Source organism: Durio zibethinus, chromosome 3 (genome assembly GCF_047325235.1).
Source record: "Durio zibethinus cultivar Kanyao isolate XHJ-2024 chromosome 3, ASM4732523v1, whole genome shotgun sequence".
Taxonomy (NCBI): domain Eukaryota; kingdom Viridiplantae; phylum Streptophyta; class Magnoliopsida; order Malvales; family Malvaceae; genus Durio; species Durio zibethinus.
In genome coordinates this window covers 33530558-33602646 of record NC_143164.1, presented here as the reverse complement: position 1 = coordinate 33602646, position 72089 = coordinate 33530558, and the positions used below count along the sequence as shown (strand labels likewise).

At 28.6% G+C, this 72089-nt stretch overlaps 3 protein-coding genes, 1 long non-coding RNA gene and 2 pseudogenes across 15 annotated transcripts in view; 3 read left to right on the top strand and 3 right to left on the bottom strand.

The window, feature by feature from the left end:
- Window positions 1-14490: 14490 nt before the first annotated feature.
- LOC149519770 (methyl-CpG-binding domain-containing protein 1-like) lies at window positions 14491-18136 on the bottom strand. Its single transcript, XM_089757836.1, has 2 exons — window positions 18063-18136; window positions 14491-14980 (listed from the first exon to the last, which is right to left on the bottom strand). Exons 1-2 carry the CDS (start codon window positions 18134-18136, stop codon window positions 14491-14493), a joined length of 564 nt encoding a protein of 187 aa, XP_089613962.1.
- A 15794-nt stretch (window positions 18137-33930) lies between these two features.
- Window positions 33931-36675, top strand: LOC149519769 (uncharacterized; annotated as a pseudogene). Its single transcript, XR_016336885.1, has 3 exons — window positions 33931-34926; window positions 35018-35225; window positions 35523-36675. The product of XR_016336885.1 is annotated as an uncharacterized LOC149519769 (transcript).
- Window positions 36676-36821: 146 nt separating this feature from the next.
- LOC111283946 (sugar transporter ERD6-like 7) lies at window positions 36822-41675 on the bottom strand. 3 transcript variants are annotated; one of them, XM_089758550.1, is made up of 19 exons: window positions 41604-41675; window positions 41289-41514; window positions 41103-41165; window positions 40182-40271; window positions 39993-40052; window positions 39812-39877; window positions 39637-39702; window positions 39377-39452; window positions 39189-39253; window positions 38997-39089; window positions 38816-38896; window positions 38605-38689; window positions 38285-38328; window positions 38146-38208; window positions 37986-38045; window positions 37845-37898; window positions 37675-37734; window positions 37477-37591; window positions 36822-37324 (listed from the first exon to the last, which is right to left on the bottom strand). In XM_089758550.1, exons 2-19 carry the CDS (start codon window positions 41469-41471, stop codon window positions 37209-37211), a joined length of 1440 nt encoding a protein of 479 aa, XP_089614676.1. In that variant the 5' UTR covers window positions 41472-41514; window positions 41604-41675; the 3' UTR covers window positions 36822-37208. The 3 variants fall into 3 exon arrangements, with proteins under 3 accessions (XP_089614676.1, XP_089614678.1, XP_089614677.1); XM_089758552.1 differs by lacking the exon at window positions 40182-40271; XM_089758551.1 differs by lacking the exon at window positions 41604-41675 and having other exon boundaries at window positions 41289-41596.
- A 2432-nt stretch (window positions 41676-44107) lies between these two features.
- On the bottom strand, window positions 44108-47801 carry LOC149519768 (putative LRR receptor-like serine/threonine-protein kinase RKF3 pseudogene; annotated as a pseudogene). 4 transcript variants are annotated; one of them, XR_016341014.1, is made up of 3 exons: window positions 45505-47799; window positions 44433-45068; window positions 44108-44337 (listed from the first exon to the last, which is right to left on the bottom strand). The product of XR_016341014.1 is annotated as a putative LRR receptor-like serine/threonine-protein kinase RKF3 pseudogene, transcript variant X2 (transcript). The 4 variants fall into 4 exon arrangements; XR_016341016.1 differs by having other exon boundaries at window positions 44108-44935; window positions 45505-47801; XR_016341015.1 differs by having other exon boundaries at window positions 44108-44917; window positions 45505-47800.
- An 8091-nt stretch (window positions 47802-55892) lies between these two features.
- On the top strand, window positions 55893-57343 carry LOC149519767 (uncharacterized). The gene is made up of 2 exons (XR_016341012.1): window positions 55893-56404; window positions 56681-57343. It is a non-coding gene; the product is annotated as an uncharacterized LOC149519767 (long non-coding RNA).
- A 9832-nt stretch (window positions 57344-67175) lies between these two features.
- LOC111283397 (autophagy-related protein 18g-like) overlaps window positions 67176-72089 on the top strand; it is a 6892-nt gene continuing 1978 nt past the window's right edge. For 3 of the 5 annotated variants that reach the window (XR_016341011.1, XM_022871916.2, XM_022871915.2), the window contains exons 1-6: window positions 67176-67724; window positions 68705-69169; window positions 69561-69998; window positions 70645-70890; window positions 70993-71829; window positions 71910-72067. Coding sequence is in view for 4 of the 5 variants with exons in the window: in XM_022871916.2 (XP_022727651.1) it covers window positions 67551-67724; window positions 68705-69169; window positions 69561-69998; window positions 70645-70890; window positions 70993-71829; window positions 71910-72067 (2318 nt within the window). In the remaining variant the exon portion in view is untranslated. The remainder of the gene's footprint in view (window positions 67725-68704; window positions 69170-69560; window positions 69999-70644; window positions 70891-70992; window positions 71830-71909; window positions 72068-72089) is intronic. The other 2 variants (XM_089758549.1, XM_089758548.1) reach the window with 1 other exon arrangement.

The following is a 72089-nucleotide window of genomic DNA, read 5'->3' as shown; positions in this document are numbered from 1 at the left end:
GAAAATGATATGGAGTAATAGATGAAACTGGTGTTAAGAAGCTTAAATGATGACCAAGTGACAGAATATGAAATTTATTTTGAAATGGTTAGTGCTGATAAGCCTGGCATGTAGGGTAATAGGTAAAATTTGTTGGCGCTGAGAAACCTCCGGATGGTGATCAAGTAATGGAAACAATGATGATCAGTTGATGAAGCTTGTTCCAAAATGTTAAAAAGTTAAATAAGGGGAGAATATGAGATGGTAGGGTCTTGAGGACCATATTCCATAATTATTTAGGATTTCATGACATTATTGACATTCGCATTACATGCAACATGTTGGCATCGTTGCTTAAATAGTACATTCATAGAATTTGATGTTTGGACATGCATGGCATTATAACAATCTAGGTTGTTGCATTTGCATCATTAAGAAGGCATTTGCATTTTTGGTCATAACATTCATTCTTGTAAATTTTTGAGTCACTTGAAAAATAAATTGTGAATATTTTGATGAGAATTTTTGAAAACTCAAATGAGAATCTTTGAGTTTCAAAATGAGAATCTTTGAGGAGTGAAACCCTAAAGTTCATCGAATGTGAATTTTTGAACAAATGAAAAGTTTTAAACTTTTGGATGTGAATCTTCAAAATACAAAGCTTTAACTTTTTGGATATGAATTTCTAATGTTTTAAATGAAAACATTTGAAATTAGATGCGAAACTCTAAGTTTTATTACATGTGAGCCTTTGAACTCAAATGAGAAGCTTTGAATTTTTGGGATGTGAATCTCCAAAATTCAAATGAAAAGCTTTAGACTTTTGGATATGAATTTCAAGTTTGCCAAATGAGAACCTTTAAAAAGCCTTGAACTTTTGGATGTGAATCTTCAAAATTCAAATAAAGATCTTTAAATGTTAGATACGAGTCTTGCAAGTTGTAAATGCAAATCTCAAGATATTACAAATTTGAATGAAATTGAAATTTTGAGAATCAAATTTCAGTAAATTCTTACGAAGTTGAAAGATTCGTGCAAATCTGAATCTCTGAATGTCGAACTCAAATTGTGAATCCTTGAGTTCTCATTACAAAATTCCTTCAGTCATGATCTATAACTCCTTTGAACATGATTGTTAAGGAGTAATTTATTTTTCAAAGTTGTGGTGCCTCTGTTTAGAGGAGCTTTATTTATTTTTTCAAAGTCGTTGAGCCTCTGATTAGAGGAGCTTTATTTATTTTTTTTTCAAAGTTGTTGAGCCTCTGATTAGAGAAGCTTTATTCATTTTCAAAGTTGGGGTGCCTCTATTTAGAGGAGATTTATTTATTTTTTCAAAGTCGTTGAGCCTCTGATTAGAGGAGCTTTATTCATTTTCAAAGTCGTTGAGCCTCCGATTAGAGGATCTTTATTTATTTTTTCAAAGTCGTTAAGCCTTTGATTAGAGGAGTTTTATTCATTTTCAAAGTCGTTAAGCATCTGATTAAATGAGTCATTTATTTCCAAAGTCGTTGAGCCTCTGATTAGAAGAGCCATTTATTTTTGAAGTCATGGAGCCTCTGATTAGATGAGCAATTTATTTTTCAAAGTCATCGAGCCTCTGATTAGGGGAGCCATTTATTTTCAAGATCGTTGAGCCTCTATTTAGAGGAGCTTTGTTTATTTTTTTTTTTAAAGTCTAAGCCTCTACTTAGAGGAGCTTTGATAAAAAAAAAAGGGGCAAAAAAAAAATTAAGTTGAGTCTTGAATGGATGTCTATATTTTTGCACAATTTTTGTTTCACAGAAATGTGCAAAGAGGAGCAGCTGTAGACACCCTGTTTGGTCCGGTCCAATAGGGTTTGGGCTTAAGCCTATTGGGTCCGATTCAGGATTCAATTAGCTGGCCCAAGGGGCTTTTATTTTTATTTTTATTTTTATTATTTGTCTATTTATTAATATATATATTTTTATTTTTTTATCTATTAATATTTATATTATTTATCTGCTTTTATTTTTTATTATTATTATTTATCTAATTTTTTTTTGTTATCTATTAATATATTTATCTTTTTTATTTTGATTAATTTTCGGTTAAGATTAGGATTAGGATAAAAAAAAATTGGAATAAATTTGGCTGTGATTTGGGAATTGGCAGAGTAGGGATTGGATTCAAAGATTGAATCCAAATCTCAAAAAGAGTTGGGATTGATCCCTATAAACAGGTGCTGAAAGAACAGAAAGAGGGATCAGAGACGAAAACACAGACATAGGAAGAAACAAAAGCTAAAAAAGGGTTTTTATGCGTTAGAATAGCTTTAGGAATTGGTGGGAATTTTTTAGGATTTTTGGTGAATTTTTTTTTTGGAAATTTCTGGAAAATTCTAGATTTTGGTTGAATTTTTCAATGAGGTTTGAATTTTTTAGCGACTTTTTCGGCCAAGTTTGAATTTTTCGGTCAACTTTCTAGTTTTCGACACTATTTCCAGAAACCAACTAGTTTTTCGATGAACTTCTGACGAAAAAATCCAGATTTCAACGAAAATTTCTAGAATCCGACGAGGATTCAACCGGAGTTCTTCGTGGTTTAGAGAAAATGGAGAGAAAAAGAAGAGAAGAGAGAGAGAAGGAAGGAGAGGTCTGTTGAAAAAACAGAAGGAATAGCTTTTTATACCCACTGAAAACGACGTCGTTTTGGCGTTACTGTGCCCACAGGATCCGCGCGTTTTGTCAAGATCCGACCTGACCCGAGCGTCAACCCGTTTTCGACCTGCATGCGACCCACATCTCTGAGTCGTTTTTTCTTCCTCGAGTCGAGCCAAACCGTTCCCAGGTTTTTTTTTCATTTATTTATTATTTATTATTTTTATTTATTTGATTAGATTAGAATTGTTTAATACTTTTTATTTTATTTTTATTTTTATTTTTATCTTTTTTTCTTTAAATAAAATTCAAAAAAAATATTTTTTGAGAAAAAGTTGAAAGTATCAATTTTCCTTGAAAATAAGCTTTCTAAAAAGTATTTTTGAGGAAAAAGTTGAAAGTATCAATTTTCCTTGAAAATAAGCTTTTTTAAAAAAATATTTATAGGAAAAAGTTGAAAGTATCAATTTTTCTTAAAAATAAGTTTTCAAAAATAGATTTTTGAGGAAAAGTTAAAAGTATCAATTTTCCTTGTACAAAAGCAATCATTTTTTTTCTCTTTCCTTTTTATTTTCTCAAAATTTTTTTATGTTAAACAATCTGACGATGGAGCCTTTGCAAGTGAAACAATAGTTTTTTTGCATACTCTTGAGGTGATGAAATTTTCTCAATTTTTTGCTAAAAGTATTAGAGTCAATTAAGAATAATTTTCAATAATTAATTACTTGGTAAATTTTTAAGGCTTATTAGATAACACAAAATTAAGCTGGTACCATATTTTGATGGACGTTGTGAGGGTGCTATAACTTTCCTCACACGTAAACGAACTCTTGAATCTTGTTCTGGTTAGTAGATCAGAACCTATTCTGTTAGGGACCATTAAACTTAGGTGTTCCTTAAAAGGATAGATTCCTTAGGTAACCAATCGCACCTAGATAAAAAAGATTGGTGGTGACTCCTTAAGTCGATGTCTAGCGATAGATCCCCAGAGTAAATTTCCTCTTTTGGTTTCTTTAACCCTAATGTACCCCTTTTTTTGTTGTCTTTCTTCTTCTTTATGTTTTTCGTCGTTCTTTTCCAAAACTTAACAGCCCGCTCCTTCATTTCCTTTTTCCTTTTCCCTTCTCTCTCCTTTTTTTGGCAAACCCTCAATTTGTAAAGAAGAATAAGACCCTAAAAAAAATCTCTTTTTAGTGAATATAAACCCTTGGATCAAATCTCATCAAAGGGCCAAAGTTTCTCTTTTTTCTTTTCAAGAAACAAACTTTAACCATTGGATCAAGATTCAATGAGAAATCCAATGATGCACATTATTCACTATAAATGTTGGATTTTTATAGGCCTTAAATCAAATGAAAAAAATCATTTTACCCTTAGTACAAATTTTTCGATATTTAAGCCATTTTTTAAAAAATAAATGTTCTCATACTCATTTTTTGGGATTTTAAAACACCAAAAATTATAAAATATTATAAAATTGAGATTTGAAAAGTTTCATGAAAATCCAAGCTTGGGAAGGTCAAATTACAAAAATAGCCTTAAGGGGTATTTTGATAATTTCACACATCTTAGAGTATTGTTGTGATTTCAACTGCACCAAAAATCATGAAATATTATGAAATTAAGATCTAAAAAGTTTCATGAAAATCTAAGTTTAGAAAGGTTAAATTACGAAAATATCTCCTAAAAGGCATTTTAGTAATTTTGTACTTATTTCAGTGCAATAAAAATTTTTAGCATTTTAAAATTACCAAATCTAATTTTAAACTACATTGAATCCAATTAAGTTGTGAATTTTGAGAATTAACCAAAACCCTATCCATTTTGATTAAGTTTTGTACAATTTTGACTTTGTTCAACTGGATTTGATCTGAGTTGACTTTGGGGTTTACTTGCTTCATTTATTCTTTATGCATCTACATGGAAAGGTATCATCCATATGAAAGAGTTTGACAGTAGCCATACAGGTCTCCTTTTCCTTTGTTTATTATAAGCTTAAATATAGATGAATTTTATGGGTTCTTAAATGTGACTCATTATGGGTTTCAAGTAGGCTTTGTTTGGGTCTCTAAATGGGCCAACTTGTGGGCTCTTTATGGGTTGTAAATAGATTTAGATCAACTACACTAAAAATGTTTCAGACAAAATTCGGTATCTTTTTTTTATAAGATACATGTCCATATTTAGGATAATCCATGAATCATGACTTTTTTTTTAAAGCTATAAATGGTAATTAAATATGAAATTTAGAATGGTGTAATCTGATAAGGTTGAGTGAATCCAAAATGTTGATTGTGTTAAAAATTGGCATAATAACCATTTTATGGAAAAAAATAGCCAAAAATCTGAGTCAAATAATTGATAAATGACCTCTTATATTAAAATTTATTGCCTAGAATTTGTTTATAGTAAGGTCTCAATTTATCAACTTTGTTCCAAGATCATGAGATATTATGATATCTTATGAGGAATTGAAAAAAAAAATGGCAGAACAAGTTACTAGGTCAACTAAAAAATATAAAAATAATTTTATTTATATTATTCATTTGACAAAAAAAATAACAAATGGCATTATACTTGTTTTCATCTATTTTAACAATAACGTTAAATAAAAATTCAACTATAGTTATTTAATAGATTATTTTAATAAATAATATTTTGTTATTTTTTCATTATTAGCAAATAACATTATTACAAAAACAATTAATACAAATCTTAGTACTCATTTAATAATTTTTTATTTTTTAGTTATGAAATATCAAATATTTTATGTTGTCTTTATGAATCTAAAAATTATGTTTTTTGTTATTTGTGTTATATATTTTACAATTTTATTTAAATGATTTTTCTTTCTATTCTTAGAAATTCATTAACATAAATCATAAAAATGAAAGCTACCATTGTACAATTTAATTTGTATGATTTTTTCATAGATACTTTGATTGCAAATTTTGATGTCTTATTACATATAAAAAAAATTCAGCATATTTGTAACACCCATTGATTAAGATGTGATATTTTTACTACTACATTAATATTTTTATTACGTAGTAGAAAATAAAATTACTACACAAATATTTAAGTTAATAAATTTTTAAAATGAAATATGGTATAATAATAGCTTTCAAATATGAGATAAATTTTACTATTCCTCCCATTTGTTTATTTTAATAAATATTTTATTAATTATTACTTATTTTTCTTATATATTTATAAAAATATAATTAATTAAAATTTTACGTTATTGACTTAATTATTTAATTACAATAATATTTTCTTATAGTTGTTCTTTCGTTATTGACTTAATTATTTAATTACAATAATATTTTCTTATAGTTATTCTTTCTTTTTTTACGTTTAAAATTATCATAACTTTTTTTTATTATGTTAAAACAATTTTTTCATATTTTAATTATATGAATTTTACGCTTTCTCTCACATGTTTAAGTTACAAAATGTTTTATTATTCATTATATATTTTATTTATTTATATGAATAAAATTAATTAAAATTTTAATTACCAACTTAATTATTTATGTTATAATAATATTTTTGTATGGTTGTTCTTACATTCTAATAAATTTAGAATTATCATAACTCTTTTTAAAAGTATTATGATACTTCTTACTCATTTTTTCCCAAATGCTATGAATTTTACACTTTTTTTCACTTGTTCATGTTACCTATTTATTTTTAAAATTTTATCTATTTTTTATATATTTACAAAAATAATAATTAATTAAAATTTTACATTACTTAATTATTTATGTTGTAATAATATCTTCTTATGGTTGTTCTTACATCCTATTATGTTTAGAATTGTTATAACTTTTTCTTAGTGTGTGTTACAACATTTTTTTACTCATTTTTCACCAAATGATATAAATTTTATAATTTTTCTCACTTGGTTACATCACCTATTTGTTTTCTAATTTTTAGCTATTTTGCTTCTATATTTACAAAACAATAATTAATTAAAATTTTGCGTTGTCTACTTAATTATTTACATTACAATAATATTTTCTTACAATTATTCTTACATTTCATTACGTTTAGAATTGTTATAGTTTTTTCTTAGTATATTATGACACTTTTTACCCATTTTACGTCAAATAATTTTAATTTTATGTTTTTTCTCACTTGTTTACATTACCATTTTATTTTTTAATTTTTAACTATTTTTCTTTTATATATGCAAAATAATAATTAATTAAAATTTTATATTGCCTTCATAATTATTTATATCATAACAATATATTTAATATTTGTTCTTACTTTCTATTATATTTAGAATTATCATAACTCTTTCTTAGTGTTTTACAATACTTCTTATTCATTTTACACTAAATGATATTAATTTTACGTTTTTTACTAGTTTAAATTTTCAATTTGTTTTTTAATTTTTAGTTATTTTTAATATATTTACAGAAACAATAATTAATTAAAATTTTATGTTGTCAACATAATTATTTATTTAACAATAACATATTCTTATGGTTGTTTTTATTTTTCATTATATTTATAATTGTCATAACTCTTTTTTAATGTGTTACAACACTTTTTATCTATTTTTTGTCATATGATACTATTTTATGTTTGTTCTCACTTGTTTACTTTATCAATTTATTTTTAATTTCTTTCTATTTTCTTTAAATGTTTATAAAATAATAATTAATTAAAATTTTACGTTATTATCTTAATTATTTACATTTAAAAAAGATCTTTTTATGGTTGTTCTTACGTTTCTTTAAGTTTAGAATTATCATAGTTATTGCGACAGTTCTAACATATTTTGCACTAATAATACAAATTTTACGATTCCTTTCACATTCTTACATTAATAAATTTTTTAATAACTTTTTTTCTAAAATATCATTTTTTTACATTAATTTTTATCCTTAAATATGTTTTTAACTATTTTCTCATATATTTATAAGAAAAATAATTAGTTTAAATTTTACGTTATTAAGTTAATTATTTACGTTAAAATAATTCTTCTAATGCTTTTTCTTACATTCAATTATGTTTATAATTTTCATAACTTGTTTTTTAGTGTGTTAAAACACTTTTATCCTATTTTACATAAATTGATATAAATTTTATTATTTCTCTTATTTAATTATGTTAATAATTTTTTATTTTAAAATATAAATTCTTTTAAGTCAATGTTTCTTTGAAAAAAATTTTATGTTAATATTTTTAAAATTTTTAAGAATTATTTTCTATAATATTTTTAGCTATTTTCAAAAATACCAATTACGTTAAAATTTTTTTACAAAGGAATTTTTTTAATTTTTTATTTTTGAGAAATTTCATAAACATGTAATAAAGTGAAAAATAAAAAATTATTACATAAAGTGAAAATTATTTAAATTATGTATTGGATTTTATAAATTTTGTTTTGCAATCTTTTACTTGATAAGCACACTTTGCCCTTCTCTACTTTAAAACTTAATTAATGATTGATATTTAATTATATAAATCTAATGATTTTTATTTAGTGACCTTGTTGTAAGGCTAAAAAAAGTTAAACATACTATAGAAATTTATTAAGTAGGTAAGTTGAATGTTGAATTACCATAACTTATTTTCTATATGATTGATTTTTTATTTGATTATACTTCCTCCCGTTTGATATTTATTTGCTTGATTGTGGAGTTTTTGCTTAACCATATGCGAAGATAGATATCCTACAAGAGTAGGGGGTGATCTTGGAGTTGAAGAGGCTTTTTACTAGATCCTAGTGAAGATTTATAGGTCACCTCACATGCTACTTGAGTATACTAAACCTGATTAGGTTGTCAATGTTGATGCATTTTCCACTGGTTTTTTTTTTTTTTTTTTTTTTTTTTTTTGTGAGTTTTGACTAAACTGCTAGACATAGTGAAGTCAATTGAAATGGTTGCGGTTCTTCTTTCATGGCCCAGAAGCCCTATGGTGGTCATAGTTTCTTTTTTCTTTTTTATTTTTTTTATAGCATCTATGAACTACGATTACAATGTTGAAGAAATGCTAAATGCTACCTACTAAATAGGAAAAGCAACCATGTTATGGACTACAACTTCAATTTAGGTTCCTGCTATATGTGACGTATGCTTCACAGTTGATCTAAAAAAGGCTACCTGGCTTTATATAAAGAGAAGAAATGATTTCTTACGAGGAAATTCTTTTGCTGGCCTTGTACATAATTTACAAGTTACGCACATAATTGTACTATATTATTATTTAAAAAAACAAAGCATGCATCAAAACCGACATCTATACTGTGAGAATGTAGAGTTAAGGCAGAATGGTAGCCCATTTCTTCCTTCTTTCCATTTCATTACTCTAAATCACCAGTGATAGAGAAAGCGTGCAACCATGCTTGTCTATGTACATTCATGGTCATGAAATGAAATAAAGCATTGATGTATGAAACATAACCCATTTCCTCCACGCACAGCATAATGCAATAGCCATTTTAGAGTTAAGAAAAATTTTCCCCCTTACATAGTGAATGCAAACATTTTAGAGACCCTCATTTAGAAATTGTTAGTTAACCTAGTATTGTCCACGCCCCATATGATATCAACAATCATACAATCCTAAGCTAAGCAACTACAATTGCACGTTGATCAATATACCATTTGAACTTGTAACCTTTCAAACATATATGGAATTTTTTAAAATATAATTTCTCTTGCTGGTGACATGTGATCAACTGGAAACAAGGACATCACATTGCACACTAAATAAAGAAAGATACTAATAATAGATTTCTATGCTTACCGAGCAAACTTAAATCGGCTTTGCCATGAGATGTCTTCCTGTACTCAAGAATTATATCAAACCATCCACCTATTCCACCATCAAGTTAAGAGTAAAAAAACACATAAATGAATACTACCATAAGAAACATTAAAGTAACTAGTAGTTTCTTAAAATGAAATCAATAAAAAGAAATGAGTTTGTTAATAATAAATTTTGTTTCTCATAAATAGTTCTATTAAACATATTCATCTAAGATACCAGCACTTCTTTATTATTTTCCAAAATATCAACAATAGCTAGACAAATAACAAGATCGATTTGTATAGCCCAACCAAAAAATAAGAAAGAAAAAATGAATGAGAAAGACATCCCAACGCATTAAACCTGATGATCCGTAAAAGTTTCGGCTAAGATAGCATGCCTTAATATTTTTTCCCCAAAAGTTCCAAAGAGTAGATATTTTTGCCTTTTTTGTTGGTTTGTCACTATCACTACATGGAATACTTTCCACATAACATGTAGGAAGAGAGTTTTCCACTTTAAAATTAAAGTTTTAAAGGGGTATGTCTTTGTATTCCAGATTTTCTTGTAAGAAGGCTACTACTTCTTTGAGTGTTTTCAATCTATTTCTTTTCGGAGTCATCTAATAGGCATCCATTTTAGAGTAGTTAGATCTAAGTATCAAGCTTCGACTAAAACCTTTTGGAGTAATAGGAATACCAAGTTTGTCAAAGGTCCCAATATTATTTGCATCATAATTAATATCAGGAGGATCATTGCAAGACATGCTAGATATTTTCCCACAAACAAATGGTCCTCATTAAATTTGCTTTTAATTTCCTCATACTTGTCTTGTTTATGAATCAATCTCCAACAATTGCAAATATCACATTGGACTGGATATGTGTCAATTAAATTAATACTTGATTTCTGTCACAAAACTCAAAAGTCATTGATCAATCTTTCAAAGAAACCATGCATGTTTCTTAATCAAAGTTCAATCAGTTAATCAATAAAAAAAAAGTAAAGAGAAAGGCTGAGTAATGGTTCAATTGGAAATTTTTTAGTTCTATCTTTATTTTCCTAATCGATAAAAGGATTTTATATTGTAAACACAAGCTAAAATAAATGAAAATTTTTTGTTTTTAATTTGACAAAATAAGTTATGGATCGTTCTAAATGATAACATAACTTTTTATGCATAAATAATAGTCATTGATGGTTCCCTATTTTATTTGTAAGATACAATGTCAAGCCTTGGATGGCTTAATAGGTTATACATTTTCATGTATGGATTAGTGGATACATAATTATTAAAATACCTTAAAATTTACATCCAACTTTTTCATTTATGCTCTTTCCATATAAAGGGAGCACTGTTTGTTTTGAATTTTAATTTTGTAGGGTTTACTTATACAATATGACTCATACACACTACACATGTTTGAGATATACTTTCACAAAAAAGAAGACTGATTTGTAGTTATTTTTGTTACAACTAATGTGAGTATATTCAAATTCAACCCGCACAATGTGCGGGAAAAGCAACTATTTAGTAGTATGGCAATGGAGTACTTTCAAAGGCACCGCATGGGAAAAATTACTACTTAGTAGTATGGGCATAGAGCAATTTCAAAGCAGTTAGGAGTTCAAAATCTTAATAAATAAGAGTAATAGAAAAGCAAAATTTTCAATGAATCTTGAGTCTTGATATGCAAAAGGATATAAATTTTAATCATCATGGTTTAAACTTTAAAAAGCAAATCTTATAAAAATCTATCACTGGATTAACTTGAAACTTAGTAATTTAAAGTGAAGTCTATAATCACTCCTCCTCATGTTAATCAATAAAACTAAAATCGAAACACTGTGATATCTCTTTTTTTTTTGTAATTTAAGGCTATATAGTTTTGAACTCAAAGCACATTTCATTAGTAAGCTCAAGAAATAACTCATTTTTGCTAAAAACCAAAAGCTGTTTCTACCTGAGTTTTGCCAAAAGAAAACTATCTGCAGAATCTTTTTTTTTTTTTCTTTGCTTGACTGAACAAAAGCCATGACTGAACCACACTAAAACACATTATTATTTTGTCTTAAACTCAATTACATGAAATTCATCTTTACTTTCTTTTCAGCAATTTCCCTGCAACCAAACATGAATTTATGTTGGATAATTCTATATAAGAAAACAACCACCAGAGTGCCAATAACTTCTAATATTAATACATCAAAGAAAATTCTAAATTTTACACACTTTTTTAAAAAAATAAAATAAAATCCAAGTTAGTTTCTCACCTTTTGCTTCAACGCCATTTTAGGGGTCTCTTGACATGTAATGTTCTTCAGCTCCTTCATTCTCTCTATCTCTCACTATGTCTCTTTCTCTGCAGAAGCCATCTGCACTTTTCAACGTCTCTTGAACGTTGAATTTATAGGAAATTAAAAGAAATCTTTAAACTCACTCGCCAATGACCGATTGTTTGTGGAAGGATACAATGTGAGACTCTGATGGTTAGGTTTTATGGTGAGTAAGCAATTACAAAGGGTCCACATGTGGGACCCGCATTGAGGATGTTAATGCATGAATTTTACCTGTCGTAGATTTTCAGATAAAGACAAATCGGGTTAGTGAGGCAACACCATATTAGTATAGTGATGTCACTTTATATTTATTTATTAAGACCACTCAACTTTAAGGTATTTGGCTTGATGGGCTGCAACTTTTTTAATTTTGTAGAAAAAGACTTATGTTACTTTTTTTTTTTCAAAAATGTTTTACTATTTATTTCTATTTTAGAATTTCTTTTTCATTTTTTTTACTTCTAATAATTTATCTAAAAGGTATATTTTAATTATTGAGTCATTGAAAAATTAATTAAATAGTTATAAACATGTTTTAGTTCAGAATAATATTACATTTCATTGTGAAATTCATATTAAGCAAATATTTTTATATTTCACTATTAGCATGCAAAATAAATTTTATAATTTAATTGGGTCCTTTGTATTAATTAGATATATAATTTTTTATTAATATAAAATCTTTGAGAGCAAAATATTACTTATCATTTATATTATATTACATCATTTATAACCTTCCTTTCGTGTATATAAGATCACTCACATTCCTTTAAGAAACGCAATTCATCTTGCTTTTTTGTGATTATAATTCAAAACTACAAAATCACACTTTATAAAATTGAAATCTACAAGATTAGATTTCGAAGACTCGTGTTCTACAGTAACTAAGAGCACTTTCCTATCATAATATTTTTGAAAATGATTAGTGCTTTATAGTTTACAATCTTTTGATATTTTCTTCTTTAACATTGTCTCTTTTTCTTATTAAAAAAAATTTACAAGCAATCACTTGCTCTTAATTGATATTAAATATTTTGATAAAAAATTTGATGTTAAATATCTTATGTATTTTAGTTTGTTCTATCATTATTTTTTAAAAAATAAAATAATATTACTAACTATTATTTGTATTAGTAATATTATTGACATACATTTTCCTTTACCAATCCTTTTATGTAGCCACCAAAAAGACTTGTGGTTTTTCATTTTTTAAAAATTTTTTGACAACACCTATCATAAATTACTCAAAAAAGATTTTTTTATTATCAATAATAGATTATTAATTATTTATTTCAAATTATTTTATCTTTAAAGAAAATAAGATGGCCTTGCAAAAATATTTTTTGCTTTATATCCTTTAAAGGTATGCAAAATTAGCAAGTACAAATTTCTTTTTTAAATTTTAATTTCATTATTATTATAAGAAGTTTTGATTCATAATAATCAAGTCTTAACTTTCAAATTTTTTTTTTAGAACTTCATTTATAATTAATCCAAAGAGAATGTATTTCTTAATATATTTTATTTTTTTATAAAGATAATGATTTTATCAACAAATTTTATTTAAACCCATTTTTAGATTTTTTTTTTTTGGCAACTCTATCTCTTGGAATTCAGTGGTATTTTCATTTTTTTGGTAAGTTATTATGGTTTTACCTTAATGAGTCATTCTAAATTTCCAACTATATATGAATAAATTTCTTTTTTTACAATTCTTGTTACCAATTATGGTATTTTCAAGTCGTAATTTTGAATTTCCTTAGATTTTTTTTCCTTTTTTTTTTTTTGGTAGGAATAAAGGGGTTGCTGATAAAATTTTTTTGGTAACTGTCAGGAATCTGCTTTTGTTTTTGGGTACTAATGTATCTATTATTATTCTTTTGGTGTGAAAAAGAAAAATATTATTGTAAATTCACCCCTATTAAACCTGTTACACATTTCAAATCAATCCCTTCTCCTATATTTGAACCCTATTAAACTTTTTTAGATGATGAATTTGCAATAATATTATTCTTTTTTGGGCCAAAAGAATAATAATATATACCACAATACCAAAAAAAACAAAAGCCAAATTCTGACAGTTACTAAAACAATCTATCAACAACCCCTCTATTCTCACTAAAAAAGGAAAAAAAATCTAAAGAAATTCAAAATTGCAGCTTGAAAAGACCAGAATTGGTAATAAGAATTAAAAAAATGGAATTATCATATATAGTAGGAAATTTAGAATACCCCATTAGGGTAAAACCATTAGTAACTTACCAAAAAATGAAAATACCACAGAATTCTAAGAGATAGAGTTGCCAAAAAATTTATAAAAATAGGTTTGAATAAAATTTGTTGATAACAATCATTATTTTATAAAAAATAATATATATAGAAATACATTCTCGTTGGATTTTTTATAAATGAAGTTCTAAAATGAAAAAATAATAAAACTTTGAATGTTAAGACTTGATTATTTTGAACCAAAAGTTCTTTTAATAATAATGAAATTAAAGTGAAGAAAGAAATTCTTTTGGAGAAGTTTGTCAAGAATAAATTTTGTTATATCAGAGATAGCTCCACTAAACATATTCATCTAAGATACAGTCACTTCTTCATTATTTTCCAAGAGATCAACAACAACAAGATACATAACCAAGATTGACATGTATAACCTAACCAAAAAATATGAAGAAAAAAATGACTGAGAAAAAGATCCCAATGCATTAAAGCTGATGATCCTTAAAAGTTCCAACTGAGATAGCATGCCTTAATGCTTTTCCCCAAAAGTTCCAGCTTAAAGAGTAGATGGTTTTACCTTTTTTGTTGGTTTTTCACCATTATCATTACCTAGAATACTTTCCACGTCACATGCAGGAACAGTGTTTTCCATAATCTTGGGAACTTTAAAATTAAAGTCTTCAAGGAGTATGTCTTTGTATTCTGGATTTTCTTGTAAGAAGGCTGCTACTTCCTTGACTGTTTTCAATCTATTTCTTTTTGGAGTCACATAATAAGCATCCACTTTCGAGCTATTGGATCTAAGTACCAAGCTTCGACTAAAACCTTTTGGGGTAATAGGAATACCAGGTTTGTCAATAGTCCAAGTATTATTTGCGTCATAATTAATATCAGCAGGATCATCGCAAGACGTTCCTGATATTCTTCCACAAACAAATGGCTCCTCATTGAATTTGCTTCTGATTTCTTCATACTCATCTTGTTTATGAATCAATCTCCAACGATTGCAGATATTACATTGGACTGCGAATATATCAATTAATCTAGTCCTTGTTTTCTGTCAAAAAACTCAAAAGTCATGATCAATATTTCAAAGAAACCATGCATATTTCTTAATCAAAGTTCAATCAATTAATCGATAAAAAAAAAATGTAAAGAGAGAGACTGAGTAATGGTTCAATTGGAAACTTTCTAGTTTTATCTTTATTTTACTAATCAATAAAAGGATTTTATACTGTAAACACAAACTAAAATAAATGAAAATTTTTTGTTTTTACTTTGCCAAAATAAGTTATGAATCATTCTAAAAGATAACATAACTTTTTATGCCTAAATAATGATCATTGATGGTTGCACTATTTTATTTGTAAGATACAATGTCAAGCCTTGGATGGCTTAATAGGTCGTACATTTCCATGTATGGATTGGTGGACACATAATCATTAAAATACCTTAAAATTTATGTCCAAATTTTTCATTTATGCTCTTTCCATAAAAAGGGAGCATTGTTTGTTTTGAATTTTTATTTTGTAGGGCTTACTTATACCATATGACTCATACACGCTACACGTGTTTGAGATATACTTTCACAAAAAAGAAGACTGGTTTCTGGTTATTTTTGTTAAAATTAATGCGAGTATATTCAAATTCAACCCGCGCATTAACCACTTAGTAGTATGGTAATGGAGTACTTCAAAACCACTACAGGGAAAAAATTACTACTTAATAGTATGAGCATAGTGCAATATCAAAGCAGTTGGGAGTTTAAAATTTTAATAAACAAGAGTAATAGAAAAACAAGTTTCAATGAATCTTGATTCCTGATATGCAAAAGGATATAAATTTTAATTACCATGGTTTAAACTTTAAAGAGCAAACCTTGTAACCACTAGATTAACTTGAAACTCAGGAAGTTAAAGTGAAATCTATAACTCACTCCTCCTCATGTCAATCAATAAAACTAAAATAAAAACATTGCAATATCTTTTTTTTTTTTTTTTTTGTAATATAAGGCTGTCAAGTTTTGAACTTGAAACACATTTCATTAGATAAGCTCAAAAATAAGTCAGTTTGCTAAAAACCAAGAGTTGTTTCTACTTGAGTTTTGTCAAAAGAAAACCATATGCAAAATCTCATTTTTTGTTTTTTTCTTTGCTTGCCCGGATAAAGGACATGACTAAACCAAACTAAAACACATTATTATTTTGTTTTAGACTCAATTACATGAAATTCATCTTTATTTTCTTTTCAGCAATTTCCTAGTAACCGAACATGAATTTATGTCGAATAAATTCTGTATAAGAAAACAATCATTGGAGTGTCAATAACTTCTAATATTATTAGTAAAGGATTTAAATAGCGATTTAAAAGCGGAATAGTGACCGCAAAATAACGATAGCGTCACCACCCGTCACCGTTATTGGACAAAACACGATTGTGAATTTCATTCATGACAAAAACGAAGTGTAACAGCCGCAAATAATGGCTTAACGGAGAATAACGGCAATAACAGACCATTATTGCTGCTATTCCGTTTTTCTACACGGATCTAATAGTTCGAGAAAAAAATAAAATTTCAAGTTTCAACCATTCAGCATTTCGGCACCCAAATTCAAATTAGTATCAAATTTTCAATTAACATTCAAGATCAAATAAGGTAAGAAAAGAAAGTTAAATTATTTTTTTTTTTTTGTAAATTTTTTGTAAAATGATCTGTTGTGAGAGTTTGAGATTTGAAAGAGACGAACGAGGTATACTAAGTAAGTGATAATGATGAAAAGATGCAAAAGAAAATGAGAGATGAAAAAAAAAAGAAAGAAAAATTTTTTTTTGAAAAGCAAAGCTTTGGATGCGCGAAGAAGATGAACAAAAGCTAGTTCTAGATGGTTCTGTCATCCTGCTACAATTAAACATTTGAGGGGCATTAAAGCAAGCACGTAAGAAGGGATTGGGTGGGATGGGGAAAGATTGGGTGGGGTGGGGTGGGGTGGGGTGTAGGGGGGTGAGGAGGGATTGGGTGTGGTGGGGTGTTGGGAGGTGGGAGTTGAATTTTTTATTTAATTTTGTAATTAATTTTTGAAATTTTTTTAGTTAAAATTCAATTAGAGGTTTTAAAAATTTATAATTAAAAAAATAAGAGATTAATAATTTAATATAATATATATAGAGATTTTAGATGAAAAATTTTGATAAATTTTTTTATATAAGTTAGATGAAAAATAATTAAAATTAAATATTATATTTTGATTGTGTTATTTATTAATTTATAATTTTGTATCTGAATTTTAATATTTTTTTGTTGTTTTGATATTTTATTGTTGTTAATTTTTTTTATATTAGATTAATTCTTGTTATTTTTGTGTAATTATTGAAGATTGTATTTATTATATAATTATTGAAAGTTATTTGTGACAAAAAAAATTATATCAATTAGTGTATCAAAAAGATTAAGTTGTTTAATAAATTTAGCATTTTATGATTTATTACTCTTACTAAGATTAAAAACTAAAAATAAAAAATATAGGTTTGAAAATTTTATTAAAATATAAGTTTGAAAATTTTTAATTTTTGAAATTTTTTTAGGTAAAATCTAATTAGAGAGATTGAAAGTTTATAATTAAAAAAATTAAGGGATTAATAATTTAATATAATATATATAGAGATTTTATATGGAAATTTTTTATAAATTTTTTTGTATAAGTTAGACAAAATTAATTAAAATTAAATATTATATTTTGATTGTGTTATATATTAATTTATAATTTTTATATGAAATTTAATAATTTTTTTTGTGAATAAACCAAATATGAATGCTTTTTATAATCTAAATAAAATTATAAATAATTTTTTTAAAAAATAAAAATATAGTATCATAAATTATTTTTAAAATCATTGAATAAGAATTTTTATAATTATAATTATAATTATTACATTTTATATAAATTATGTAAAAAAAAAAAAATTCACAATCGCAATTATCGCAGTGACCGCAATGATCTCCTTTATATTCAAAGTGCGATAAACGCGACACGACTGAAAATGTGATTGCGATCGTTATTTAAATTCTTGATTATTACATTAAAGAAAATTCTAAATTTTACACAATTTTTTTGGAAAATAAAATAAAATCCAGGTTGTTTTCTTACCTTTTGCTTCGACGCTATTTTAGGGGTCTGACTTTCAATTTTCTTCCGCTCCTCCATTCTTTCTATCTCTATCTCTGTCTCTTTCTCTGCTAAAACCATCTGCACTTTTGAAGGTCTCTTGATCATTGAATTTATAGAAAATTAAGAAAATTTTAAACTCACTCGCCAGTGACCGATCGTTTGTGAAGGGATACAGTGTGAGGCTCTGATTGGTTGAGTACTACGATGAGTCAGCAAATACAAAAGGTTTACATGTGAGACCCACATTAAAGATGCTCATGCATGAATCTTAACTGTCTTAGATTTTCGGATAAAGACAAATCTAGACTGGGGGTTGGTGAGGCCACGCCATATTAGGATAGTGACGTCACTTATATTTATTTATTGAGACCACTCAACTTCAAGGTATTTGGCTTGATGGGGTGCAACTTTTTAAATTTTGTAAAATAAGACTTGTGTTACTCTTTCTTTCAAAAATGTTTTACTCTTTATTTCTATTTTAGAATTTCTTTTTCATTTTCTTTACTTCTAATAGTTTATCTAAAGAGTATATTTTAATTATTAAGTCATTAAAAAATTAATTAAATAGTTATAAAGGTGTTTTTGTTCAGAATAAAATTACATTTCATTGTGAAATTCATATTAAGCAAATATTTTTATATTTCACTATTAGCATGAAAAATAAATTTTATAATTTAATTGGGTCCTTTGTATTAATTTGAGATATAATTTTTTACTAATATAAAATAATTGAGAGTCAAATCTAATGTATCAAGTATATTATATTACGTTATTTATAACCTCCGTTTTGTGTATATAAGATCACTCACATTCTTTTAAGAAATGCAATTCATCTTGCTTGTTTGGATTATAATTCAAAACTACGAAATCGTAGTTTATAAAATAGGAATCTACAAGATTAGATTTTGGAGACTTGTGTTCTAACGTAACTAAGAGCACTTTCTTATCATAATATCTTTGAAAATGGTTAGTGCTTTATAATTTAATATCCTTCAACGTTTTCTTCTCTAACATTGTTTCTTTTTCTTCTTAAAAAAATTTGCAAGTAATCTCTTACTCTTAATTGATGTTAAATATTTTGATAAAATATTTGATGTTAAATATCTTAAGTAGTTTAGTTTGTTCTACCATTATTTTTTAAAAAATAAAATAATATTACTAACTATTATTTATACTAGTAATAATATTATTGAGAAACAATTTCCTTTGCCAATCCTTTTATGTAGCCACCAAACGGAATTGTGGTTTTTCATTTTTAAAAAAATGTTTTTTTTACATCACCTATCATAAATTACTCAAAAAAGTTTTTTTGATTATCAACAATAGAAGATTAATTATTTAATTCAAATTATTTTTTCTTTTAGGAAAATAAGATGGCCTTGCAAAAATTTTTTTTTACTAAGTCTTTTAAAGGTATGCAAAATTAACAAGTATAAATTTCTTTTTTCACTTTTAATTTCATTATTATTATAAGAACTTTTTATTCAAAATAATCAAGTCTAAATATTCAAATTTTTCTTTTTTTTCTTCTTTAGAACTTCATTTATAATTAATTCAAAGAGAATGTATTTTTTAAAAAGATAATGATTTTGTTAACAAATTTTTGTCAAACCCATTTTTAGATTTTTTTTTTTTTTTGGTAACTTTTATCTCTTGGAATCCAGTGATATTTTCATTTTTTGGTATGTTCTTGTGGTTTTACCTTAATGGGTCATTGTAGATTTCCTACTATATATGTATAAATTTCCTTTTTCATAATTCTTGTTACCAATTATGGTGTTTTCAAGTCCTAATTTTGAATTTTCAAAGATTTTTTTTCCCTTTTTTCTTGGGCATAAAGGGGTTGCCTATAAATTTTTTTTGGCAACTGTGAGGAATTTGCTTTTGCTTTTGCCTATTATTATTCTTTTAGTGTGAAAAGGAAAAATATTATTGCAAATTCACCCTTATTAAACCTCTTATTATTGACACATTTCAAATAAATCCCTTTTTCCTGTATTTGAACCCTATTAAGCCTATTTAGATGATGAATTTGCAATAATATTCTTCTTTTTCAGTCCAAAAGAATAATAATAGATACCACAATGCCAACAAAACAAAAGCCAGGTTCTGACAACCACAAAAAAAAAAAAAATTCTATCAACAACCCCTCTATTCTCACTAAAAAAGGAAAAAAAGGCCATTTAAAGAAATTCAAAATTGTAGCTTGAAAACACCAAAATTGGTAATAAAAATTTTTAAAAAATAGAATTTATCATATATAGTAGCAAATTTAGAATACCCCATTAAGGTAAAATCATTAGAACTTACCAAAATTTGAAAATACCACTAGGTTCTAAGAGATAGAGTTGCCAAAAAATTTATAAAAATGGGTTTGAATAAAATTTGTTGATAACAATCATTATCTTTATAAAAAATAAAATATATTGAAATAGATTCTCATCGGATTGTTTATAAATGATGTTCTAAAGTGAAAAAATAATAAAACTTTGAATGTTAAGACTTAATTATTTTGAATCAAAAGTTCTTTTAATAATAATGAAATTAAAGTGAAGAAAGAAATTCTTTTGAAGGACTTAACATGTTTAAAATACTTAATGACCGATTCTTTTAATTTTGTTTGAAAAACTTATTATTTTGTTCATATTTCAAGTATTTTTTCCTAATTAGTAACATTCTTAGTTCTTCCCCTTTATTACATCTAAAGTTATCATTACTTTTTTTTATTATGTTAAGACACTTTTTACACATTTTATGCAAATGATATGAATTTTACATTTTTGCTCTCATGTTTAAGTTACAAAATTTTTTTTATTATTTATTATATTTTTGATATATTTACATAAATAATAATTAATCAAAATTTTACGTTACCAACATAATTATTTACATTATAATAATATTTCCATGGTTGTTCTTACTTTCTAATAAATTTAGATTTGTCATAACTCTTTTTTAAAGAATTACAACACTTCTTACTCAATTTTTTTCCACATGATACACATTTTATACTTTTTTCTCACTTGTTCATGTTACATATTTATTTTTTAAATTTTATCTATTTTTCTTATATATTTACAAAAGTAATAATTAATTAAAATTTTAAGTTGCTTACTAATTATTTACGTTGCAATAATATCTTCCTATGGTTGTTCATACATCCCATTTTGTTTGCATCACCTATTTGTTTTCTAATTTTTAGCTATTTAGCTTATACATTTAAAAAACAATAATTAATTAAAATTTTATATTACCTACTTAATTATTTACATTACAATAATATTTTTTTACAATTATTCTTATGTTTCATTATGTTTAGAATTGTTATAATTTTTTCATAGTGTTTTACAACATTTCTTACCCATTTTACATCAAATAATTCTAATTTTATTTTTTTCTCACTTGTTTATATTACCAATTTATTTTTTTTTAATTTTTAACTATTTTCCTTATGTATATACAAAAATAATAATTAATTAAAATTTTTAATTGCTATCATAATTATTTATATTGTAATAATATAATTTTATGATTGTTCTTAGTTTGCATTATATTTAGGATTATTATAACTCTTTCTTAGTGTTTTACGACACTTATTGTCCATTTTACACTAAATTATATTAATTTTATGTTTTTTACTAGTTTATATTATCAATTTATTTTTTAATTTTTAGCTATCTTATTATATATTTACAGGAACAATAACTAATTAAAATTTATGTTGTTAACATAATTATTTACTTTATAATAATATCTTCTTATAGTTGTTTTTATTTTTCATTAAGAAGTATAAATTTCTTTTTTCATGTTTAATTTTATTATTATTATTATTATAAGAACTTTTGATTCAAAATAATTAAGTCTTAACATTCAAACTTCTTCTTTTTTTTTCTCTTTAGAACTTCATTTATAATTAATCCAAAGAGAATGTATTTCTTAATATATCTTATTTTTATAAAGATAATTATTTTATGAACAAATTTTATTCAAACCCATTTTAAGATTTTTTTTGGGCAACTCTATCTCTTAGAATCCAGTGGTATTTTCATTTTCTAATAAGTTCTTGTGGTTTTACCTTAATGGTTCTTTCTAAATTTCAAACTATATATGCATAAATTTCCTTTTTAACAATTCTTGTTACCAATTAAGGTGTTTTCAAGCCATAATTTTGAATTTTCTTAGATTTTTTCTCCTTTTTTGGTGGCAATAGAGGGGTTGCTATTTTTTTTTTTTTTGTAACTATTAGGAATCTGTTTTTTTTTTTTTTTATACTGATGTATTATTATTATTCTTTTGGTCTGAAAAAGAAAACTATTATTGCAAATTCACCCCTACTAAACCTGCTATTATTGACACATTTCAAATCAATCTTTTTTCCTATATTTGAACCCTATTAAGCCTATTAAATTATGAATTTGCAATAATATTCTTCATTTTCAGGCCAAAAGAATAATAATAGATATTACAGTTCCAAAAAAACAAAAGCCAAATTCAGAGAGTTACCAAAAAAAATTTATCAACAACCCCTCCATTCTCATTAAAAAAGGAAAAAAAATCAATCTAAAGAAATTCAAAATTGCAACTTGAAAACACCAGAATTGGTAATAAGAATCTTAAAAAAATGAAATTTATCATATATAATAGGAAATTTCGAAGCCTCATTAAGGTAAAACCATTAGAACTTACCAAAAATGAACATATCACTGGATTCTAAGAGATAGAGTTGTCAAAAAATTTATAAAAATGGGTTTGAATGAAATTTGTTGATAACAATCATTATCTTTATAAAAAATAAAATTTATTGAAATACATTTTCTTCTGATTATTTATAAATGAAGTGCTAAAGTGAAAAAATAGCAAAACCTTGAATGTTAAGACTTGAATATTTTGAATAAAAAGTTTTTTTAATAATAATGAAATTAAAAATAGAGAAAGAAATTTTTTTGAAGGAGTTAACATGTTTAAAATACTTAATGACCGATTCTTTTCATTTTCTTTTAAAAACTTTTTATTTCGTTGATATTTCAAGAATTTTTTTTTTTAAGGATTTAACATGTTTAAAATACTTAATGACCGATTCTTTTCATTTTATTTTAAAACTTTTTATTTCGTTGATATTTCAAGAATTTTTTTCCTAAATAGTAACATTCTTGGTTCTTTTTGTTTTTTATATGAAAAAGGTCATAATTTTGAAACAGAAAAAGAGATTGTTGGTGCAAATATTTGAATTTTAACTTTACTAAATACCATTTTTAAGAATGACTATATCAATAAATCAGATTAAATTTCAAATTCAACATTCTTATTTCTTACCATATAAAAATTCAAACAAAATCATATTCTTACCATATAATAATTTACTCCTTATATGATTCATTCATCACATAATTTAACTAAATAATCATTTAGTAATTGACATGGCAAATCACCATTGGCTGTCTTGAAATCACTTTGTCCAATTTCATGTATATATAAGGATGAATTTTATATCTTCCAAAAAGAAGGATGAACATTAATAGGCCTATTTGACTACTTTTCTTTCTCATTAAGAAAAGACAAAATGAGTTCAACAAAAAGTATTAGAATTTTTTTTTAAAGAAAGTGTTAGTGATGGGAGATACCATTTAGATTTCCTACCAAAATTGTATAAAAGATGATCATATGCAAGTTTTAAATACTTCATAAAAAGGGTCATGGTAACAAATGTACAAATACACTACCATTTTTTTTTATAAGATGCATGTCCATATTTAGGATAATCCATGAATCATAACTTTTTTTTAACCTAAAAATGGTAATTAAATATGAAACTTACAAGGGTGTAAGATAGAAACCTTACACTCTCTACTTTATAAGCTAAGTAGTAACTTCTTAATCTCACAAATTTAAGAGGATGCATCACCTATTGATTATAAATTCACTTAATAAAAACACAAAGATAAAACACCTCTCATAACAACTCTTAATTCTGTGAGAAAATAAAAATATAACTTGTTGGCTCTTGCTCTCTTGCTTCATCAACTTCCTTGGTATGTTGGAGTGGCCAATATATAGAGAAATTGAAGAGTTGGCTATTAGGGATGCTTAGGAAAAAAAATAGCCATTGAAAACTTGAGAAACTAGCTGTTGCAGTTGTTCAAAGGCATACCTGATCAATCCCATCTATGAGGGGATTGATTAGTTTACGTTTTGCTACCCATTTCATGTTTGGAAAACAAGACCTGATCTATCCTTTATGTAGGGGATCAATTGGTTAAAAGGGGTGATTAATCCCCTACATAGGGTGATTGATCCTCTTTTGCCTTTTTAACACCAAAATTGCTTCTGTAAGAAAAATCAATCGATTCTTTCTCTGAAGGGATCGATCTTATCAAAATTGGTTGGTTGTCTTTTATTTTGCACTCTATTCATTAATTTGATCATATCTTGAGTTACATAAATCCAAATCATAAACCGTTTAAAGATTTAGAAACTATACTTAAAGAGCTTTCTATCATATAAAATTCATCATCTAATTCATTGCATACAAATTATAGTGAATTTTCAAATCTACACATTGTGCAGTTTTTAGATAACTATAAAATGTCTAGTAAAAATTCAAAATTTTTTCTTAAAAAATATGAATTTTGATTTTGTTTAATACATTAAAAAGTAGACTCAAAGAGCTTTTCAATCATATAAAATTTAAATATTAAATCTTTGTGAATTAATACAAAAAAATAAAATAAATTCAATGTTGGGAAACTTTGCTTTTCTAAGACAACTTTCTTAAGTTAATCTATTTCTCAAAACCAATATTATCAAAATTGTATTAAGTCCAAAATGAATAAGTTCACTTTAAAAACAATAATAATACTTTCATTTAAGCTCAAATAAATAATCTTTAAAAATAGATTTGGTTTGAAAAAAATGAAAACAAAGAAAGGTTTGTTTACACTTTGAAAAATATATTATTTATTTAGTATCAAAATATAAAACTTAAAAACATGTACTAAATAATTTTTTTTCAAAATCTTAATCAAAGTTATTTAGCTTAATATTTTATCATTTCAAAATAAAGATCAATTCAAGGCTAACAGTTAATGTAAGAAAGTGAGAATAATCTCAAAATTAGTATTATTTGACATAAAGTGATTACAAGTATCGTTACACCTCAATAAAACATTGTGATAATTATAAACGTAATGAAAAGTAAAAACAAGTGTAAAAATTATTATTAAAATGTAAATAATTAAATTGGTAATGTAAAAAAATTAGTATTATAAATAACAAATAATCCTACACTAAAAAATAGGTGTTAACATAAAAAGATAACAATAATCATAAAATTGATATTTTTTAGAGTAAAATTATTAAAAGTGTTGTAGCACCTTTAAAAAAAAAAGTTATGATAATCATAAACGTAATGAAATGTAAGAACAAGTGTAAAAAGATATTATTATAACATAAATAATTAAGTTAATAACGTAAAAAGACTTATTGTTATGAACAAAAATATTTCTAAAAAAAAGTGTTAATGTAAAAAGGTGAGAGTAATGAGTTGTGATAAATTTAAACGTAATAAAAAGTAAGAACAAGTGTAAAAAAAATATTATTATAACATATATAATATTTTTGACAACATAAAAAAATTATGATTACAAATAATTAATAATTCTAAACAAAAAAATAAGTGTTAGTATAAAAAAAGGTGAGATTTATCGTAAAATGGGTATTATTTGGTGTAAAATGATTAAAAGTGTCATAATACCATTAAGAAAAAAATTGTAATACTTCTAAAAGTAATAAAAGGTAATAATAAGCATAAAAAAAATATTATTAGAACATAAATAATTAAGTAGGCAATATAAAAGAACTATTATTACAAATAAAAAAATAATTTTAAATAAAAAGTTAAAAGTTAATATAAAACAATGAGAATAATCATAAAAATTGTGTTATTTAATGTAAAATAGTTAGAAGTATCATTACAACTTAAGAAAAAAATTATAATAATTCTAAACATAATAAAAAGTAACAACAAACATAAAAAGATATTCTTAAAATATAATAAATTGGTATCATAAAAAAATTAATATTATAAATAAAAAATAATTCAATCAAAAAATAAGTGTTAACGTAAAAAGGTGAGAATAATCATAAAATTTATATCATTTAGTGTTAAATATATTAAAAGTATTCTAATACCTTAAGAAAAACTTGTAATAATTCTAAACATAATAAAAGGTAAAAACAAACGTAAAAGATTTTATTATAATATAAATATAAACTGACAACATAAAAAAATTATTGTTATAAATAAAAAATAATTCTAAATAAAAAAATTATTTTAACGTAAAAAGGTAAGAATAATTACAAATTTAAAATCATTTGATGTAAAATATGTTACAATATCATAATATAAAAGGATAAGAATAATTGTAAAATTGGTGTCATTTGACATAAATTAGATTAGAAGTATTATAACACTTTAACAAAAAATTGTGATAATTTTAAACGTAATAAAAAGTAGGAACAAGTATAAAAAAATTTTATTGTAACATAAATAATAATTTTTGCAACATAAAAAAATTATTATTACAAATAAATAATAATTCTAAACCAAAAAATAAGTGCTAATATAAAAAAGGTGAGAGTAATCGTAAAATTGATATCATTTGACGTAAAATGGCTAAAAGTATCGTAACGCCTTTAAAAAAAAAGTTATGATAATCCTAAACATAATGAAAAGTAACAACAAATGTAAAAAGATATTATTACAACGTAAATAATTAAGTTGGTAATGTAAAAAAGTTATTATCACAAATAAAAAAAATTTTAAACAAAAAAAAAAGTTAACATAAAACGATGAGAATAATCATAAAATTAGTATTATTTTACGTAAAATTGTTAGAAGTCACCTTAACAAAAAAATTATAATAATTTTAAATGTAATGAAAAGTAACAACAAACGTAAAAAGATATTATTGAAACATAATAAATTTGTAATATAAAAAAATTAGTATTATAAATAAACTAATTCTAAATAAAAAAAAAGTGTTAAAGAAAAAAGATAGAAATAATTGTAAAATTGGTATAATTTGACATATCGTAATACTTAAGAAAAAGTTATGATAATTTTAAATATAATAAAATGTAGGAACAATCGTAACAGATTTTATTGTAATATAAATAATTAAATTGACAATGAAAAAAATTATTATTATAAATAAAAAAAATCTTAAACATAATGAAAAGTAACAACAAGCATAAAAAGATATTATTACAACGTAAATAATTAAGTTGATCATGTAAAAAAAAATATTATCACAAATAAAAAAATAATTTTAAACAAAAAATAAGAGTTAACATAAAACGATGAGAATAATCATAAAATTAGTATTATTTTACATAAAATTGTTAGAAGTCACCTTAACAAAAAAATTATAATAATTTTAAATGTAATGAAAAGTAATAACAAATGTAAAAAGATATTATTAAAACATAATAAATTTGTAACATAAAAAAATTAGTATTATAAATAAAACTAATTCTAAACAAAAAAAAAAAGTGTTAAAGAAAAAAGATAGAAATAATCGCAAAATTGATATAATTTAACATAAAATATGTTTAAAGTATCGTAATACCTAAGAAAAAGTTATGATAATTTTAAATATAATAAAATGTAGGAACAACCGTAATAGATTTTATTGTAACACAAATAATTAAATTGACAATATAAAAAATTATTATAAATAAAAAATAATTCTAAATTTAAAAATAAGTGTTAATGTAAAAATGTGAAAATAATCATAAAATTGATATAATTTAATGTAAAATGTGTTAAAAGTATCATAACATAAAATATATGAGAATAATTATAAAATTAGTATTATTTAGTGTAAAATAATTTAGAACTATCATGACATCCTAAAGAAGAGTTGTGATAATTCTAAATGTAATGAAAAATAAGAACAAAAGTAAAAAATATATATATTATTTTAATATAAATAATTAAGTTGACAACATAAAAGTATTATTATTATAAATAAAAAATAATTCACTCCAAAAATAAATGTTTACATAAAAATGTGAGAATAATATTAAATTTTGTATCATTAGACATAAAGTGTATTAGAAGTATTTTAACATCTTAAAAAAAATTTGTGATAATTCTAAACAAAATAAAAGATAAAAATAAGTGTAAAAACATATTATATAAGCCAAAAACATATTGATGCCTAGCTACTGTATATTTGAGAATCTTTTTCAAAAATCTTAACTTTCTCATCTGCAACTTAATGAAGTATTGAAAAATGGGTTCATATTCGCGATTACAAGCGATCATGTACAACCACAATCTAAGCCAAATGCTTTAAGGACTAAACAATCAAGGGAAAATTTCAAACATTTTTATGAAATTTGGAAATTTGATATTTCACTATAGATTTCGAAAATCCTCAAAAGCTACCATTAAATCATTTGATTTGCTTTGTGGCAAAAGAAAATACAACCTTTTCTATTCTCTTTCTCAATCAGGGTAAGTAAAACTCTGAAAGACTCCATTGAATGTCTTTTGCAAAACGGATTTAAGAATTTTTTAAGAGCATCAATTTATAATAATATATATATATATATATTGTTAATAGATTTATTAATTTAATTAATGAAAAAAATTTTTGAGTGTTCAAATAATTTTTTTTTCCAAATTTTTTTATTTTTAATCTTTGATGTGTCTATGAACATGCTACTCTTTCACTTGAATTTGTCATTGTTACAAACCCCTTTTCTCTTTCTTTATTTGCAATCTTTGCCACTAACCCTTTCCTTACTTTAAATTGTAGAAGCGAACCCAATTTCTTTCAAGATTGTCAACAAGTGTTGCCATATAATATGACCTGTTTTTTATTAAACATCAACACAACTCAACTTACCACTATCAGCTTCCTCTCTACTCTTGACAAATCAAGAATAGTAACAATATCTAAGTCCTAGTTCGATCAATTTTAAGATCGAACCCTTTGCGGTCTTAAGTTTTTCAATAAATTTGTTTCCTTAAGCAGCGACTACAATTAAGCATATAAATAAAAAAAAAAACTTATTTAGATTATTAAGTAGGTAGATGAAAAGCAAAGAGTTTTATTTTAAAATTAAAAAAAAAAACAATTAAGCACATAGACGAAGAATCCGTTTAGATTATTTTTATGGTTAGTTCTATAATGTAGGAACTATTTTTTTATTTTATAAAAATAGATGTAGTTGAAATAAATAAAAATTAAAAACTATGACATAAGATTGACTTGACTTAAAGATACTATTAAGAGAAACAAATTTAAAACTACCCCAATTATAGAATAAATTTTAAATTACTCTTTTACAGGAAAAAACTTTCAAAAAGATTTCTAAATATTCGTTCTATGAAACTAAATTAACCAAACTAATTTAAAATTTATGAATGTTCATTCTACAAGTTCAATCAATTTTGAATAAAATTATCTAAAACTAAATTAACCGAATTAGTTTATTTTATATTTATTAACTGAATTGAATTTTTTAATTTCAAAATTTAATCTTGAATTTTTTAGTTTTGAAAATTAATTTGATCAGTTCGATTAATTTTTTTAACTAAAAAATAAAATATAATCAGATTAAAATATATTTTAAACATTTAATTTTTTATATTTAAAATAAATTAAAAAAATCATCTAATAAAATATTTGAATATTAAAATATTAAGTTAAAAACTTTAATAAAATAAAATAATTCATTTTATGTTTTTTTTTGTTTTATATAGGATCTTGTTATATTTACACTAATTAGTTTGTGATCCTGCATTGCATGGATTATTTTATATATTTAAATATGTGTTTACATTGTAAAATTTATATTTTTCATACAATTATATCTAAGTTTAAAGTTTTATGATAAATATAAAACATAAATATATATTCAATTAACATGTCATAAAAAAATTAAATTTTACTATTATTATCTTGATCAAAATGTTAAAAATAAATATGAAAAATAAGAGATATTAGATATGGATCAAAAAGTAAAAAGAATTGAATATAAATATAATATTAGTTTTTTAGGAAAACATAAATATTGAATAATCAATTAAATAATAAAAAAAGTGTTTACGTACTTTTACTAAATTATGATTTTGATCAAAATATTAAAAAAATACCAATCAAGAAATGTGTGTGTAAACACCATTTATTATTATTATTATTATTATTATTATTATTTATTTAATTTTTTTCTCTATTTCTTCTCATTTTTTGCATTTGTCTTCTTCTCATTTTTTTTTCTTCTTTTTCCCTTCTTTTTCATCTTTATCCGATTCAAATCTAGTGCATTAAATGCACAATCCCTAAAGTCAAAATCACCATCACTAGCTGCCAACGGTCGACCGACAAGCCGTCAATCACGAACGGCATACATGATTTTTCAATTGAAAAATGATATTTGAATCCCAAAAGATCTGAGATTTGAATCCTAAAAAGCTCTATAAATAGAGCTTGTTATTTGCAAATAAGGCAGAGGGAGAACCGAAGCAAAAAACGGTAAAAAAAAGGAAGATTCTGTCAAAAAAATTTTGCAGAAACTAAAAAAAAAAAGATAAAAAACAATCCCCTTGAACGGGGAACCCAACACCAAACTACACCTACAAAGACACCCAACAAAAACAAACCAGAAAACACACAAACAAAAAAAAATATTTTTTTCACTGAAACTTTGAAAGCAGATCTAGGGAAGTGAGGATTTTTTTTTTGTGAAAAAGAAGTCAGATCTGTGCTCAAGAGGTCGAGAGGAGTTCGTAAGAATTTTTTTAAAAATTTTTCGATACTATTGACGGCGGTCGGAGTTCACCCCCGACGAAGACCACGGAGACCGTCACGACAGACGGCCACCGGCCCCAGGTTGCCTGAAAAAAAAATAGAGGAAGAAGGTTTTTTTTTTTTTTTCGGAGGAAGGAAAGAATTAGTGAAAAAAATTTTTTTAAACCTTTTATATAAACGTTCAGAACCAAAACGATGTCGTTTCATTAAAGGCCCAAAACGACGTTGCTTTAAAAGCCTAAGATCAGCGCGTCAACCCGCGACCTGACCCGAGATCCACGTATCCGACTCGACAACCCGTTTCTTCTTCAGCCATTGACACGTTTGACTGGACCGAAACTAAACCCCCCAGACCGAACGGGTACTAAACCGTTGAACCGTCCAAATCGAGTCAAACTGTCAGACCGAACCGCTGAACCGAATCGCACATTGATCGGTCTGGTTCAGGTAAAAAAAAATTTTTTTTGAATTTTTTTGAATTTTTATATATTATTTTATTAATATTTATGCATATTAAAATATTTATATTTGTTAGATTAAATGATGAAATTGTGGTTAATTTTTTTTTATACAATTATGTTAATTTTTAAAATAAACTTCAAAAACAATAACATAAAAATAAATTTAATAATAATACTAAAGTAATAAAAATGTAGGAAAAGAAAATTTTTATCCGACGATGAGATTCAAAAGTATTCCGAGTAGTGATGCCTACGAAATCTCTAGGTGAGAAGATTTTTTTAAAATACTACCAGTATATTGGAGTATTTATAAAAAAAATTTCAATACAGTAAAAAAAAAATTTTTTTTAGTAATAAATAAAAATTGATTAATAAATTAAAAATATAAGTAATAAAAATAGGAAGGAAAGAAATTTAATCCAATGATGAGATTCTAAAAGTATTCCGAGTAGAGATGCTTTAAAAAAATCTCTAGATGAGAAGATTTTTTGTAATATTACCAACGTATTGAAAAATTTATAGAAAATCTTCAATATAATTAAATTCTTTTTTCTTCAAAATTTTAATTAAAATTAAAAAATTAATAAAACAATTAATAAATTTTTTAAAAAAGAACAAAATGTGTGCATCAACATGTTATTATTTGCATTGCATACATGACATAATTTTTTGCAAAAAGTAAATTTAGACTTCCAAAGATGAGATTCTAAAAGTATTCTAAGTAGAGATGCTTTAAAAAATCTCTAGGTGAGAAAGAATTCTTTTAATGTTACCAACGTACTGGAACATTTTAAGAATAATTTCAATAAAAAGGTTTCAATTTATTTTTCTTAAGAATAATTTTTTTTAATAAATAAAAAAATTAAAAAAATTATTTTTCGAACACTGAAAATTGGACTATTTTTATCAAAATTGAAGGATAACATGTAGTTAACTAGTACCGTTTTTTTAACGGGCATTGTGGGGGTGCTAATCTTTCCCCACACATAACCGACTCTCGAACCCAGACAGTTGCGCAAACCCTAAAATTATCTTTTTAATAAATTTTAATTAATTTTAAGATTTCATTAAAAAGATATGTTTTAATAGATGACCAATCACACCTAGTCAAAAAAGATTGATGGCGACTCTGTTATTTTTTATTTTGTTTTCAAATTTGTCGGGTGGATACAAAACCGTTACGACAGTGTGACAAACAAAAAAAATTGAATAAAAATAATATCAAGAAATCATCTAAATAAAATATACAATAAAATTACAAAAACAATATAAATCATAAAGGAAAATTGAAAACTGAAAAAATGATGTAACACATATTATTAATTGTTAATAAACTTAAAGTTATATGTGTTTTTTGAATTTAAAAAGAAACTAATAATAAAGTATTTGAAAATTAAAAAAATAAAAGAGATATATGTAATTTTAAATTTAGGAAGAATATTTTTGTTTTAATTATTTCTTATTGCATATATATAGTAAAAAAAAATCAATAATTTTATATATTTTTAAATTTATCAATATTTTAATTTTTATTTTAAATGAGATTTTATTTTTATTTTTTTCATTAGAATGATTCCAATAAATTTATCTCATTTAAATAAAAATAAAGATTATAAATTATTTAACATAAAAAATTTGAATAAATATAATTTTTTAAGATTTAAAATACCTTTTGAATTTAAATAATAAAGTTATTTAGTAGTCAATTATATTATACACTGTAATATAATATTATATATGATTTTATTGTTAAATTTTTATAAAATTATTTTTAGTAATAGATCAAAATAACTAATTAATTAATTTGATTAAATATTTTACTTCCACCTCTAACCGAATCACATAGTCTCAGAGAGAAAAAGGATCTCATTAATTCGATTATCGAATTTTTATAAAATCATTTTTAATAGATCATTGAAATAATTAATTGATTAATTTGATTAAACATACTATTTTCACATAAAGATATAATCAATTTAATTCGAATCAATATAGCATTAAACTTGAATTTAACTTTAAATTTGATATCCAAAACTCGATTCGAATTCGATTAAATTTTATTTTTTTAACTCGAACTCAATTCGAGATAAAAATCGAGTTACTTGAATTCATTTGATTAGTTCGATTAATATGTAAAAATAAAATTAATTTTTATATTCGACAAAAAATTAATTATTTATATTCGAGATCGAACTCAAATTTGAGATATTTTATATATTAAAGTAATTAAAATATATTAAAATATAAAATTTTGATTAGGTTTACGAGTTATTTTTGTTGAGTATAAAATATTCGAATTCGATTGAATCGATAAATCAAATTATTCATCACAATTTAATAATAACTAAATTAAATTTAAACTTCATTTGATACGAATTCAAAAAACTTAGGAATATTAATATATAATTTACTGACTTAGTCCACCTCTAACCGATAACCGAATCATATAGTCTAAAAGAGAAGCAAGAGGTTCTTTAAAGCTCTTTGTCCACTAGACTAGGAAGACGAACACTAACAGAGTTCTTACTCTAGAAAATAACTCTCTCAACTTTTTCTCTCGCCGCTATTTTTCCTCATCAACCATCAAACAGCTTTAGAACCCATTTTGTTCAACACCCACTTCTCCACTATGCTCAAAGCCCTTAAAAAGAGAATCAAGTGCCTTTGTGCCGCCTCCGGTGGCTGGCTCGCCGCCGGTTCGGGTTCAAATTTGTCATAAAAAGATTGGGCAAATCAAACTCCAAAGCCACATAGTGACACGAAAGATCACACTGTCATGAATGTATCTTCAAAAGTTCACCAAGATGGCCAATTGGGTAGTTTAAAATTGGTGAGGCCCATCCATATATCTACTTTCCATGCTGCCCTGTTTTCTATGGCCCCTGCAATGCGTAAAGCAGAGAAGTCTTCAAGTTTTGACTATGACAATGAAGGTTTTACAGATGCTAGGCGCCCCATGGATCTTAGTTTACGCGCAAAGTCGACAAATGATCGGCTAAAGAGTATACTAAAGCAATCTCCTTCGCATCCAAATTCCATGAACGACAAAGACAATCTCTCCAAGTAGAACTTTGAGAGGAAAAGCTCCGTCGCCGTGCTTTCCAAGTGGCCGATTAAGCGGTGGAAAGTGCAGAAGATCTTTGATGACACAGTTTTCCGGTGAATCTTATTCTTTTTAGATTTTTCAAGCCAATGTGCCAATTCTAGATCTAAAGATTTTAAAACTTTTGGAAAATATAATGATGGTAAACACATCTTAGCTGGAGGCCTCAATTCCTTGGAGGAAACAGATTACTCCACAGAAAGATGGACAGATATTGTTAAGTTACACAGGGGGGTGGTTGTTTCGCTGAATATAATCCTTCATACAGGATTTTGAAGCAACATCTTTTAAATGAACTTGTTTCTTATATAGTACTATGAGGAGATGGGGAAACCAACAGAAAAGGTTGAAGTGAGAAGTTTCTGAAGAATAAACAATACACAGATGCTAAGGGCTTTGCAGGGGAATGTGAGCCACCGATTGTGATTGCAAAAGGCCAAAGTATAAAACCATTCTAATTTTTAACTGATGACAATTAATTAATTAATCTCCATTCATTGACATGAGATGAAAATGCTTGGATTTGATGCAGGTGTGCAGGGCACATGCAAGTATGGGACTAGGTTAGATTACATACTGGCATCCCCAGATTCACCATACAAGTTTTTTGCGGGCGCGTATTCAGTTCTGTCTTCAAAAGGGACTTCCGATCATCACATAGTAAACGTTGATATAATAAAAGTGAATGACAATGCTCAAGAAAACGATAGTAGAAAACGACTGCAACCAAAACAGAAACAGTAAGTTTTAAAGATTTCAAACACTTCTCCATCAAAAAGCTTATGCACAACACATACATGAGAGATATCTGGTGAGGAATTTATTTGTATAGCAACTGAAAGAAAATTGAAGCAAGCAGTTTAAAGAATGTCTTTTGTCACAGGACTTTGGTTTCCAGATACTTTTGGCAAATCAAAAATAGAATGATACTCCTAACAATTTTAAGTAAATATGGACTTGATGAAAATTAGAGAACCACTGAACTGAGTCAACTGACAGTGCTATAAGCGAACGTACTTATCAATCCTCACTTTCAGATGACAGGCCACGCATTGCTGAGGCAACTAGAGGAATCAATGAGGGATACCACGCGTCACCAGGCCGAGACTCTCCATTCCATCCTCCAACACCAGCGCGGCGTCCATTGATCCTCTGGTTTGCTTCCTTTATAGCTAAACACACTATTTATTTCTTTTTCAAGTCAATAAAATTTCAATATATTTTTGTTTTTGATCTTCTCTGTTTTGAGTAGCTCTAGAACAGTTCAATGAAGCCCAAAGAAGTGATTCTTGGATCAAATGTTGAGCACCAAATGTACTGCCGTCTTCTCTGTGATGTTAGGAATTCTGATTCTGTGCATGCTATTCATGACCCATATGCGCTAGGTTTGATCAAAAGCTCTGGAGGTTTTAGAATCCAAGTGAGAGCAACTATGTGAGGATATCGGAAAAGGTTTCCACGTTTGGAGATTAATGATGTTCCATTCAGAGATTATGTTGTCGAGGTTCTTGGTGGGCTGCAACCAGATTTGTCAAATGGAATTTAGTTGATTTCTGAAGAGAAGGATTGGGGTGGCATTTTGCATTACATCAAATAGAATTAGATGTGTGAAGTGGGAGTATGAACCAGTATTATTCTAAACTATAGTACTATGCAGGAGAGGTACCTGTGCGGGGTAGGGATTACTTTGCATCAGAGTGCTCTGTGGGCTGTGGCCATTAACTAGGATATCAATCAACCACCAAATCTGACAAGATTTGTTGTGCTTCCAACTGCTGCATATTTCGAGTTTCTTCCGTTTGATTCAACTGAGAACAAGGTTGTTGGTGAAGAAACTATGGACATTTGCGGTGTTAAGGTAGGGAAGATGTATGAAGTGGTTGTGACTACTTATAGAGGGTTTTATAGATATCGTCTTGGTGATATTATAAGAGTTGTTGAATTCTACAATTCACCTCCCTTGCTGGAGTTTGTGATGAGAGCTCCTAAAACTTCACATGAGATGGTATACCGAGGGAGATTTGATGGCTTTCATGGAAATTTTTCAGCTTGTACAGAGAAATATCATTGGCATGGCAATAGAGATTGCGGAGTTTACGAGTTTCTTTGGCTTTGGTTTGAGTCCTAAGAGGCTACAGATTTTTATTGAAGTTAAAGACTATGATATGTTTTAAAGACAGAGGGATAAATGTGAGATACACCCTTTATCATCATGCATTTTGAAATGTGGAAGCTTTGACAGGTTATTACAAGTAGCAATCGAGAATGGAGCTCCAGCTAGTCAATATAAGCAATTTAGCGCATTCAGCAAGTTTGGTAGATCAAAAAACCTATCATTCTGAAAGGAAATGGTTTTTTAATTTTTGGATGAGTGGTTTTCCACCTTCAAATAACAAAATGAAAACCTTGAATGAAGGGATCCATGACCATGATTCACTAACAATGCTATTAAAATCTAACACCAAAAAAAATTGCAAAGAAAATATTCTAACTTTGAGTTGTAAATAACTTCCCATTTGCAAGAGATGTGCCTTTATATTTGTATCTCCTTGGGTTTAAAAAAAAATTTCATTTCCATTATAAAGTAACTGTATTGCCCCAGGTATGCCATCCATGCTTGATTTTGAAAGCATCAGTAAATGTTCTTCATTCCTGGGAAGCATCTTCTATCTCTCAAGATACCTGCTGCACCGAAGAATGAGCTGCTTCATTTTCTTGATTCTCTATGCATTAATGGCTGATTGAATTTGTTCCAGGGTTTTCCCCTTTGTTTCAGGTACCACCGTGACCACAAACAATATAGCCAGTGCATTGATTGCAGCATAAAGAATGAAGGTACCTGAAATCCACAAGAGTTACAGGTAAATTCACAATTTCACATATCTTATTCTTTGTGAAGTCAATTAACTTGCTTTGTAATTTCAATTGAATCAATTATTGCTTAATTGCAAGGAATTGAACAATAAAAAAGGGAAAATATATTCTATTTACCATAGGAGCTCCAGCTCATGAGGAAGTTGAAAGTGTAAGAAACTGCCCATGCACCAAACCAGTTCACTAGCGTTGCTAGGCTTCCAGCCACTCCTTTAATATTTATTGGGAATATCTGCAACCAAATCCCTTTGGTTAGATGGGTGGAATGATTAGTACATCAATTAGAATGGTAAATCTTGCATACTATTTTATTACCTCAGACATTACGACCCATGGAACTGCACCCATCCCAGCTGAAAATGACCCTATGTATAGCTGAGCTCAATTAAGATTTTTGTCAGAAATAACATAGAAAAATGGTAAGCCATACTTGGCCAATGAACAAATGAATGGGTATATGATTCAGTAAAAGTTTTTGACATTACCAATATGCCTGTTACAGCAAGAATGGGAACTGAATTAAGTGCCAGATTATGATCCTGGTTGCCAAAGATGATCGAAATATTAGTAATTGACAACGACAAAGGAGACTATAGTTATAGATGATGATAGTTAGATATTTTAACCTTAAGATAGAATGAAATCCCAGATAGTAAACAGGCAAGTACCAATCCTGTTGACGAAACCTAGAAAGAAAGGAAAAAAATGAGATTGACCTTCTATCGATGGAAGTGATTTGGTTCAGCTATTTAAGGACCTGATAACTGTTATTTGCTCTAAATTTACCAGTAATAGAGGCTTTCTTCCTGCTTTATCAATCACAGTTGCATTAAGGCCAGTAATCACAACCTGCACTAATGATTGTTTTAAGCTATTGTTTGCCAGCAAGAACTACATGGATATCAATGAAAGGGAGAGACAAAACCTGAAGAATGGCATAAATTATTGTCCCAACAGTGGCAGAAAATCCTGAGACATTTGAAGTACGAAAGCAGCAATGTTAATGATAGAAGACTTTTTTAAGGTTTAGAAGTTTAATTTCTAATAATTTCATAGACAAAAGAATCTATCTGAGAAAACTGTTTTTTTCCAACTAGATTCAGCCATCCAGGATATATGTTTTAGGGGTCAAAATGCCGGGGTTTACTTTCTTTATCATCATTATTATATGAAGTGCATGTACCAGGCTCTTTCTACTCATTTTCCTGCTTGGTGCATCAGGGTGTAACTCAAAGCGTTCATTACCTGCTGACTCGAAAATATTGCTGGTATAAAAGCAGATTCCATTGATTCCCCCAAATTGTTGAAAGACCATTAATCCAACTCCTATCTGATAAAAGATAATTGCATAATAAAGAAACATTAATTAGGATACAAGAGGGAAAAGTTGTGATTGCTAATGCTTGAAGAAGATTGATCTTATTGTGCTTGTGGGTTTAAGAAGTGTTATAATTACAATGATTGAGCGTAAGTATCTTCGTTGAAACAAATCCAGCATTTTGGCTTTTGGGAGTCGTTTGAGAGTCTCTATATAGTCCTGTCAAGCAATAAAATGAGTTTTTTCTTAAAACATTTTCTATATAATGCTCAAACTCATTTTCATTGTTGGTTAGGATGATAGAGTTTAGATTAAAAACCCGAATCTCTGCTGCCTCCTTCGATATATCAGCATCCTTGCCACGAAGATCATGTAGTGCAGCTTCAAATTCTTTTTCACGTCCTATTTTTGCCTGCATATTAGCTAAGATATTTATCCAACTCCCATTTTTATGTTAGTATAATTCAGGGTAAGAAAAGGATTCCACCCTCTTTTCACTGCTATTTCTTACCAGCCATCTGGGAGACTCTGGAATGAAAAAGAGCCCAAGAAGCAGAATTGCGCAAGGAACAAGTCCTGCAATCACTCCACTTGTGAGTCTCAGCTTGTGTCATCTAGCTTTACAAGTACACACACATGATTTTGCTGAAGAATACTCTGTATCACTGTGCTTTGAATAAATGGATAAAAAACTTTTACCAGTTAATGCTAAAGTCCTCCAAGTTAGAAATGTCCCTATTATGAAGGCAACAGACACTCCACTGCAGATCATAAGCTGTAGAATAAGGTGAGAAATAATCAGATAAAACTGTGTGCATATTTCATTGTTTTCTCTTTGTTATGCATTTATATTGCACATTCAGAAAACTGATGCCTGTTCAGAATTTTAAATTTGCCACTTCTGGAAATTGTGATGATATTAAGATAATGAGTGCTGCTACTTAACTGACACATGTTACCTGGTTTATAGTTGTTAGTGCTCCTCGAAGATTCTTTGGAGCGATTTCAGCAATAAATACTGGTACCTACAATATGTTCAATGAAGGCATCGAAGTCATTAATAACAGGTACTAGTGCCATATCATTTACTGAAGGTGGTCTAGGAGTGAACTCCTAGAAGAGATAGAAACTCACCACGTATGAGAAGATTCCCATTCCATATCCTGTTGCCAGTCTTCCAATGTCCAAAGACAGAGCCCCCTTTTGTTTCAATCAAGACAGAGAAAAAGAATTATTGAAATATTTCTACATAACTGGTTCTGGTTAATTTGCAGCTTAAGCAATGGTAAATTCAGAGGTGGAGAATTATTAAAACCTTAGCAAAGTAAATAGCAAGCCACCCTGCAACACAGAAGCCAGTAGCTGTTCTCATTGCCTGCACATATTTAGTAACGAACATGATGTTACATCAAGGTTATCTATAAACCAAAGCAAAATTGCTAAAACAGAAGTATTCAACGAAAGAGCAGTTTAGCATGCATTAATCGATTATTTCTCTGCTTACCCCCTTCCGACCAATAAAATCAGCAATTGGTCCACTTGTGATAGCACCAATCATTGCACCAAAAGTCAATATAGAACCAAACACCGAATACTGCACGGTCAGAGATCAAATGCATCAATTTGAAGTTGCTTCTCTGTTATTGAACATACTGATTGTTTTAATGAGAATGCTAGCTTTAGCTAATCTATTTTTGTAAGCTGCAAGAAAAGATTTCTTAAAACTCTCCTGTAAATTCTTGCTAAAATCTGTTCTTAGCATGTTCAAACAATTTGACATCTTGGGTTTAGTCATGTAACTTGTTCCAATCGTATTACAACTGATTATCTACCAGCCACTATAATAATTCTCAGGTGGCAATATTATCAATTTTGATTATTTTTCTTCAGACATAATGTGATATGTCAATAGCTTTTGAGATAATTGTCTATACACCGAGACCCTTAACTGTATATAAACCCAGACCCTTCTGAAGGTATAACCTTCTCTAGGAATTTGATCTTCGGTATCCTAGTTTGCCATCTGGAGAAAGTCAGTGGAAAAGTCTTGAGTATTGTCCACCTTTGCATTTCATATATTTGTATGGTATTCCTATTGTGTCAAATATATGCAAAACACAAAAAATTACCATATTAGCACACCAAACACAAAGCATTTTTTTTCATTTTTACCAAACTCATAATTTTTACTAAAATTTTAAATTGTATCGTTTTCGTATCTTTCATTGGTGTCACACAGTTGCCTTTAAAATTGCCAGGTATGTTAATCAATAGTGTATAACATTGGAGATGTGGGAATTGTTTGGACCAGTTAAAGGTCACTACAGTTGAATCATAGCTTGAAATTACTATAATTTCTTGTTGACAAATTGCTAAATAGAAAAGACATGCTCTGTCTATGAAGTAACAAGAGTTTTCAAAGTACCTCTGCTAGACTAAGAGAGAGATCCTCCCTGATGGCAGTCTGAGTTGGTGATGAATAGCCTGCCTGAAAATGATTTGCCATTTAGTATTAGAAGTTAGGACTTATGGAAGTAATATCACAAGCAAAGCTCATGCCATACAATTTTTTTTTTTTTTCAGCTGTGAATAGTAGGGGGGGGAGACTTACACAGGATCCAAATTCAAACGAACCACACACTGCAACAAATGTGCTGAGGTAAACCATACATAGGCTGGCTTTGCTGCTTGTCTGATCAGTATATCCATCTTCCTCATTACCCATATTCTTCTCTTCGAGCAAGAGTGATGCACTTACCTCTTCACTCACAAGGTTATCCTCTTTGATGGCCATCGTCTCGTTCACTATTTAACTTTGGATGGTTTTATCTGTTTCTCTGTATATTGATACAAATGGAAAAGAGAAGAAGCTTGAAGCAATATGTTCAAGATCCAGAAGATACGGCAAAACGGAAGAAAATCATACCACGTTTCTTATATGTATTGAAGCGGTGTAGAGGCGTGCTAGCTGTTTTCTTCATTCAATGGCTCCACCTTGCTGTAATTTTTTTTTTGGTTCTGATTAAAACGAAGTACATTACTTGACGCAAGTAAATCAAGATTTGGGCTATGCATGCAAATTTCGAATAATAAAAGAATTAAAAGCAGGCAAGATTGAAAATCGATGATGCTGTTGAACAAAAATACAATCTCGAAATCAATAATATTAGTTTTATTATTAGTATGATGATGACTAGCCGCTATTGTTATCCATGGTAGGTTAGTCGAAAATGTCTTTTTAACTCTTTCCTTTGTGGCTAACATGCTTTGCTACTTGTCCTATTGGTAAATCAAATTGAACTCCCTTGACAGACAGACGTGCTTCAGCCTTCAAGTACTTTTTACTTCATTGCAACAAATAGTCCCCCTTTTCCTCTCTCTTCAATCATGTATATTTGTTTGTCCGATTAAATTTAATAATATGTATATTTATATTATATAAAATATTAATAATTTATATATATAAATTATATTTTATACAAAAATTATATGTTATATTTTGTTTGACATAAAAAATATAAAATATATATTTTTATAAAATTTTAACTTACATTATTTTTCATTTTTTTATATTATTTTTATATTTTATCGTTATAGTTACTGATTTCTTGGAATTGGATCTGAGAATACTGTTCTAAGGATGAAAAAAGTTTCAGGGAAAGAACACACGATTAATGGCAGTCAAACTGGTCCTGCTATATGAAGTAAGTTCATTGAAGTGGAGATGTGTCATTGTTCATGAATCAGACACGAAATTAATAAAAGAATACTAAAGAAAAGATAACTATGAACTAATTAATAAAGGAGGTAGATTTCATTGAGATGGGAAATGCTACTTTGGCAGTGTTGTGTTCATCCAAAACTGTCTTCAAAGTCCAAGATGAAATTATTTCTGATGCAATTAATAAACTTATATCTCATTTTTTATTTACTCCCCAAACAATAAGGAAGCCACCCATAACCATATTGATGGACAAACAAAACATGAAAAGACCAACAACCCAATATCGGAAAGGTACTTTTCAATGTAAATCTGACCTTGTATACCTGTGGGTCTGGTTCACCACAAAAAAAAAAAAAAAAAGGATGATGATTTGCCCCTTTTTCCCCCCGATTGGTGCATGCCATCCTTAAAGCTTAGAACAATAGCAAGAGACGGTGTAGCATATGTAGGGAATAGGGATTGTTTTGAATATAATATAACAATAGGCAGAGTGTTCTGAGTTAAATCAACAAGACAACATCATCTCAATCTGATCTCTAAACTAAAAAGTTATTATGACATAAATTGTGTGTATATATATATATATATTATGTATTGTCAAAGTATGGTGTTATATATTATTAATACATCATAAATTATCACATCATTAATTTGTTTTAATACAATTAAATATTTAAAATTTTAAAATATAATTTTTCTTAAAAATTTTTAAAAGTATTTATTTTTAAATATTTTAAAATTTTAAATTTATTAATAATGATGTGATAATTTATAATATATTAATAATATATCAAATATAAATATATTTGCATGCGTATCCATATAAAAATTAAATTATCCCTCAAGATTGTGATTGTTTAACTTAAGTTAATCTTATACCGTTGATAAATAAATGTACATTAAATAAGATTAGCAAGCAACTTTTCATTAAAAAATTTACGCAATTATTTTTAAGATGCCACCAAGTATTAATTTATTTTTCCAATTTACTTTAACGGTAGGAAATGTTTGTTTACCTTCCCAAGATTAAGCTCAGGGGGGGGGGGGGGGGGCGCGGAAACAGCTTTTTAAAATATAAAGTTGTCGATGAGTCCAACGCAAAAAGAGAAGAGAAAGTAAGAAAGTTGGCCCATGAGGCTTGCAACTTGCAAGATCTGTATTGGGATTAGGCACAAGACCTCAACCTTTTTTCCATTCAATCAAAATGAAGCAAGATGTACCTACTACATGGAAACAACACTAGAAATACGATAAATTTATAGTTTAATTCTGCTTTGATATTTCTTTATTCATTATCAAATAGATATGTTGAATAAAAAATAAAACAGAACATGTGGAGATTATTTTGTTTACATATAAAGCACTCCATTTTAGATTTTTTTTTTTTTTATTTACAAATGTGTAATTTGAAATAGAAGAAAATGTTATTAATGCTGAAATCTAAATTTCAGATTTATTAACTTTTATTTTTTAAAAATAATCATATGAATAAATTGAGTCAATTTTTTTTTTCCACTTTGAGTTGCGTCTCCACCCACTTGGTCCAAACAATGAAAGTTCAAGAAAATAGGCTGGTCCAAGCTTCAGGGCCTCCAATTTATAATTGCTTACAGGTCAGATCTCTGAGAAGTCTGAAAAATATCTTAATTCTTCAAGTATTATGACCAGCCTCTATTTTGCTTTTACCAGTCAAAGAGACAGTAAAGAACTGTAAATATGCCAGACGTACAAGACTAGCAGCTCCATCTGATACTTCATACATTGTTGGTAAATAAAGACTAGTAGCATTGAACATATTTACTCAATCCACATTTGCTTGGAGCAGTTCATCACAAAAATGAAAATTCCACTTTAAGCATATCTCATAGGAATTCATCCTCCTTTCCCACATCTTTTATCATTATGATCCTAATCAAATTGATATCTACAGCAACCGCTGCAAACAGATTTCATATTGGACATGAGCCATTTGAATTCAGGTTTTAAGAGAGTCGCTTCACAATATAGTGCAGAAGAACAACTACCTCTTACCTTCTTATGTGCTTCTCATACCCTTTCTGGTACATTGAATTCAGTCAACCATCTTCAGTAATCCTCAAGCTATGCCTCCCAATCTACAAAGAGGCCTCCTTGGTCCACATGGGATGCAGCTGCTGGTAATGGCAATGGGTGCACTCTTCTCAATGTCAATCTCTAGATGAGACAGTAGAGCAGAACAACTACCTCTTACCGTCTTTTTTGTTTCTCAGGTACATCTAATTCATCCAATATCTTCGTTAATCCTCAAGCTATGCCTCCTAATCAACAAAGAGGCCTCCTCGGTCCATTTGAGATGCAGCTTCTGGCAACTGCAATGGATGCACTCTTCTCACTCTCGTCTCAATCTCAAGAATCACAGTGCTGAAGTGAAAGCTGTAAATATCACTGTTCTCTGTTGATTGACCGTAAAAAGTATGTGCAAGTGCGGCATCACCCATTTTCTGTCCAAGCTTACACCAGCTTCAGCTGCATCAGTACTACAGCATGCCACATACCTTCCATCAAACATTCTGTGATTTAATTTTGCAAATATGCTAACTTTCTACACTTCAAAAGAACAATATGTGGAGAATAGATCAACCGAACTGCTTCTCCTTTCAGTAAAAGCAGCCATCAAAAGTATTTTATCTGCATCAAATTCCATATTTACATCCTCTACTATTAATTAAGCAGCAACAACAATAGAACTTGCAAAAAACTACAAATGAGGCAACAAGGTTTAGAAATCAAATTCTTGCAATAACCTTTTTTACATAAGACCAAAACTCCATGCCACATAGGCTGGTGAAAACATGTTATATATGAATAATTTCCAAAAAAATAATAATAATAAGATACACAAAGCATCCTTTGTCCAACAAATCAATTGACGTCCTAGAGAAAGTTGAGATACTGTACACCATTAGATACTTACAAAAGTAACAAGAGTACTGTACGCCCTCTATAACCTGAATTCAAATGAATCTAACTTGATTGTAAATCTATTTTATCTTTACAACATTAGATGCAATTCTTAACTCATGAAGCACAAAATCTCAGACAACAAAAATCAAGGTGAGCATACCAATCTGGGGAAGCACCATTGGAGAGCTCAATGTTCCTATTACGTTAGGTTGTGCTTATCAAAAACTTCTATTCCCAAGCCAGAACTTGACCCTTCCTCCTTACTGCCAGAATGATGACTACTTTCATAAGTAAACATCCGATAACCAGCTGGACTAGAGAGCTGACCAGAGCCACTACTGCTTATAGATCTCTCAATGTCATCAATATGAGCTACCAGAGGAATTGGCCGCTCAGGAATTGAGGGAACTGAAATGTCTGTTTCCAACATTTTCACGACCTGATCCATGGATGGCCGGCATAGTAACTCTGGATGAGAGCAAAGAACCGCTATCAACACATACTTCTCCAGCACTTCTGATGGCCCCAACTCTGGCATGCCATCTTCAACAACATCCAAAGCTCTCTCAGTCTTCACCAATGACCATGCCCAATCGGCAACTAGAGAAGGTTGGTTCTCATAACTCATAGTGAGCGCCTTCCTTCCACTCAACAGCTCCAGAAGCACCACACCAAAGCTATACACATCACTCCTCTCAGTCAACTGCCCATACAAGGCATACTCAGGGGCGACATATCCCACTGTTCCAGCTACCCTAGTGCTCAAATGTGTCATCCCCTCAGGTGCAAACTTTGCAAGTCCAAAATCTGCTACCTTGGCCTCAAACTTCTCATCCAAAAGTATATTGCTCGCTTTGATATCCCTATGAATGATTGCTGGTTGTGCCCCATAATGCAAATAAGCCAGTCCCCTAGCTGTTCCTAGTGCAATCTTTTGACGAATAGGCCAACTAAGTCTCCCTTCCATGGAACCAAACAGATGATCATGCAAACTCCCATTCTGCATTAAATCACAAACAATAATCCTCTGATGACCCTCTAATGGTGTCGTAGCCGTACAATATCCCCTCAAAGCAACAAGATTCACATGCCTAACACTAGCAATAACCTTAACTTCATGCGTAAAATTGGCATCACCAGCAGCAGAACAATTCTTGAACCTTTTCAAAGCAACCACAGATCCATCAGGCAAGTAACCCTTGTACACATTCCCATAGCCTCCTTTTCCAATAATGTTATCTCTAGAGAAATTCCTAGTAGCTTTCTTAATCTCATCGAATGTAAACTTTACCAAATTAGTACTTTCACTAATTGAACTCAATCCAGAACCACCCAAAGCACCCATCTCAAGATTCCTAATTCTATCCCTCTTTCTCTTCCTCTTTGAGTCCTGATATTTTCTATAAAGAAACCAAGAGCCACCAATCAAAACAGCTAAACCAACACCAACCCCGATTAACACACCCAAAATCACACCTTTTTTCTTACTCTTACCTGTACTAATATCAACTAAGTCAACTGAAAATAAACAGTAAGCCGTACCTTCATCAGTCGGTCCCAAGTAATTAGCAACCGCAGCTGCATAAATATACGGGTATGTCGTACAGTCAGACACGTTTGCAGTTGAATTATCCTTCAAATACAAAGCTTGCAAACTGGCCAAGCTTGGATTACAGGAAGCACATGCGGAACCCTGCAACGACTGGTTACAGTTAGAATTGACGTCGGCTAAGGCAGTGTTTGGGATCAAAGCTTCGAATTCCGCCTTTGTGGTTAAGTTCATGCAACCTTGGGAGATCCAAGCGGTTTGGAAACCGCACGAGGAACGGATGTCGAAGCTTGGGACGAGAGATTGGTAAGTTTCCCAACAGGACTCGGAGGAGTTCAAGGGTGGGAAGAATGATCCGGTGCGTCTAAGGTAGTCGGAGAGGACGAGAAGGAGGACCTGGCGAAAGTCGTGGCACTCCAGGGGGGTGTTGCGTTGGGGCCTGTTGGGTTTTGAGAGCGCGGGGCGGATTATGGTGAAGTTTAAGGGACATGATACGTTGCCGCTTTGAGCAAGGCATGATGAGAAGATCAAGAAGAAGAAGAAGAAGAAGAAAAAGAGAAGATGGTGAAAGTGAAGTAACATTTGGGAGGAAGTTGTCATAGATAGCAATTCATCGGGGAGATGAAAATGAAAAGAAAGAGAAGTAGGAGCTGTTGAGAGAGGGTTTTGGTTTCAAGTTTTAGTTGAGAGTTTTGACTTGAATAAAAGGTAAAGGAAAAACGTGAGAGATGATGAGATTGGCATGGGAAGGGAAGGGACAGCGCTGACTGCTGCGTGAGCAAAGCAGCCCATCAGTGAAGTGAAGAGAAGAGAGGAGAATTGGGGTGAGAGAAGGGGTCGGGTGGGCAGAGAAACGAGCTGGCACTTTCCTGGATGGTTGCGTCGTGGTTTATTTGTCCATGACGTGGTTGGTTTTGTTCGTTTATGGTCCAATTTGGGTTCCCAGTCTTTCATAAAAATCCAATAGGAGTTGGTTTCATTTTTGTTCATTTTTTTCTTAGAAAATCAGTCCCGTTTAGATACTTTATTCATTAATGAAAATTTCATAGTTATTACAATGGTTTTTTAAATGTGATCAGAATTTATATAGGGAAGAATTAAAAAGACAAAAGAAAAATAATAAAAAAAAAGCTGTGGTATATTTGAAAAGTTAAATGATGTATGATTAAATTTCAACGTCTAATTAAAATATGCTGATGCCACTTTTTTTAATCCGAGATGCTGATGTTACGTAAAATTCAATCACTTGTGTAAAACAAAACACAGCTAATAATAATAAAATATCCATGTTAGATCCAAATTTTCTCCAAAATTACCCACACCTATCCTCTACTTTTATCACTTTTTTTTAATACATTTATTGATTTAAGCGTCAAACTTGTTTCAAAATCTTAATTTATCATTTTTTTAATTGTTCTTTTTTATTTGATAAAACAGACTTTTTTTTTTCCAAAATTACTTTTGAACCTTATACTACTAACCCTAAACACTTCATCAATCCACAACAACTAAACATACACATTTCTTTTGGACTTTTGTTAAATGAGATTAATCTTTCAATCAAAATAGATAAACCCTTTTTTTAAGAAAGACATGTATTCTATAAAGCAACTGGATATCATTTGAGGATGAATTAATTAATATTGATTACAAATGAAGAAAAACGGTGTCGGTTAATACTGGCTTTCAAACCCATCTATGTCAATCCTACACCACGAATCATATTGGTCAAGCCCACCAAAGAAAGTCAAGAATCTCTACTCTGAATTGTGACCTGTCAAACTTGACCAATAACATCAACGTGAGAGATCACTACGATATTACCCTTGAAAAGGTCCGACGATATGGGACAACAAAAAAGGGTACCCCACATCGGTATTCCCATTTCTAATCAGAATGGTTCCAAAGAGAAGGGAACGTATGAATCTGATGGCCTTCGCCAATTGGCCACAATTAATCATATAAAACAAAACCTGAAACCAACCCTCTGAGGCTCTAAAGCTGCTTCTTGTTCCTCTGTTGTTCGTTTGATTGCAGTAGTCTGGTATGACTGCGGCTTTGCTCGTCCTTCTCGGGTTTTTCCTGACAAAATTAACAGTATAGTTTGGATTCCATAGCAAATAGAAATCGATCTTGGATGTAGCACCTTGTAGTGATTAATAAAATAACTATGACGAACTCACTCACATAAATGATAGTATATTTTTTCTTTTGCATCAACTCATCCCACCCTTCATGTGAATGGTAATCCGTACTTTTGTAAAAGAAAATTCAGAGCAAGATTAATGTTCAGGCAACTTCCTAAATATAGAACTAATTAAGACCCATTTCACTGGATCAGAGACGGATCTAAGGTGAGAGCAACTACTAAAATCTTGAAATTTGAGTACTTTTATTACTAAAAGTATTGAAATATAAATGATTCTTGTATTTTACTTCTATTAAAATTTTAAAATAACTAGTAAAATTATTAGAAATAAACTCAATTTTTAATTTTTTGTTTTTTACCCCCCACTAAATGTTAAAAAAAAAAAAGTATGGATCTTTTATAATATTGAAATGTATATGTATGTATTAACAAAATAAAAAATAATTGAATAAGTTAATGATCCAAAATATAAATATAAAATTTATTTGTTTAGTATATTTATTGATCTTATTAGAATGATTTTTTAATGAGTTACAAAACATGTTATATTATTTCATATTTAATTCAATTTGTTTAATAAACTTGTTAATTGTTTAGTATTATATAATTCATTTAATAAATATATTTATGATATATTTAAATCTTTAATTTATTTATTCAATTTTTATATTTATATTTACATATATAAGTATTTTTTTTTTTTCCAATGTGACACAATTAAAATAAGCAAATATAATTTTTTAGATTTAATTTATATAGAAAAATGATTTTTTTAATATTTTATAATTTTTTAAAAATATTTTTATTATTTTATATTTTTAAAAATATTTGACATTATATTTTAATGAAAGTTATTTTAAGTTATAATAACTTATAAATAAATATTACCTAATAATTTACCCCAGTCATCCGTTTAGATGTTTTGTTTCAAGTCAACGGACAACTTTTAAACGCTATTGGAGCTAAATTTTTTACTGGACCCTTAGTGGAAGTCCTTCGTTGTACCGATGATGCTTCGTTTCATTTTCGCCCTTCTTCTTCTCTTTTTTTTATTTTTTTATTTTTTAATTATTTAAGTGATAAATAAATTTATATTCTTGATTTTTTATTTGTTAATTTATTTTTATTTTTTAACTTGAATATTTTAAATTATTTATTATTGTTACTTCTTTCATTATTTATTATTTGACATAAACATAATTTAATTTATAAATATTTAATAATTTAAATTTTTTATTTTAAACAATTTTAATATATTTCTTTAATGATTATTTTATCATATCATTATATTTAATCTTACCGTTATCGTTGCATTTATACATAAAAATGTATTTAACTATGGATTTCAATCTTATTATTATAATATTTAATTTTACCGTTATAATAACTAATATCTTTTATATTATTATTTTTAATCTCACTGAAATTGATCTCCGTCCATTCAAATGAATCCTAACCCTTTATAAAATAAAAATCATCACTTTTACTTATGCCAAAATAGTAAACTTTTGGTTACATAATGACTTAATTCAATTAATGACTTGTAAAATTGTTTATTTTTAATTGAAATGAGATTTGATCCTAATTTTCTTTTGTAATTATGAAGATATTTTAATGATTTCATTGGTAGATGATATTTAAGAATGTGAACAAATAGAGTTTTTAATGAGTTATTTGTGATTATGTTAAAAAATTATTCGTTCATTAAATTTGATAAATCATTTAAAAAATTTTTTTAATGATTATTTAAAAAATGGACCATATACAAATATAAATTTGTTTTATTTATCTATATTCACAAATAAATTTGTTTAATATTTGTGACCAAATTCAATAAATATTTGTTTATATTTTATTTTTATTTCTTTTAAGATAATTACTTTATGATTAAATACCTTTTAATGAGATTTAATCATAATTTAATATCAATACATTAAAAATTACACTTAACATATATTAAAAATATTTTATGATGTTTTGAAAAATATTATTATGAATATAATTTTTAATCGCTTAAAAATGAAAATAAAGAAATTATAGAGTAAGCTTTTCTTTCTATTACACGTAACTTGAAAAACAATGTAGGAAAGAAAACTCTTTATAAATAGGCGAGTCTCATTAACTATGAGAATCTAAATCATTAATTTATAAGATCAATTTTTTAATTATTAATTTATATTCATTTAATATTTATGAATGAATTTATTTAATTTAAATAAATTAATTTTAAATTAAATTTAAAATATTTTAATATCAAACACAAATAATTTTAAAAATAAATAAACGAATCATCAACATATCAATAATTATTAATATTTAATTTTTTTATTCGTCTAAAAATATTATATATTGATGTATTTCTAAATTTAGTAAAATTGTGGGACTCATATATTTAACTAGCGAGTTTATCAAACCTGTAAGAAAAAAGAAAAAAAAAACCAAAATTAGAATTTCATAACGCATTTGGATATTAGAGGAACAGAGTATTAGAGGGAGAATATTCTGCATATTCGATATCACTACGATTAATTTCTTTGTATACTTCACAAAATGATGCGACCGTTTATACGAATGACGTGTTTCCTCGAAGCAAGAATAAAGTTACGTGTGACTGCCGATGACATGGCTATTATGATGTAACGTTATGAAAGTAGCACGTGTTTGGTAATTTGTTTTTTTTTTTTTTAATTTTTATGTATTCTATCAATTTTTTTTACCGAACATAATGTTTGTTTGATTTTCCAAAGTATGTCATTGATCACTGTTTCCTTTTTTTTTCTTTTTTAAATTAATCCAACTCCAATTGTTTGCCTGTATGTCTGTTTTCAATGACGTGAGTCATGATACAAGGCAAGCCAATTGACAAGAAGCAAAGTCCTCGATAAGTAAATGCTTGGGGTAGCCCAAGTCTGCTAGTAAGCATCAAATTTCTTCACATATATTTTAGTAAACGAGTTAATGTTCTTAACGTACACGTTTTATTTCACTGATTTTTAAATGCTTTACGAATTTGGAAACCTACCCTTTTACCAGCTTAATTTATTGAGAGTTGTGCTAAAGTCAATAGATACATATATATATATATATGATTAATTTACATAATGTAAAATTTAAAAAATTTTATATATTTTTAATTATTGATTTTATTAGAATTAAAATATAAAAATAAATGAAAATAAAAATAATTTAATTTCATCTCTTTAATATATTAAAATTAATAATTAAAAATATATAAAAAATTTTTAATTTTACATTATATAAATTAATCTATTATCATATATATATAACCTACAGTCAACTCTATTTCGATTTTCGTGATATTTTTTTTTTACATTAATTATTTTAATTTGCACTCAAACATTTGATTTAAAGATTAATGTATATTGCATAAAAATATGAATTTTTATTTAAAAATTTATATTTAAAAATTTTTAATTTTTAAATTAAAAATTCCATTAATTTAATTAATTATATTTATTATTAATTGATTTGAAACGTAGCACTTGGATATCTCTTTCGCTGCTCTTCCAATCATTTCTACTTGTTGATTTGAAAACGATTATAAAATCAAAATTTTCACACAAATTAAAATCAACTCAAAGTTGGTCAATAGAAAATTCCGGAACGGTTGCTATAATTAAGCCTACCAACCGCAACAACTAAGTTAGTGGAATTTCTATATTATTTTGAACGAATCACCTAACAATCTTAAATCCTATTTTAGGTAGATTTGGAGAAAATTTTTTGTCCATAAATTAATAGGTTTAAGTTAAATTTATTATTAGAATGTAAACCATTTTTTAACTGGTTAAATACATATTTGATCATTGAATTTTATAATTTTGATCATATTAGTACCTAAATAATATTTTTGTTACATTGTTATTTGAACTTTCAAATCATTATTATATTAGTACCTCTAACTAATATCATTAATCAACTTTATTGATATAACATAAATGTCCAATAAGATACTAACATGTACCAAAAAGCTTGATTCAGCATCATATTATCATTGCCACATTATGTTTACATCATATTTAAATGAAAAACTTTTTTAAAATTTTAAAAAAATTTTTAAAAAATCTAAAAATTTCTAAAAATTCTAAAAAAAATTCTAAATTTTTTTCAAAATTTAAAATTTTTTTTAAAATTCAAAATTTTAAAAAAATTCAAATAAAAAATCTAGACAATTCTTAAAAAAATTTTAAAAATTTTTAAAGAAATAAAATTTTCCAAAATTTCCAAAAAATATAAAAAATATAAAAAATTTTTAAAAATTCTAACAAATTTTCAAAATTTTTCAAAATTCAAAAATGATTTCAAAAAACTTTTAGAAAATTAAAAAAATTTTAAAAACATAAAAAATCTAGAAAAATTTTAAAAAATTCAAAAAAGTTTTTAAAATTTTTAAAAAATTTAAAAATTCTGAAAATTTTAAAAAATTTTAGACATATACAAAATTCTTTAAAATCTAGAAAATTTTGTAAAATTAAAAAAGAATTAAATAAATATAAAATTTTCAAAAAATTCCAAAATTAAAAAAAATTAAAAGAACAAAAAAACAAAAAATGAGGCTTTTAATAAAATTTAAAATTTTTTTAAATTAGAAAAATAAAAAAAACTCAAAATGAATTAAAATCAAAAATAAAAAATTTTGAAAAAATATAATAATTTTTAAAAAATTCTAAAATTGTTTTTCCATATTTTTAATCTTACAATTTCATTTTATTACATATTTTTTAAAATTTTAAGTTTTTTTTTTTAAATTTTTTACTTTTAAAGAATGTTTCAAAAAATTGAAATTATTTAATTTATCCAAAATTTATAAAATTTGTAAAATTTTTCTTATTTTCAGATTTTTAAGTTTTTGTATTTTTTTTAAATTTAAGAAATTTTAATTTTTTTATTTTTTAAAAAAAATTTCAGAATTTTTAAAATTATACTATTTATGATAATTTTTATAATTTATAAAAATATTTCATATTTTTAATTTTTTTATAAATTTTAATTTATTTTAAATTTTTTATAATTTTTCAAAAAATTTTAGAATTTTTTTTAGAATTGTTTAGAAATTTTAAAAACGTTTTTTTTATTTTTTTGGAGTTGTTTTTAGTATTTTTAATACTTTTTTAACTTAAAAATTTTAAAAATATTCTTAAAATTTTTCAGAATTTTTTAAAATTTTTAAAATTATTTTGAATTTTTATAAGTTTTTTAGATTTTTGTTAAAGATTTTAAAATTTTTTAGAATTTTTATAAACTTTTTAAAAAAATTTTAAAAACTTTTGAGAAATTTTTTAATTTTTTAAAATTTTTAAATTTTTGTTGAATTTTTTATAAATATGACATAAGCATGATATGGGAATAACGTAACGTAACATGACATTGATAATGTGGTGCTAACTAAATTTTTTTAACATATATCAATATTTTGTTAGATATTTATACTATATCAATAAAATTAACTAACATTATTAGTCAAAAATACTAATGTGATAACGATTTGAAAGTTCAAATACAAATGTGACAAAAAAAATTTTTAAATATTAATGTGAGCAGAATTATGAAGTTAAGAACCAAATATGTATTTAACCATTTTTTTAAAGTTATCTTATGCTTTTTTTTTAATTATACTACAATTCTACAAGTAATGATTTAAAATGTCAAATTATGCACATGAATTTTCAATTGGTCATAAAAAAAACATTATGTTCAAATCAAATTTTGTGCTTAAAATGGTAAACCTTTTTTGTGCTGTCGTTCCCAAAGAACTTGGACAACACAATTAAATTCAATTGAAAATATTCTTGATAAACCTTTACCTTAATGACAAGATTCTCAAGACTCATTGAACATGGATGACCATCGTAACTTTTCATGATTTTATTTTAATTTTTCGTTTACATAAAGTACTTCACATGTTTAAAATGATAATTTATGCACGTGAATTTGGGAATTGGTCTATTTTATTAATAACAGATTTCAAAGTAAAATTTATTATTCTTACTATATTGGAAAACATTTTTAAGCTATTGTCACAGTATTTTTTTAATATCCAAATAATTAATTATTTAAAACGTTAAAATTATGCCCAAGGATTTCATGAATTGGTCAAATTTGCTGCCTAATTTTTCAAATTATCCAAATTAGACAGCATGTGGTCAACATAATCTAAACCGGGTCAGAGACAAAAACCCAAAGCCAAAAACCACCAAAAGACCAGAAGTAGTACTTGACACGGCAGAATCTGATCTTAATTCTCAACAAATCAATTGTTTAACGTAAACGAGAGCCCCGACCAAAGCGAAAGAGCCTCCTTTTTTTTTTCTTCCATTTTCAGTATCCAATATAATTAAGGACTAGATGGCTTTTAGATGATCACGGCCTCCCTGGACTTATTATTTTAACATTTCTTTTGGTCAAATAAATAAATACAAAATTATAGTTAAACTAAATTTTATTATTTATATAAAATTTTAATTTAAAATATCTTTTATTATTTATATAAAATTTTAATTTAAAATATTAACTTAATAAAAATATTATATTTATAAATAATTAGGATATAATTTATATTAAAAAATAATATTTTTTAAATATTACTAAATCAAAATTATTAAATTAATTTTAAATTAAATTATTTATGATTTATGAATATATAAATTAAATCGAATAAAAATAATATTTTAATATTAAATCATATCAAAATCAAGTCGAAATTAGGTTTGAGTAAAACCTCGATCTGTTCCAACTCGATGCTATCAGTGTTCACATATTGTCCACAAAACCTAAACAAAAAACAAGTTCCTGGTTAGGGTGCGATTTTATTGTCTAGATTTCAGTAGAAAAATTCGGAAATACTAACAATGTTTACGAAATTTCATTTTTATTTATTAATTTTCACCCATATATATATTTTAAAATTCATGGTGCCTTGTTTTGTCTGTTCCATTTATGTTCATACTTCCATCATCAAACTGGTTGCGGTGATCTTATTTGTTACGACACGATAAATCCAAGAATTAAAACTCCATGTGTTCAGGAAGAGCAAAAACAGAGCCGCCTCTGCCAAATCAAAGTATTTGAAGTACGGAAATATTTAAGTAGTAGTAGTAGTAGTAGTATTTTCTTCTAAAGTAAATTCTTTTAAATTTTTTTTTTTTTGAAATAAATCATTAAAAGCAATGTTCTTCGAGAAGCAAGTGATCATAAAAGCTTGGAGGAACTGCAAATTTATGTGCACCTCTTCTTTTCCGTCCCACCCCCTTTGTGCCCTTATCCACTGTTGTTTTTTCTATTGTTGGCTTCATGTCAAACAATATCTGACTATTTCTGAAGTGTTTCAGTTTCTTCTCAATGGTATCTCCATTGTCTTTTATTCTTCTACTTCCCTTTTTTCTCGGGTTTCTTATCTTTTTGGTCGTTTTTTCTTCTCTGTTGCCTAGTTTGATGAATTTTGCATGATATTTCATCATGCACCTTGTTTCATGTCTTTGTTTTCTTTCTTGGCTTCCCCTCTGTATCAGCTTCTCTTTGTTGGGTTGCGTATCTGTTGTTCATCTTCATGTTTTAATCTTTTTCTTCTTTTAATCCATGTTTTAGGTGATTCTTAACCTTCTCCGATTGTATTTGTAGAGAAATCAAAACGATTTTGCATGTTGACGGGTAGAGGGAGGAGAAAACAGAATACTCTGTTCTTTCCCGTCTATTTTCAATGGCGCTACAAAATGGACATTAGTTTTGGTTCTCTCCATGATTTGTACATATGGAGAAGAAGGTTGATACATATTCTCCGAACGGAATTCTCGAGGATTTCTGTAAAAGTGAAGAATTTGAAACGAGTTGTTATTCTAAAGCACCCACTACAGACTTAGCAAATGAGCAAAACTCAAAGCAAGGTTTTCGATGGCGTGGATTAGCACAATTATTTAGAAGTAGATCAAAGAAATCATTAGCCAATTTGCAGCCTCTTGCGTCGTTTAGACTCTCATTGAGGAGGAGGAGTAGTATGAGAGAAAATGTTGCAGTTGCACCTGATTTTCTTGCCAATAGCAACTCACAATCTCCAAGGAAGGTTTTCACTCTTTCTGAGCTGCAAATTGCCACCAAAAACTTCAGCAGTGGTTAGTATTGGCTAGAATACTTCAGATTTGATTTTTCACTTTCAAACTGATTTTTTCTACTGCTTGAAAATTTGATTTTACACTTTGGCACTAGTTGGCTCAAGTGGCAAAAAAAGTACGCTTCTTTTAATTGTAGCTTGAGTTCGAATCTGTTGATTTCTCATGAATTCGCTAATTATAGCATAGATAAGTCTATTTGGACCAGACCGTAAAGGATGTAAAATTTTTAAGGCATAAGGAATGCTTAAAAAGACTTAAATTACAAAATTTTTTGACAAACGAAGCAAACGAGAATTGTTTTAATATTTAAGCAAAATTAATATCACAAACCTAAGCTATCAATATGCTTAAATAAGGAACAACTGTACATGATTGAGAATTTACCTTTTATAATCAATAAAAGTTTCAAAAAGCGATAAATTCACCCAAGTTTAACAACAAATCAAGTAAGACAACATAGTTCTACCAATGGTATAAATTTGACATAAAACATTTAAATTATCCACAAATTGAAATAAGTAAAAACTCAACAAATTTAAAAGTTTGCTCTCTCTTAGCATTGAAAATACTAAAAATATCTAAAATAACCATTTTTTTTTTTTGGACAAAGCATGAAAGGCAGCCTAGTGCTAATATTTAAACAAGTTTAACATTATAAATTTAGGCAATCTATGTTCCTAAAAGAGCAACAAACAATTCTGGAAAGTTGATCCTGCTTGTTATGCTTGCCATCGTTTTGAAATGGATACTCCTTTGAAATATTGGTGTTTCTTTTTTCTTTGCTACATGAAACAGTGGAGATTCGTTTTTAACAGGAAGTATTGTCTATATATTTTTGTATGCTACTTTTTTTCCTACCAAAACCAACAAACTCTTTCCTGAAAAGTTAAATAAGCTAGAAATATAACTCATTCTTGCCACAGAAAAGTATTCCATAATATAATAGAGAAGTAATATCGAAATGGTAAAGTTTTCTAAGCATCAGAAAGAAACAAAAGTAGTTGCTCAGAAGCTACATCTAACTGGTTAACTGACACCCAAGCCTAACGGTAAATAAGAGAACAGAGTAACGGGCAGTAGTATAACCACTTCTCTAAACCAAACAGGAAAAAGCCACTGTGAATTACCTAGTCAAGCATTCATATCTTTAGATACGTTGGGGGCCAAGCATCCAAAAAGTTTATAACCAAAATGGATGATGATTCAGAGAACAGCACATCATCATCAGAACAAGTCTGGGATAGCCCTAACTTTAAAGTTTAAATATACTTAAAAAGAGTTTCAGATCAGTTGCTGGTAAAACCAAAAGCCTATAGTAAACATGGTCAAAAGGTCTCAGCAGAAGAACATAGAATCGGAGACATTCTTGTTCAACCACGGCAGCTGCTATGGCTCCAGGAGCAGTCACCCCACCATGGCTTGAGGATGTCTCAGGAGCCTCATCAGACTTCAGGAAAGTTCCCAACTGCGAAGCTGCCAAATGCGCATACCAAATAGGAGCAACTGCAATCCAAAGATTAGAAACAAACACCTTTAAGAAATAGGAATACAGAATCAAGCAAAAAACGACAAACTATTATATGGAGATCACGTGGGAAAACAATTAGGTAAACCAAATGAATTTGGCATTTGAGAAGAAGCATATCACAAACACTAGGGAAGCATCTCAACCAGAATACTTACCTACAGATATGGCAGTGGTACTTCTTTGATTCCTGCATTAGAAAGAGATTACAAGGAATGCAACCGTGATTACACCTTAAAACATTTGTGAAGTAATTACAACACATGATTATACGCTTACGTATATGATAGAGAATGGACAAGTTCTTGCAGTTCGTCAGCTGAAAATCCGATTTCATCTAAGAGAACATGATAATGGGTAGGCCTTGTGGTTCCCTGAACAGCAAATACAAATTATACAAACAAACCAACGTTACAATAAAAGATGAAGGGCTATACCCATAAGACACACCAAAAGCGTCGAGCACAACTTGGATGAGGAAACCAACCACCGTAAGAGGAACTTCAATCTCAGTCGTGAATTTTCTTTCACAACAAAACATGCATGACAGCCTTAAATTACAAACAATGAATTCTGGATAGAGAAGGCAAGTACAAATGTAGTTGGCAATATCTTGACCAATTAAGTGAGACAAAATTGCAAAATCAACAACCATTAATCAACTGAAACAAAATTCTAGAAAAACTTACAATCATTCCAGCTTGTGCACATAGATAAAAGTCATTGTTCTGTGGATGACAAACTGTGTTGTCTATCACGGTTCCTGCAAAATAATAAAAAAAGGATCGATTTTAACAACTATGACAGAGGTCATAACTTGTTTGTGATACAATTCCCAAATGAGGAAGCTAGGGAATGGGTACTTGAACATGGATCATGGCACGTGCAAAATAAAGCCACTGATAATTAGAAAACGGGTACCAGGGATGCGATCTCTGCAGTTTAATATGGAAAAGATGCCGATTGGGTGCAATTGGGCAATGTGCCATTAAAGTTATACTCAAAAGAAAGGGTTAAGTTCAATAGAAAGTGCTTTGGGTAACCCTTTTTACATGGATTTGATCACTGCCAACAAGCAAAGGTTGGCCTATGTAAAAATTTGTGTTGAAGTGAAGGCTAGTTTGGAAGTGCCTAGGTTTATTGATGTGCGGAGAAGAGATGGATCTTTAGTATCTGTATCAGTTGAAATACCATGGATGCCACCAAAGTGTATGCATTACAGCATCTTTGGGCACAATGACTAAATTTGCTCTCAAAAATCAATAAAGAGTGCTACTCAAGTATGGGGGCCAAAGAACAAGGATGAAAAGGCGGGGGGAACATATTAAGGAGGGCAAGAAGAAGGTGCTAGAAGAAGTACAGCTAGAAACTGATGGAAGTAAAAAACAAGAGGAGCTGGAAATGCAAACTATCTCAATGGCTAAAGCTGGCTCCATAAACAAATTTGCAATACTTGAATCTGTCCCTTACCAGGATACAGCAATGGATGATGGTGCTGAAAAAGCACTAGAAGAGATAATTCTTTCATCTTCGAGGAAGCAGAAGGCTGCAGCTGCTGGAGTAGCTGACCTAATGAAGGCTTTGAAAAACAAGAAGAAAGGACCTATAGCTAAGGGTAAAAAACAAGTTAAGGCAAGACTCCCTGTCTTGGGAGGTCAATCTTCCTCGACTTCATGAAAGTATTGGTATGGACTACTAAAGGATTCAATGATCCTCAAAAGTAGGAATGAGTAGTAAATAGAATAATAAGACTACAAGTGGACATTGTGTGTTTAATAGAAACCAGAATAAAGCAACAAAAGTTGCATCCTATTTTTGAGAAGCAGTTTAATGGATGGGATATCTTTCTTAATTACTTGGCAGCCCCAAGTGGCAGGATCTAGATATACTTAGAAGAGAATATGAACAAGCTGATTTGTTGGAAGCTACTAATTAGAGTGTCACATGCTGTTTTCCGCATGAATTCAAGACATTTTATTTCACTGCCATATATGGTAATAATGATGGAATTCAATGACGAAGGATGTGGACGCATTTAAATTCGCTTAAGGGTATTGTCTTGGATATTCCTTGGATATCAGCAAGTGACTTTAACGTCATAGCTCATCCTAAAGAAAGTTCTGATTATAACGGCACTAAAACACCAACACCAACTTCTGAGATGAAAGAATTTCGAAACTTCTTGACTTGAATGGCATTGCTGGATCATGTTTCTATAGGACCTAGGTTCACCTGGTCAAACCATCAGCCAGAAAATCATTTAACATGGAGGCTGGATAGAATCCTTATCATTGATGCTTGGCTCTCGGTATACTTGCAGTCGTATGTAGAACTTTTAGTGTGAAAGGATTCTGTTGTAACGTATAGATCCGTAGACTTATAGTTAAAACTTAAGGAATCATTATTAATTTTTTATTAAGTATGTGACTAGTCACCTAGTGAATATAGTCTTTTGAGGAAATCTTAAACTTGACTTAAGCTTATAAAGAATAGTTTTGATTTGTTTCATAATAGAGTTCAAAAGTTTAATTACTAATAAAGAAGGTTATAGTACTATAGCATGCTTATTTGAAGGACAGTATTACTTTATTTTAAATCATCCTGAAAGTTTATGGTTATAATGGTATTAAATTTTAATATTTCAATATTAAAAAATTTTTTTAAGATTTTTCAATCAATGTGGTAGAATTCTTAAAAATATTTTTTTACTTCAAGAGTATTTTAAAAATCTTATTTGTTTTCTTGGAGAGGCTACGTCATAAAAAAACTTGATCATTTTTGTTAAAATTTTGTTTTATTAAAAATATTTCTAATTTTTCCATCATTTAGGTTAAAATTAGAAATATTTTCTCATCTATAGAAATATTTTAAATAATTATCTATTTATGATTATTAAGAATTTCATCCTTAGGATTTATTTTTTATTTTATAAGTTTCATTCCTAAATTCTCTACTATTTTGGTTAAATTTAGATTTTAAACTCTTATTATTTGTCATTTGTTTCTTAAGCCTTAAAAAAAAAGTAATATGACAATTATTTTTAAAGTATCATCTGAATTCTTTCATCATTTTGGTTAAATTTTTTAAAAAAATTTACTTTGAAATTTCATATAAGTTCAGCAATTTGTGATTTTTTTTTTTAGATTTTATTCTTAGATAATTGTTAACTATTTTCACACAAATTTTTAAATTATACTTTTAATTTTTATTTGAAAAAGAATACAATTATTTTTATTAAAATTTCCTTTAAATCGTTTCATCATTTGTATTAAATTTAAAAATATTCATCACTTAAAGATTTCTTAAAAAATTTACCATTTGAAATTTTTAAAAATCTCATCATTTGATAATACTAATTCATTCCCAAAAATTTATTAAACTTGTTTATGTATTTTTATTTTTTTAAATAAAAATAAATATTAACTACTGTTATTAAAATTTTATCTAAATTTTTATTTAATTTGGGATAAATTAAAAAAAAAACTTAAAAACTACTTAGAAATTAATCATTTATAATTTTTAAAAATTTTATCATTAAATAATTATTATTTATTTTTAAAATTTATTAAAGTTTTATTTTATATATTTTATATTCGATCTAATTTTTTCTAAAATTTAATCATACAAAATATTTTAAAAATAAATAAATGATAAAAACAAGTAAATAAATGAATAAACTAAAAAAATAAATAAAAATAAAAAGAAAGTACCAAAAAAAAAAGAAAGTTGGCTCAACTTGGCTAAGCTTTATGGCTTAGTTGAAGAAACAGAAAACGGCTCGAGAGACGCAGATCCGGGCTCAGCTTGGCTCAACTTCACTGCTCAACAACAAGTATGGGTTCTTGGGTCAGCGGAATGGATCAGGTCGGGCAAAATAAAAACACACAGATCTTAAAAAGATTAAAGTTCAAACAGCGTCGTTTTCCCTAAGTCTATAAAATCATTTTTTTTTTTTGCCTTAGATTTCCCTTGCTCTCTTTCTCTCTCCTCTTTTCCTTTCCTTTACTTTTCTCTCTAGGTGATTTTCGATTGTCGACTTTTACAAAGCTTAGCCAAAAAAATTCAACAATTTCTAAAAATGTCATCAAAAACTTAAAAATGATCATAAAAAATTGATAAAACTATCGAAATGTCACTAAAAAAATTTATCTTCTGTCGATAAATTTAATCAAAATTAAAATTTTTTTTTAAAAAACCCATAAATTTAGAAAAAATTTTCAAACAATGGCCACTTTACCCTTCTATCTTCCAAAATCCTCCTAAACCACTATTTCAACCTAATCAAACTCATGATTGCTCAAAACTCCAAAAAAATTTCTGATAGAAACTTTGCTTTTTCTTTCAAATTTTTTTATTTGCTCACTGATTGCTCTTGTTTTTTTTTTTTTTTTCTTTCTTTTCTGATTCATGTTCCCTTTGATGATTGGAACGTATTTATAGAATAGATCCCCATTTCGATTGGTGTTTTGATGAAAATCAAATCCTTCAAAAATTCCACCTTATTACAAAAAAATCCCACCTTATTACAAAAAATTAGGCTTTATCCAAAAAAAATTTTTTTTTTCTCAATTAATTTCAAAATTAAAACGTGGATTATCCTTTTAAAAAAAAATTCAATCTCCAACTTGCTGGGCATTCAATTTTTTCAATTATCTCTTTTTCTTTTTTTTTAATTAATCAGATAAAAATTAACTCAAAATTAAAAATAAATCAAAACAAATAAAATAAAATAAATCAGATAATGAAGAGATAAATAAATTAATAAACAAATACATTCTATCTAATCCGGGTCCAAACCAATTGAAAAGAACACTATAAGAGTCCTGGTTGATGCAGAAGGGAACAGATTAGACACATTCCCTCAAATCGCACAAGAAGCTGTTTTTTTTTTCCCCAAAAGTCAATAGAAACAATAGATAAAAGTGTTATACGATGTCTACAAGAGTTTCTAGATGAGCTTATTCAGAGTACTTTGAATCGTGAAAAGCATGATGCAAGAATAAGGCTGGTTCCTGCAGAAGAAATCAAGGGCTCTATGTACTCACTTAACAGTGAGAAGTCCCCTAGGCCGGATGGATACACTGCTCATTTCTTCAAACAGGCTTGGTCCATTATAGGGGAAAACGTCCAGAATGCTATAATGTATTTCTTTAATATTTGAAATATGCTTCCTGCCTTTAATTCTACTATAGTTGCTCTAGTACCTAGATGAAAGAGCCCTAGTAGCATCAAGGACTACAAGCCTATCTCCTGATGTTCTACTATCTACAAATGCACTACTAGGATCTTGACAAACAGGCTAAAGAAAGTCTTGCTCAAGATCATTAGTAGAAGTTAAGGTGCATTCATTGACGGTAGGAGCATCACAGATAATGTTCTCATTGCTCAGGAGATAGTCAAAAGCTATGGAAGAACCACTTCATCTTTTAGGTGTGCAATAAAGATTGACCTTCAGAAGGCGTTTGACATTGTTGACTAGAAGTTTATATTAGCTGTTCTAAAAGCACTCAAATTACCAGATCAGTTTCATAAAGTGGACAAGAAGTTGTATAAAGTGGCCTTGTGGGATATTTTAAATGAGCTAGGGGGATAAGGCAGGGAGACCCACTTTCTCCCTACATGTTCAATCTGGTAATTAATGTGCTCTCAAGGCTATTGGATGATGCAGCCAGACATGGTGTTTTCAATTTTCATCCCGAGTCCAAGAAAATCAATCTGAGTCATTTCTGTTTTGCAGATGATTTATTAATATTCACAAAAGGTAATCTGGACTCTGTGATCGAGATAAAGGAAGTGCTGGAAGCTTTCCATACCATCTTTGGGTTACAGCTTAACAGTGAAAAAAGTGACAAGTTATATCATTTAGGGATAAGCAGAGAAGAGGTTATCTTAATTCAGCAAGTAAGTGGATTCAAGGGGGCACATTGCCAGTTAGGTATCCGGGGGTTCCGCTAGTTACAAGAAGGCTCACAAAAAGAGATTGTTCACCTTTATTGTAGAAGATTAAAGCAAGAATACAGAATTGGGCTACAAGACTCTTATAGTACGCTGGAAGGCTGTAACTCATCCAATCAGTATTATTCAGTGTACAAGCATACTGGTGCAGGCATTTTATACTCCCCCAAGCATGTGCTTTAGAAAGTCAATCAAATGTGCTCAAGCTTCTTCTGGAAGGGAAATAAGGGATCGGCCAAAGGTGTTAAAATAAGCTGGCAAACAATATGTTACCCAAAAGCTGAAGGAGGGTTAGGAATTAAAGACATACTGTTTTGAAATCAAGCTTGTATCATGAAGAACCTCTGGTCTATCCTTACCAAAGCAGGCTCAATATGGATAGCTTGGCTCGAAGAGTATGTACTGAAGGGAAGAAGTATCTGGCAAATGGCAATGCAACAGAATAGCAGCTGGAGCCGGGGAAAGCTTCTTCAACTATGGCAAATTGCCTAACAAGTTATAAAAATAGAGAACGGCGTAGTAGTATGGTCATTTCCAGGGTGCTCTTACTCGACAAAAATAGTCTAGAATGCAATCAGACCAAAGCGAGAGAAGGGTGGATGGCATAGGATTCTATGGTTTAAATATCATATTCCTAAGCATTCACTAATTACTTGGATGGTTATTCAGAACAGACTCCCAACTAAGGACAGATTGAGAAAATGGGTATGGAGATTGAGAGCAGATGTTACTTGTGTAAAAGAAAGGATGAGTCAAGGGATCACATTTTTTTTACTGTGTTTAAACTAAAGAAGTCCGGAAGAAGATACTGCAGATGTGTGGGATCAACATGAGAATCGAGTGCTGGGCTGCTGAGCTAAATTGGGCTGAGAAAAAACTAAAAGGAAGAGCTCTTATTTCAATCATCTTATGTGTGGCTTGGAATACTTGTCTTTACTTGATATGGAGAGAAAGGAATATAAGGATCTTCAAACAAGTAGAGTAGATGTCAGAGCTAGTGATAAAGAGAATAAATGTAGTACTTATGAACAAATTGTCTGGGTTAAAACGAATTGCAGGAGATGTTGTTAACAAACAATTATGTGATTCATGGAATTTAAACTGAGCTTCTAGAATAGGTTGACAAATTATTGTATATGCTGATGATTAGTTGTATTGTAGCAGAATTCTGATAGCTTAAATAAAAAAAAATCACAATTATCCAAAAAATTTATCATGTTTTTTCAAGCTGTTTTGGAGGCCAGGGATAGACAAACCAACTCAATTATCATGGTTGACCCAACTTTGGCGGCACGCAACCTCACTATCCACCGTAATCCGCCAACCCAACCTCCCTTATCCTTATGATCTTATCATCATATTCATATTATGTATCATATCATTCTTCTTAATAATTTATATACAACATACATACATACATGGGCAGGTTTATTGAAGTTTTACTACCCAGAAATCCACGATAATGAAATGGTGGATACATAATATTTTCTATTTTCTCTTTCTTTTTGCAGCTTAACAAAAGTAGTAGTAGTATTAAGAGATCCAACAGGATTGATTTGGATTAGATCAATTCAGATAAAAGCCATTTTGAGTTAAAAAAATTCAAAGTCATTTTCAAGTTTAACTTTTGAATTTAATATTTAAATTATTCGAGTTTGAATTATCATTTCATATTATTTAAAGTTAATTTTTATATTATATACGTATAAATAATTTCATACTTAAATTGAGCGGACATTAATGATTAATTTTTTTAATCAAATCAAATTGAATTGAAATTAAATTATTGGTTAGATAAATTTTTTTAAAGTTGAAATCAACTTTGCTAATTATATATATATATATATATTAAAAATTATCTTTCAGTGCACAGTTTACAGTGCAGAAATATTAGAAAAGTGAGGTCACGATTCATCATTTGAGGCCCAGCTTACAAGTTACCTCAATCATTAAATCAACATAATTCAACAAACAAATAAGGAAAAGATAACATATATAAATAATAGAAAAATTTAAGAATTAATAAGTGGTTTAATCGATTAAAATTTATTTTTTTTAATAAAAAAATATTAAATTTAAATTTTATCGATAATTATTTATTGAAGTTATCTCAAATGTATAATATATAATCATTTATTTTAAATCATCGTATATAATTTATTTTATTTTAATCTAAAAATTGAACATTTTATCTATTTTAAATTTTTTTTCTACCAAAAAAAATTAAGAAACTAAAGTTTGATTGTCCAATCCCCAGTCCATCCAACAAGCCCAACACAGATGCAAAAATTACCCCATACAGTGATTAAGCAGCCTCGCAACAACTGACGTCACAGCACAAAAGCCTCACTGTTATAGCTTTTTTTTACTGCTGAGGCTTCTGCATGTTGTGATTTTTTTTGGCTAGTCGTGTTGTGATCCACAAAACCAAAATATAACCACCCCGTAAATCTCATGCATTTTTAACTTTTTACTGCACTCTTTTGTTTTGCTTACATCTTAAACTACAGGCGTAGGCAGTCTTCTTGCTCTAGTGCCAACACAAAAACGCAGGTGGTGAGAGAGAAAGCGAAAGAAAGCGAGAGAAAAGGAAACTTCGGAGAAACAATTTAAAAAAAAAAATTGAATAAAGATATGTGGGAGTGAAGAAAAAAAGGGAAGTAGATTAGACAAATAGAGTATTTATGGTTTGGTGTGTGTTTTTTAAGTAGCGATCGGAGAGTCGGATGTTATATCCGATCGTCGCTGATCGGAGATGCTACTTGGCGGTGGTGATGGTGGTGAAGGCGGAGGTAGTCCGAGGTGATGGTAGGGGTGGCAGTGGCGGAGGAGGAGGGGAAGAGTCGGTGGCGGTGATGGTTGAGAATAGTAGAACAAGTAGGAGTATTTTTGTAGTTGGACGATGAGGAAAGGGAAGGGCAGGAACAATGGCTTGTTGCCGAATTCCTTAAGGATAATATCGTCTTGCCTAAAGACTGTTTCTACAAATGCTAGTAACGTCGCTTCCACGGTTCGCTCCGCTGGTGCTTCCGTTGCTGCTTCCATCTCCACTTCTTCTGAAGATCATAAAGATCAGGTTTACCATTTCAGACTTTATCGTTTATATCTGTTTTTTTTTTTTTTTTTTTGAATTCTAATTTGCATGGTATTTTAAAACTTTTAGGTTATCTTAGCTGAGTAGTCTAGTGTATTTATAGAGGTAATGGGGATTTAAAGCTTAATTGCTCTCTGTATATGTTGTTTTTATACTTAGCTTGATATTTAGGGTACCTAAACGCAGTTAGGTTAACCTTAATTAAGTGTCATTAATGCTGTTACAAGTATATGAAAACAAGAATTGAAGAAATGATATGAAGTGTTTTGGCTCGAAAATTTTTGCCCCCTTTTTTTTTATTATTATTATCAAGTAGTGAGAGAAGACTTAGTAGGGATATGGTGCTGAGGATCATTTCGCTATGCTAATAGTAAACAATTGGGATTTGGAGTCAGGCGAATCTACTCTAACAATGCTTTTCACCTCAAACCTTGTATCTTAACTATCCTTCAAGTATTGATTATATTGATGTTGCTTTTACTCTGTGCAATTTTCGTGGGGCGTAGTTCGGAAAATCTTAAAGTTAATGCACCCACATACCTCCTTCTTGTGAAATAAATTAATGTGGATTGTTATGATGAAATGCGAATCCCTGTGAATTGATATTAATATAAGTCATCCACGAATTTTCTTTTCATCATGTCTCATATCGGGACTGCTGTGCTTGGAGAAGCATGAATACTTCTTCAGAAATTCTTTTAACAACACAAAATGTGGAACGCAATAGGTTTCTTCATGGAATGGTTTTTCTTATGCTTAGCTTTAAATTATTGATAATAAATTTACACACTGTTTCTTTGATATGCTCTCCCTGCCTTTTTAGATTGGGCAAATTCTAATTCAATGTTGTGATTCTGTTAGATTTTCATGGGGGGTTTTTTGGAATGCTTCTTGATGCATTTCTTCCTATTTTGAAAACCATGTTTGCTTAGGTGTATTTCCATTATTTGTTCTGTGAACAGGTAACATGGGCTGGCTTTGACAGGTTGGAACTTGGTCCATCTCTCTTCAAGAATGTCCTCTTACTTGGTTACCAGACTGGATTTCAAGTCCTTGATGTGGAGGATGCCTCTAATTATACAGAACTGGTTTCAAAGCGTGATGGTCCAGTTTCATTCTTACAGATGCAGCCTTGCCCCCTGAGTTCAGATGGACAAGAAGGATTCAGATCATCACATCCTATGCTTTTGGTTGTTGCTGGTGATGACACCAATAGTTTAAGATTGGGTCAGAATGCTGGCCATTTGGCTGGGGTGGCCCGAGATTGCCGGATGGAGTCACAGTCAGGAAACTCTGTCAACTCACCTACAACAGTTCGATTTTACTCTCTTCGGTCTCACTGTACTGTCCATGTTCTGAGATTTAGATCATCTGTGTGCATGATCAGATGCAGTTCTCGGATTGTAGCTGTAGGTCTTGCAACACAAGTAAGTGCTGGCTGATATAAATGGTACATTGGGTGCAAAAGTATGAAAAGTCATTTTGTTTGAAGTGCAGATGAATTGATGCTGATTTATTCTAAGATAAAGACTTATCAATGGCATAGATATTTTCTTCTCATTTATACCTTTTTTCGTTCTAAATTTTGTTGTAGTTGTGGTTATGGATTATCTCAGTCTATAAGTGGTCTTAGTTTCTTGTATTGCTGTAGCTATTGCTGCAAGTAATCTGTCACTCCAAAGGAAGTAGGTTGATCCACCACTCTGATATGTACCAATTAAAGGCAACTCAATTGTATGAAGATTGTGTACTTTCCTTTGTCCAAGGTTATTTATGGTGCTGGAAATCTCATAATTAATTCTTCTTGTTTGGTTGCAGATATATTGTTTTGATGCCCTCACTCTTGAGAATAAGTTTAGTGTCCTCACTTATCCTGTTCCCCAGTTGGCTGGACAAGGGGCTGTTGGGATTAATGTTGGCTATGGTCCAATGGCTGTGGGTCCAAGGTGGTTAGCATATGCTTCCAATAATCCACTGTTGTCTAATACTGGCGTCTTAAGCCCACAAAAGCTTGCCCCTTCTCTTGGTGTCAGTCCATCAACATCACCAGGTGGCAGTAGTTTGGTTGCTCGTTTTGCAATGGAATCTAGTAAGCATTTGGCAACTGGGATGATTAACTTGGGGGATATGGGATACAGAACTTTATCGAAGTGTTATCAAGAGCTACTTCCTGATGGGTCAAATTCTCCTGTTTCACAAAATTCTGTTTGGAAAGTTGGAAGGCTGACAGGAACTGACATGGACAATGCCGGAATGGTTAGTTTTATGCTTTAGTGTAGAGAACATATCTTATTGTTTTGATAATATCTCATGGTTTTTTGTCTATATTTCAGGATAAAATTTTCTTTTTTCAAATTTGAGGTTTTACGTGTTTTTTCTGGATAAGATTCTGAACTATTAATGCTTGCAGCATAATAATATGGAGGCGTCCTCTCCAAATAATTCCAAAATTCATTTATATATATATATATATATATATATATTCCAATTAGATTCCTCTAGGATTTTTTGTGATGCCTCTGCTTATAAGCTGGCGAGCAGGCATACAAAATTTAATTTCTCTTAACTGTTAAAAATGTTTTGATCAATGAATAAATAGAATTTAATTTAATGTAATAAAGGTATGGACTCTGCACAAAGAGAATGAGATGATCATTTTTCCAATCTTAGTTCCAAATGGAACAAACTGAACCTTAATGTTTCATTTTGTCTGTAAAAATTGCAAAGCTGGAAAATGAAGAATGAAATGAATGTGATATAATCATAAATAGCTTTAAAAGGATGCATTAGGTGACTATGCTGTCTTCTTTACATGTTAGTAAGATAGTAAGTTTTACATGATAGATGATATTTGCTGTATAATTACTAACACTTCTTAGGGTTTAAATGGTTGATTTTGTAGGTTGTTATAAAGGATTTTGTTTCCCGTGATGTTATATCACAATTTAAAGCCCATACGAGCCCAATCTCTGCATTAAGTTTTGACCCTAGTGGGACCCTTCTGGTTACTGCATCAGTATATGGAAATAACATAAATATATTCAGGATTATGCCATCATGTGTGCACTCTGGATCAGGTGCTCAAAGTTATGACTGGAGCTCTTCTCATGTGCATCTTTACAAGCTACATCGTGGAATAACATCAGCTGTTAGTATATTTTTAGTTTCAAGATATTTCTTAATTTCCTACGTTCTTCTTGTGGATTGCATATTCATAGTATTGTATTTTTTATGTCTGTTAATTTGACAGATGATTCAAGATATTTGCTTTAGTCACTATAGTCAGTGGGTTGCTATTGTTTCATCCAAGGGGACTTGCCATATTTTTGTCTTATCCCCTTTTGGAGGTGATGCGGGATTTCAAACACTTAATTCTCAGGGTGAGGAGCCCTCCCTATTTCCGGTTTTATCCTTGCCATGGTGGTCTGCCTCATCTTGTGTCATTAACCAGCAATCTTTCCCACCTCCACTACCTGTTGTCCTTTCTGTTGTCAGCAGGATAAAATACAGTAGTTTTGGATGGCTTAATACGGTAAGCAACACTGCTGCTTCTACAACAGGAAAGGTTTTTGTGCCATCTGGTGCTGTTGCTGCTGTTTTTCATAATTCTATATCACTAAGTCCTCGGCACGTTAACCTAAGAACTAATTCCTTGGAACATCTTCTAGTTTATACTCCATCAGGTCATGTAGTTCAACATGAGCTTCTGCCATCAATTGGGACAGATTCAGGTGCTAATAACTCAAGAATTCAGACAGCTTTGTATACACACATACAAGAGGATGACTTGAGGGTGAAAGTTGAACCTGTTCAGTGGTGGGATGTATGTAGGAGGTCAGATTGGCCAGAAAGAAAGGAATGTATTTCTCGGTCTACCCTTGAGAGACAAGATGTTGCAGAAGTTGTTCAAAGTAAATCAGGCTGTGAAGAATACAGGATTCATTCTCCGGAAATTAATGATAGTGTCAGTGGAGAAAAGACTTCAAAACCTTTTCCTAAAAAGCCCCATGAGAGCTTCCACTGGTACCTCTCTAATGCAGAGGTTCAAGTAAACTCCTGGAAGTTACCAATTTGGCAAAAGTCTAAGGTAGTTCACGTGCTTAAAGTTCTCTTGCTCATAATTTTGTGCTATATCTCACTTGAGATTTATGTTTCTCATTATTACAGATTTCTTTTTACATGATGGATTCACCACAAGCTAACAGTTGTAAAGGTGGTGAGTTTGAAATTGAGAAGATCTCAGTTCATGAAGTTGAAATTAACCGCAAGGAATTATTACCTGTTTTTGACAATTTCCATAGTATCAAATCAGGCTGGAATGACAGGTGATCACCATTATTTGTCTGG

What these genes read in the sequence shown, in the direction of transcription:
- LOC149519770 (XM_089757836.1), bottom strand. Translation starts at nt 18,136, where the DNA reads ATGGAGGAGCGGAAGAAAATTGAAAGTCAGACCCCTAAAATAGCGTCG. An exon ending in AAGGTAAGAAAACAACCTGG is followed by an intron (nt 14,981 to 18,062) that starts ATTTTATTTTAT and finishes GAAAACAAGGAC; the next exon opens with TAGATTAATTGATATATTCG.
- LOC111283946 (XM_089758550.1), bottom strand. Translation starts at nt 41,471, where the DNA reads ATGGCCATCAAAGAGGATAACCTTGTGAGTGAAGAGGTAAGTGCATCA. An exon ending in TCTCTCTTAGTCTAGCAGAG is followed by an intron (nt 40,272 to 41,102) that starts GTACTTTGAAAA and finishes CTGACCGTGCAG; the next exon opens with TATTCGGTGTTTGGTTCTAT. An exon ending in GAGGACTTTAGCATTAACTG is followed by an intron (nt 39,254 to 39,376) that starts GTAAAAGTTTTT and finishes GAGTGATTGCAG; the next exon opens with GACTTGTTCCTTGCGCAATT.